At 53.8% G+C, this 71,016-nt stretch overlaps 2 protein-coding genes across 7 annotated transcripts in view; one reads left to right on the top strand and one right to left on the bottom strand.

Annotated features, from left to right (window-relative positions):
* LOC116941918 (uncharacterized) overlaps positions 1 to 7,882 on the top strand; it is a 122,745-nt gene extending 114,863 nt beyond the window's left edge. For all 6 annotated transcript variants that reach the window (XM_076067679.1, XM_076067686.1, XM_076067693.1 and 3 more), the window contains 6 exons: positions 774 to 895; positions 1,166 to 1,289; positions 1,485 to 1,532; positions 2,797 to 3,117; positions 5,204 to 5,535; positions 5,968 to 7,882. In XM_076067679.1, the coding sequence (XP_075923794.1) occupies positions 774 to 895; positions 1,166 to 1,289; positions 1,485 to 1,532; positions 2,797 to 3,117; positions 5,204 to 5,535; positions 5,968 to 5,979 (959 nt within the window). In that variant the 3' untranslated portion in view covers positions 5,980 to 7,882. The remainder of the gene's footprint in view (positions 1 to 773; positions 896 to 1,165; positions 1,290 to 1,484; positions 1,533 to 2,796; positions 3,118 to 5,203; positions 5,536 to 5,967) is intronic.
* Positions 7,883 to 24,956: 17,074 nt separating this feature from the next.
* Positions 24,957 to 69,276, bottom strand: LOC116940892 (BDNF/NT-3 growth factors receptor-like). The gene is made up of 18 exons (XM_032951229.2): positions 68,208 to 69,276; positions 66,583 to 66,657; positions 58,772 to 58,843; positions 58,030 to 58,098; positions 55,867 to 56,072; positions 55,153 to 55,295; positions 54,162 to 54,381; positions 52,487 to 52,792; positions 51,572 to 51,610; positions 50,090 to 50,154; positions 49,385 to 49,487; positions 35,007 to 35,092; positions 33,696 to 33,828; positions 31,694 to 31,824; positions 29,733 to 29,905; positions 29,067 to 29,298; positions 26,440 to 26,598; positions 24,957 to 25,201 (listed from the first exon to the last, which is right to left on the bottom strand). Exons 1-18 carry the CDS (start codon positions 68,591 to 68,593, stop codon positions 25,016 to 25,018), a joined length of 2,784 nt encoding a protein of 927 aa, XP_032807120.1. The 5' UTR covers positions 68,594 to 69,276; the 3' UTR covers positions 24,957 to 25,015.
* Between the last annotated feature and the right edge of the window lie 1,740 nt (positions 69,277 to 71,016).

The raw sequence follows: 71,016 nt of genomic DNA, 5'->3' as shown, positions 1-71,016 counted from the left end.
CGGACTACGTGTATGCTGTTGTTGTTGTTGCGTTGGCAGCGGTGCAACAGGCACAGATAACAAAATAACAAACAAGCAAAACTCAACGCATTCGTCAATAACAGAAAATAAGTACATGAAAGGCGACGTTTCTGGATTTGGCCCTTCACTTGGGTGCCACTCAATATGCACACGGTTAAGGGAAGTCTCAGTGTCTCGATGTGTTACTTTTTATGTAAAAGTTCAACCTCTGAGAATCTCATTGTCCTCTCTGGGGGGCTCAAGATCCACCCTCCTCTTCTCTCTCTCTCTCTCCGTTTATGCGTCTTCTACGACTTTGTGTGTGTATGTTGAACTTTTTTTGCACCGTACGTAACCAATTGTTCTAATCGTAGGCGAGTGGCACTCTGCTCCTGACCTACTCACCTACCCACTCATTAATCCACTCACTCACCTACTCACCTAGTCTACTAACTCATGAACCAACCCCTCCTTCTTCTTGTTCTAAACGTCTCTGTCTCTACTACCACGACTCTACGTGCATTCACCGTGACATATGTCTCAACTCCTTTGAGCACACGGTAAATACCAAGGGATTATTTTTAAACCGGCAGGACCTTCAGTTTAACGGGCAAATGAATATAGCCGGGAGACGTGTGACTCTGATCATTAATAAAACACTTTCATGTTGAGTGGCGCACTCATATCGGTTGGCCGATATGAGTGCGCCTACATGCGTGAATAACCTGTGTTGTTGCTGTTGGTTGTTGTTGTTGTTGTTTGTGCTGAGACAGAACACCCGGTGCAGTGCGGCTGCCACAGCCTGTATGTGAACCCAGGCTACCAAACCCTGAGCCAGGGCCACAGTGCGCAGGGCATCGCCAACAACAACTTGGAGCTGCGCTGCACGGGCAGGGTGCGGCGAGCACTGCCATCCCCGACACCCGAGTTCGATTCCCGCTCACGGCCAATACAAGTGGGAGATGTTTTTTTTTTTTACCGGGTCCTGGGTCTCCTCTAGGTCGACTCGGCCTCAAATGAGTGCCTGGTGCAATATGTATTAAACGCCACGGCTGGGCGTGGTGTTGGCCACCCACGCCCTCGCGCGCCGTTTTGACCTTCATATGTACTACTCGCCAACAGCACTTGCCCTGACAGTTTGGGGATCTTTGTTTTTGTGTACCAGCCCAACAATGCCCGCGTCCCCGCGATGAAGAACCTGGAGCGGGAGAAGCTGGCAGCGCGCTGCGCGGAGGGCAGTGCCACTCTGCCCGTGCTCTGGAAGCGATCCACCAACCCCTACCACCTGGGTACGTGAAAGGATCGTGGGAGACGGCGACAGCTTTGGGAGGGGTGGGGGAGGGGGGGGCAGGCCTTCATCCAGCAGTGTATTGATCATGGCTGAATATGATGATGGGAGGGAGTTCCAAAGTGGAGCAGGCGAGAGGAGGAGCGCTGTGTGTCCCTGGCTTCAGTGGCCGACCGCCTGTCCCGTACCTCCGCAGGCGCCTGTGGCGTGGAGAGAGCCTATAACACCTGCAAGTCGCACAAAGGTACGCGGCTACCCCCCTCCCCCCCTCTCACCCCCACTCCCTCCACAACTGCATTGCCGCCCTTCACTCGCAAGCCGCGGGTTTAAACCCGGGCAGAGCGAAAGAGAGCGCGCACCGTAGAGCGAGCGGCACGGCCCGTCCTGCCAGGAGGGCTCCACCTGCCAGGAGGGCTCCACCTGCCAGGAGGGCTCCACCTGCCAGGAGGGCCCTCCCAGGCGGCCGGCGGGTCGGTTCGGGCGGGCACGCTCCGTGCTGCTGCTGCTGCTGGCAGTGGCACACGAGCACAGGTCGCAAATACATTGACAACAAAAACTCAACGCATTCGTCAAAAAGACCGTGTGGCATTACGATAAATATATCGGCGACGTTTCGGGCAATGGCCCTTCTTCGTATCACATGAACATAAGAATCGATACATTATATATTCTTGGTACTTTCGGTAAAGTCACGTAGAAGGGAAACAACAAAATAATAAAAATATAAAAAAATAAAATTTTCACGACGTTTCGACTGCAACACAAGCAATCATCATCAGGTGTGAAAACCACAGCAAGAAATTTTCAAATTTCAGCAAGAAAATTTCACACCTGATGATGATTGCTTGTGTTGCAGTCGAAACGTCGTGAGAATTTTGTTTTATATTTTTTATTATCTCCCTTCTACGTGACTTTACCGAAAGAACCAAGAATATGAATAACTGCAGTCACGAAAGCTTTAAATCAAAATTTAATCGATACATTATTATAAGCATATAGTGTCGATTCCGTTTGTAGCGTGTGGCATGATTGTGTCTTGTTTGACTCATCTCATTCGTTACATTAGTCTGCAAGTTAACGCTTGGTTATGAATATCATTAGCAGCAGTAGCCGTGGTCTATCCACTGCTGGATGAATGCCTCCCCACGTCGCCATCTCTCGTGGCCCTGCGGCACAGGTCTCGTGCGCCTCCTGCCTGTTGTGAAAATCAATCATGGGTGGAGTGGTGGTGCAGTTGTTGGCGCACTGCGCTACAAACGCGCCGACCCGAGTTGGAGATTTCCATTGGCGGCCGCGGCTGATATCAGTGGCGATTGATATGTGACCCGTTCCTGCGTTGACCGGCGTGGTGAAGTATGGTCTAGCCGCGTGACCATCGTGACACGGGGCGACCTTCAACCCAGCGGTGGATTGACGAAAGTGCTGCAGATTTGAAGATGTTACAAAACGGCACGGTGTCTCTCTCTCTCTCTCGCTCCATCCGTGCCTCCTCGAATGCATCTGTGCAGAGTACAGCAAGGGCAGCAGGGGCAGCTCTGGCTCGGTGGGCAGCGAGAGCCCCTACGCCACGATCCGGGAGACCCCCGCGCTCCCCGCTTCCCCCGCGCCCGCGAGGTCGCCCCCCCCGCCGGCTGGGGGGGGCCCCGTGTCGCCCCCCCGGGGCTCCGAGGCGGCCGGCTACGTGGAGATGAAGGCGCCGGGGGGGCCGGGGGGGCCGGGGGGGCCGGGGGGGCCGCGGGAGTCGACCTACGCGGAGATCGTCTGCTCGCCGGCGCACGGCCTCGCCGGCCACGTCGCCACCGGCAGCACCAGGAACGTCTACGAGATGGGTGAGGGGTGTGCGGTGTGTGGATAGTGTGTGTGTGTGGATAGTGTATGTGGATAGTGTATGTGTGGGTAGTGTGTGTGTGGATAGTGTGTGTGTGGATAGTGTGTGTCTGTGGATAGTGTGTGTGTGGATAGTGTGTGTGTGGATAGTGTGTGTCTGTGGATAGTGTGTGTGTGGGTAGTGTGTGTGTGGATAGTGTGTGTATGTAGATAGTGTGTGTGTATAGTGTGTGTTTGGGTAGTGTGTGTGTGGATAGTGTGTGTCTGTGGATAGTGTGTGTGTGGGTAGTGTGTGTGTGGATAGTGTGTGTATGTGGATAGTATGTGTGTGTGTGGATAGTGTGTGTGTGTAGTGTATGTGTGGGTAGTGTATGTGTGTGTGGATAGTATGTGTGTGTGAGTGGATAGTGTGTGTGTGTGGTATAGTGTATGTGTGTGGGTAGTGTGTGTGTGTGGATAGTGTGTGTGTGGATAGTGTGTGTGTGTGGATAGTGTGTGTGTGTGGGTAGTGTGTGTGTGGATAGTATATGTGTGTGTGGATAGTATATGTGTGTGTATGTGGATAATATGTGTGTGTGGATAGTGTATGTGTGTGTGTGGATAGTGTATGTGTGTGTGGATAGTGTATGTGTGTGTGTGGATAGTGTATGTGTGTGTGTGGATAGTATGTGTGTGTGTGTGTGGATAGTATGTGTGTGTGTGGATAGTGTATGTGTGTGTGGATAGTGTATGTGTGTGTGTGGATAGTGTATGTGTGTGTGTGGATAGTATGTGTGTGTGGATAGTATGTGTGTGTGTGGATAGTGTATGTGTGTGTGTGGATAGTGTATGTGTGTGGGTAGTGTGTGTATGTGGATAGTATGTGTGTGTGTGGATAGTATATGTGTGTGTATGTGGATAGTGTGTGTGTGTGGATAGTGTTTGTGTGTGGGTAGTGTGTGTGTGGATAGTGTGTGTGTGTGGATAGTGTGTGTGTGTGGATAGTATGTGTGTGTGTGGATAGTATGTGTGTATGTGGATAGTATGTGTGTGTGTGGATAGTATGTGTGTGTGTGGGTAGTGTGTGTGTTGATAGTATGCGTGTGTGTGGATAGTATGTGTGTGTGTGTGGGTAGTGTGTGTGTGGATAGTATGTGTGTGTGTGTGGGTAGTGTGTGTGGATAGTGTGTGTGTGTGGATAGTGTGTGTGTGTGGGTAGTGTGTGTGTGGATAGTGTGTGTGTGTGGACATGAGGTGTGTTGAACTTCTTTCGCGCCGTATGTCGCCAATCCGTGCTAAACTGAGGTGTGCGGGGGAAGGACAACAAACTGAACACAAACATCGGTGCTGAACAAATGAGTTTTACATCTAGATGATGATTTGAAAGTGCACAGCTCCAGTGGCATCCGTATGTCGGAAGGAAGAGCGTTCCAGACGGCCGTAGAAGCGGAGTCGGAAATCGCGCGATGCGGTGACTGTCGTCTTTGTTCGGTGGCTGAGCCACAAGCTGCTGCGAGGATGTCCGGAGTCCTCGTGATGAAGTGTCGTGCCCCTTGACGAGATCAGCGAGGCACTGTGGCTCATTTGCGGCAAGCACTGCGCGGGTGTGATGGGTGTGGCGGTGGCGGGGAGACAGCAGGGGCTGAGCTGCGGCGGCGGCGGCTGCGGTGGCTACGCTGCTGCACGTGGCTGCCTGCAATGCGGCCACTGTGCAGGAGGCAGCAGCGGCGAGGGTTGGTGGGTCACCGCACGGACGGGCGATGAAGACCCCTTCCCGTGGGTGTGCGTAGAGGAGCTGCCTTCCCCTGGCTGGCCAGGAGACGGCAGTGCAGCGGTGATTACTCATCGCCAAAAGGGTTGCCCCATTTCACGCGTGGGGATCTCCAAGTGTTCCGGCCTCCTCATTAATCGCCGTTGCTTTGCTGAATAAATAAGTTAATGATTATAATTTTTGTAATAAATAAGAGTGGGGAGTGCTCGCTCGAGAGAGATGAATGTTGGGGAGTGCGTAGATGAGAGTGGAGTTGTGGATGAGAAGGGCAGCGTCGCTATCGAGTGTACAGGCGGTGCAACTGCACCGACTCCCATCGCTGCCTCTCACCTCCGCAGAACCCACGGTGAGCGTGGTGCACGGCGGTGGTGCGGGCGACACAAACGCGCCGGCACAGCTTCACCACCGCCGCCACCACCACCACCACCCGCAGCAGCACCACCGCCACGCTCAGTTGCTACGGCGTCAGCAGCAGCAGCAGCAGATGGAGCACGGCTTGTACGACCTCCCCAAGAACAGCCACATACCCGGCCACTACGACCTGCTGCCCGTCCACGCGCACCCACAGACGGCCGCCCTGGACAAGGAGCCTCGCCTCACCTCCTGCTCCACCTCCTCCTCCTCCTCGGCGGCGGCGGCGTCGCAGCGTCATCACACTCAGCAGCTGGAGGTGACGGCCATTTGATTCTCTCGCTCGCTCTGCGATAGAGGTCGTCCATTCTCTTCTGTCTCCCCCCCCCCCTCCACCTCGTGTATTCTGGGATCCCCCCCCCCCCCCCCACGGGAAAGAATAATCACTGTGTGATATCGGCCGATAAATCAGAACCAGAACGAGCCAAGCAAATTGATCGCCAATGTCCACGACGAGGCTCCAGACCTGACTCTTCGCCTCTTCTCTAAGCTATCGGCAGAGTGAGTGGGCGCCTCCGTGAGCCCCCGCCTTCACTGTGGTGAGACGAGGCACCTTGAGACGCGGTGGTGCTGAACGGACGCCCCGGGTAAACAGGCGACGGCACAGCGCGCGACGCAGTCCCACATGCCCGCACTGCACGCGTGTGACTCCCTTGCCACCTGTCGGATTTTTGCTGCCGTGAATTTGCAGGGGCAGTTTTAAGTTGCCGCTGTTTATCGGTGCCGTGGGCTGCCTCCTCATCCCGTCCATCCCTCTCGCCGTGAGGAGGAAGACGAAGAGGGAGGATGATAAGGAAGAGGGGCAGGACAATTAGAAGGAGTAACGGAGAGAAGGGGGGAGGAGAGTGCGACACTCTCCGTCCAGCACCAGCTACCTTCCTCAACTCACAGAACAACAACGACACCAACAACAACAACGACGACACCACCGCGCAACAACCGTAGCGTGCACGCGGGCAGCCGCGTGAACATTCTCTCTGCGTCGTTGGGAAGCGGCGAAGCCAACGGAATCGACCGATCGACGAAACTCTCCCCCTCTCTCTCCCCTCTCTCTCCTCTCTCCCCTCTCTCTCCCCTCTCTCCCCTCTCTCTCTCTCCTCTCTCTCCCCTCCCTCTCTCCTCTCTCTCCCCTCCCTCTCTCCTCTCTCTTCCCTCTCTCTCCCCTCTCTCTCCTCTCTCTCTCCCCTCTCTCTCCTCTCTCTCCCCTCTCTCTCCTCTCTCTCTCTCCCCTCTCTCTCCCCTCCCTCTCTCCTCTCTCTCTCTCCCCTCTCTCTCTCCTCTCTCTCTCCTCTCTCTCCCCTCTCCTCTCTCTCTCCTCTCTCTCCCCTCTCCTCTCTCTCTCCTCTCTCTCTCCCCTCTCTCTCCTCTCTCTCTCCCTCCTCTCTCTCCCCTCTCTCTCTCTCCCGTGAGTCGTCCGCGCCTCGGCGGTTGACCACGGAGGGGATGGGCGAGGGTGGTGGTGGTGATGGCGGTGGTGGTGGCGGTGGTGGTGGTGGCGGTGGTGGTGGTGGCGGTGGTTCGCGCGCTTGGCCGTGGTGGCGGGCGAGCGGTTGGGCGGTTACTGAAGCCACCGCATCCTCATCGCCGTCATCGTCATCGCCGTCGTCACCGAGACAGCCGTGAGACGTGGCGATCACTGCTCGACCACGAGTTGTATGATCACTTGGAGGGACGAACGGTTCCGCCGCCGAAACGGGGTGGTGGCGTAATTCGGCAAAAATGGGGGTGGAGCGGGGGGGTTGGTGGATCTCGCAGAGACGGAGACTCGCCCGCACCCGCACGTATCGGGCCGATGCGGTGGTGCCTGTATGGGGAGACGGTGCAGCAAGTAGGTTGCTCGACGGCTCGCAGTTGCGGAACTCTGAGCGGTCTCTTTCTTTCGTACGGAATAACTTTTTTTCTCTTTCCGAGCCTGCCCACGACTCGCGAAATGAACACTCGCTGATGAATTGGCCACCACACCCTGGGCAGACCCCCCCCCACCGTCCTCCTGCACGAGAAATGTTGAGGACTCTTTGAGTGCAGAGTCGAACATTCTGTTTGCTATCACGTGCCGGTCAGGGATGGGGCAGCATACGTCGTTGCTTCGATGACTCGGTGGCCGGTGGGCGAAACAAGCCACTCCGTGGAAGTCCAGGGGAGGGAAAGCGACCCAAGAGGGGACGTACAGCGCGGAGACGGAGCGGTGGCGATGGACTCGGCTCGCGCGCTGCGTGCACCGAGCGGATCGTTGCCTCGCGGTGACCGTAAAGGATGGCGGGTGACTTGGAGAGGCCTTTCATGCAGCAGTGGATAGACCTTGGCTTGACGGTGGTGACGACGACGACGGTGATGTTGGTGACCGTCCGGCGTGGCGTGTTGCGGGACACTCGCGTGCGGCCGCACGGAACCCAGACGAGCGACAGCTGCAGGGTTGATCGGTTCGAACCCCAGCACGGGATCCATGCCCTCCGAAGTGTGGGCAAGGATTGGACCCCGGGGTTATCGGGGAGACGCGGGGCCACGGTGGCGGTGCTGAGCGCGGCGTCTCTCCCTGAGACAGATGTCGCGGTCGCGTCTCTGTTCTGTCTCCTTGAGCTAAAGAGCGTCAGTGCGGAAAAATGAAACTCCTGTTCGTGTCCGTGTGATTCTGTTCCGAGCGTTGTGCTGTAGCGATGGTCACGATGCAGAAAGTCGAAGCGAGTTCCGGCTCAGATCATCTCCTGCTTACAGCCCTGCAGAGCCGGTGCTGGAAATCCCACATTAATATCGCGGAGAACAATCGTACAACCACTGTTTAACTTCCCCAAGAAGTGGTTTTATATTTTATCGACCCAGAAGGATGATGGGGGGCTGAGTGAACCCCCAACAAGGATTTGAACTCGCGACTTTCCGCTCGCTCTCCCGCCGAGCCACGTGACCGATGCTGACTCGCCAGTAATCTATATATATAAAAGGGAAATTTGTGAATGTGTGTCTGTTCGAAATGTTTAGCATACTTCCCGACATGCATCAAACTTAAAATTTGGCATGTGGGTAGCTTCCAGACTGTACACAATGCAAAAAGTATAAAAATAGACTTTTGTATTTTGGGGGGGGGGGGGGGGTGCAATAATGCATATATAGTGCACGGCAAGTGAGCGGTGACCTCTGTGATGTCACCCGCATGCGGAAGCGTCACGCAGTGTGCCTGCCGACGTCACGCCCCACCCTCCGCGTAGGCCGTGTATCCCGCACAAAAGCGCGGCATAGGTGTCGCGTTCTTCAATATAAAGCAGAAAATCCACCTGTTTGTGTGAAGCAGCAACAACTCTCGAACGCTGACATCTGACGTCATGAAATTTGCACAACTGACGCGGTCTGGAATTTCTAAGGGAACGCGACAATTTTCAGTTCGCCACGTCATTCCTTTCCCGAGTTGCCTGAATCGACCTCGCGTAGAAGTGGGTTAAGGTTTAATTTCCTTCAGTGAAAAACATCCCATTTTGTTAAATTGATTTGTTTCGGATTTTTTTCTTTCTTGCAAGCATCAATTTTTTTCAGGGTTTTCTAGTGAATTATAAGGTCATATGAAATTAATCCAAGACGAATTCCAAGTCCCGGGCGAAGCCGGGTAGTAAAGCTAATTATCTATATTTTTCTAAATGTATGTTGAATCCATAATAGAGGTTTTTTTTGGGGTTAGATCGCGTAAATATATAAATGTATCGTTAAACCCGCCACCACCCGACACAGCCAACTAGTAAGGGTTGTCACGTAAAAAGAACGTGCCAATTCGCCACTAGTACAGCACACCGGTGTGTTAGAGAGCCAAGCCATAACATTTACAATCTGAATTCCGACGTTTCGCCAGTAATTACAGCTGGCTTCATTAGGCGACAGCCAGATTTGTGGAGAAGCCCATCTGTTTCGTTGGTCGCGGAAGCCTACGCGTTGAACTGTATGTTGAACGCAGTAAGATCACGTGACCCGTTCAGCCACAAGAGACCACTAAATTCACCACAATGTGTAAAATAAATACTTAATTATTTAATTTAACTGCGACCCTTAATCGTGACAATCCACACAGTCGCGAGGGGTTGAAATCTCTTCGCCGCTGTTGACAACGCAAGGCGGTTGTGTGTCTGTGGCACGCGCTCCGCTATGATCCCAGCCACCTGGGTTCGAGTCCCATCCACGGTTGACATCAGCAGCACGTGAGATCTCAACCAGTCCTAGGCCTCTCCGCTAGGCCGACCGCGAGCTTTCAGATGCGTTTCTGCGGCCGTCTGGAACGCTCTTCCTTCCGATATTGGGAAGCGACTTGGAGCGATGCACTTTTAAGTCGTCTCGATTGAAAACTCATTTGTTTTTAAACAGATTTTTGTGTTTAGTTTGTTGTCCCTCCCCCGCACCTCCGATTAGCACGAGTCGGCTACGTACGGTGCGAAAGAAGTTCAACGTACATGCGTACGGTCGAGTTTAAAAATCCAGCGTGTTCACATCAGCGCTGGGAAGACCTAGGATACGCGGAGATCCCAAGGTAGAACACGAGAGGGCACCATCACCACGCTCCGGCACCGGCGGATTGTGAGCTAGTTTCCACACGCACCACCTTCGTCACCGTCACACGATTCGGTTCTGCTGCTGTTGTTGCGTTGGCAGTGGTGCACAAGAACATCGAACAACACCGACTCAGCGCATTCGTCAACAACTCTGTGGCCTTAAAAGGAAACAAATATATGATTGGTGGCGTTTCAGGCAATGGCCTTCTTTGCGCTATCAAAAAAGGGCCATTCCCCGAAACGTCACCTATTATATGTATTTGATTTTCCCTTTGAAGGCCACAGTCATATTGACGAACCGTGTTCAGTTTGTTTCATCACCATCACTGCCCTATGAAGGAACAGTGGCGGAGCGGTGGCACAGTGGTTAGCGCACTGCGCGATGAACCCGGTGACCCGAGCCCAATGAGCTTCGCCCAGGTAAGTGGAGCGTGGGCAGGACACCTCGTTGTGCCGGAGGACGGCCCGGGGGGGGGTGGCGGTTTGAGACTCACCACGGGAGGGAACGCGCACAGGAGAGGGCGTCCGCACGCGGAGATGGAGGGATTACAAAAAAAAATCCCAGCGTGCTCCACCTGGAGCCACGACCCGCCAATGATCTCACGGCACAGGTGACCACCTCCACACGAACTGGGGGACCGGCTACCTGCTCGGACCCCCCACACGGAGCACGCGAGCTGGATCAACTATGGACCACGTTGAACCACGCTTGGGACCACGTGTGCGACCAACACAGAACTGTCCACTTGACCCTATCCCTGACCCTATAACAACGGTAACCCTATAGCTCTAAGCCTAAAAGTAGTGGGAACCACAATGACTCACATTCTATCAACTGTGGATCCACACGTCGTGCCACAAGTGAGATCAACAGAGGCGGCAGCTACTTGGCCGTAACCCTGACCCTAACCCCATCCCAACTTATAAGCTGCGGGGATTCGCCGCTCGCGCGGACTAAATCCCTTTCCCCGCGGCGGCGTTTGACCCTCGGGGGCCCCACCGTGACCCCGGTGTCGAACCCAGCTCCCAGGAATAGAGACGGCTGCGGGCGGGATTTAGCCCTGATCAATAGCGAGGGATTGAGGGCGCTCAAAGGCTTAGAGAGGAATATAGTCATTTAATGTGTAAGTGTTTGTTGTATGTATTGGTCTGTGTGGTGGGGAGCGGTGGTGCTGCGGTTAGCGCGCTGCTCTACGAACCTGGCCACCCGAGTTGACATTCCCGCTCACGGGCAACACCAGTTTCGATTATATTATTTTAACCGGTCCAGGGCTTCTCCTAGGTCGACTCAGCCTCAAACAAGTACCTGGCGAGACAAAGGCGGTCGACCGTGGTGTTGGCCTTGCGTACCGTGCCGGCCTTCATAGGTGCTGGTGATAGTGGTTGTTAATGATGATGATGATGGTGAGTTAGACGATGTCGTGAACGATGATGGTGGCTGTTGATGATTTTTAATTCCTAGTTAAAATGGTTTGTTACTATTCCGTTTGTTTATCCAGGAAGGCCACACTCAGCCTCAGGACTCTTCTTCAGGAGGGTGCTGCCACGTGTTTGCGGCAGGGGGCCGATGTTGCTGCTGTGCGTGATCACAGCTGGGTACATTTGTAGGCAATTTTTCAACAATGGGATGTTTGTTTGGCCAATACCAGTTAAAAAAACACAATGTTCTAAACTATCGGATGAAACCGGAGGAAACTCATGGGGAAGAAGGCTAGGGGGGGGGAGCTTACAAAGTCCACGCAGGGAGACGCCCGAGTCGGGCATCAAACCCAGGCCCTTCTTGCTGTGTGGCACGAGTTGGTACCACTGCGCCATACTGATTGCTGCTGCTGATAATGATTATGATGCGTGTGTGTTGTTGTTGTTAATAATGATGATGATGCGTGTGTGTGTGTTGTTGCTGCTACTGATAATGATGATGATGCGTGTGTGTGTGTTGCTGCTGCTGATAATGATGATGATGCGTGTGTGTGTTGTTGCTGCTGCTACTGATGATGATGATGCGTGTGTGTGTTGCTGCTGCTACTGATAATGATGATGATGCGTGTGTGTGTTGTTGCTGCTACTGATAATGATGATGATGCGTGTGTGTTGTTGATGCTACTGATAATGATGATGATGCGTGTGTGTGTTGTTGATGCTACTGATAATGATAATGTATCTGCGTGTTGTTGCTGCTGATAACGATGATGCCTGTGTGTGTTGTTGCTGCTGCTGATAATGATGATGATGATGCGTGTGTGTGTGTTGTTGCTGCTGATAACGATGATGCGTGTGTGTGTTGTTGCTGCTACTGATAATGATGATGATTCGTGTGTGTGTTGCTGCTGCTGATAATGATGATAATGTATCTGCGTGTTGTTGCTGCTGATAATGATGATGATGCGTGTGTGTGTTGTTGCTGCTGATAATGATGATGCGTGTGTGTTGTTGCTGCTGCTGCTGATAATGATGATGATGTGTGTGTGTGTTGTTGATGCTACTGATAATGATGATGATGCGTGTGTGTGTTGTTGTTGCTGCTGATAACGATGATGCGTGTGTGTGTTGTTGCTGCTGCTGATAATGATGATGCGTGTGTGTGTTGTTGCTGCTGATAATGATGATGCGTGTGTGTGTTGTTGCTGCTGATAATGATGATGATGATGCGTGTGTGTTGTTGCTACTGATAATGATGATGATGCGTGTGTGTGTTGCTGCTGCTGATAATGATGATGTGTGTGTGTGTGTTGTTGCTACTGATAATGATGATGCGTGTGTGTGTGTTGTTGCTGCTGCTGATAATGATGATGTGTGTGTTGTTGCTGCTGCTGCTGATAATGATGATGATGTGTGTTGTTGCTGCTGCTGCATCTGTGGCCGCGTCACGCAATGATTCTCATCTTCGATGCTCGCGTCTGCTGAGGGGCGGGGCACTGGGGAGGGGGGGGGGCAGAGGAGTGGGGGAGGGGGTAGGGAACAGAGGGGGCATCGCTAATGGCTTTAGGGGGCACGGGGAGCGACGGGGACGTGGGTGGGGGGGCACGCCGTGTTGCCTTCTTCAGAAGACAGGAGGGGTAGACTGCGCCGGTCTCTAGGGGGAACAGGAGGGAGGGGGAGGCGGGGATGGGAGCAGGAGGTAGGGAGGGCAGGAACATGCCGAGTCTACGGACCTCCTCTTCTGTCCCGCGCTCGTCAATATTTTGACTCGTGCCGTTTGACGCTGGATCCTGGAGTGGGTGGTGGTGGGGGGGGGGGTGTTTTTTTCCTTTTCACGAGCAACTGGAGCCGATCAAGGATGGCAGGAGGGGGCGGGGGAGGGGGGGTCATAGGGGGTGGGGACGGTGGGTGTAGGCTGCCGAGTGGTTAATAATGGACCTTGATTTATTCATCCATTTCGACCTTAGCCCATCATCTCGTCGCGAGACGGGACGATCGCTGTGGTCGAGACTAACGACGGAGTGGTGACCATGGCAGGGAGGGAGGGCACAGGCCCGAGAGAGACGTCCATCGCGGAGACGGAACGATGGAATCAGCTCGCGTGCAAGTGCCGGGTGGATCGTTACATCGCAGGAAGCCGCAGTGGGTTGATCATGGCTCACGATAATGATCACAATGGCAATCACTATTATTATTTAGGCAGGTAAGTGGAGCGATGACGAACTGTTTAGTGGTGTTGTGAAACAGACTCGGGTCATACTCTGATCTCTGTGTGATCCACCAACCCCACCGGGCATAGCCAAGGTTGTTGTGCGAGTGGGAGCGGTGAGGTCGAGCAGATGGGTGCAGTTCTGTTCTGGGATTGGAGGAGTTGGACGAATGGTTAGGCTGGTGCGTCGAGTTTAATCATCCAAACAAGTTCACGCGATCTCTAAACAATAATTAAACAAACGACGTTCATCAGCTGATCAGCTTCGGACCAAGTTTAGATTTTCTCATCGGCAGAGATCAAGGATTGTTTAAAAAAAAAAGACTGCTGGGGTTGCCAGATGCTATTGGCCAGGGCCCCGCCGTTACCCTGACGAGACCACCGCTCAATGCAGCAGCAGCAGCACAGAAGCCGTCCCCACCACGCTCATTACGCGGCGCTGTCGCTTTAATAGCAGCCGGCTCGTAATGGCCGTGGCGCGCGCGGCTAGGAAGCCGCGTAATTGTACAGAGCCACGCTGCAAGATTAAATAAGACTTGCCATCGCTCATTACCGAGGCAAAGTTATCATAATGATGATGGTGATGATGGTGAGGTTGTCCTTTATTCAACCGGGGAAGCCTCCAATGGGTCTCGAGGCTCGACCGGCAGCAAGAGGGTCCCGCTCCATTGGGATGTCTGGCCAATGCCATGCGTGTCAGGCTGTGTGTAGGGTAAGCGGATTATTTGTACGTGTGTGTGTTTTTGTGTGTGGGTAGCGGTAAGTGTAGTGGCTAGCGCGCTGTGCTACGACCCGGGATCGATTCACGCTCACGACCAACACCAGTAACGATTATCTGTACCGATCCTGGGCATCCCTGAGGTCGACTCAGCCTCAAATAAGTAACTGGTGCGATGTGAAAACATCGTCACTGGTGAAACAAAGGCGGCCGGGCGTGGTGCTGACCACACCCCCCCCCCCTCTTCGCGTGCCGTTCCGGCCTTCATAGGTGCTACTTGCTAACAGCGCTTGCCCCAACAGTCTGTCAAGGCTATCGGGGGCACCTTTGTCTCTGTGTGTGCAGCGTGTGAGCGCGCAGAGGGAGAGGTGCTCCGGGCTAGGAGAGCGCGAGAATAAATCCCCGCGTGCATCAGGCAGGGCCTAATTTACGGCCTCCAATTCACTCCGCTCGCCCATTAACTTAATTAGCGACCCGCAGACCCAGAGGCATCGAAAGCAAGTGACGAGTCGCGGGGTTTCCTCCGATGCGATCCCTGGTCGTGGTGTGGCCTCGAAGTGCACCTAGCCTGGCACGAGCGCGGTGGTGACGTCATAGTGGCGAATGACGGTCGTTTACTTGAACACGTCGGCTTGTGCCGACCGCTATGATTCACCTCCTCTTCCACCGCACCTCCGATTAGCACGGTTGCTAAAGAAGTTCAACACGCAGTACATATGTACATACTTTGATCAGAATGCGAATGTAAACTGTGCGTCGTGCGTCCTCCTCCACCCGACACATGTTCACGATTCTGGCAACTTCCTGATTGCTGCTTCTGGTGGTAGCTACCAGCGGAGCGTCGGCACCTCGCCGTGAAATGCGTGTGGATCGCTCTCCGATATGCCGGGGGTGCTGCTGAAGTCGCAATACATCGGCGGCTTTGTTCATCGCGTGTCAACTTTATTTAATTGACTGGGTCGGATGGAGGAGGGTGTACGACACACGATGTCCGATCTGATCCCCAAAAAAAACATCATGAATGAATTGGGATGACAGTTGTAGTTGGTGTGAGTTTGTGAGTGGTGGTGTTGTTGGTGGTGTTGGTGGTGGTGTTGGTGGTGGTTGTGATTTGTGTTGGTGATGCAGTGAGTGGTGGTGTTGATTGCGATGGTGTGATTGGTGATGATGCTGTGAGTGGTGGTGTTGTTTGTGGTGGTGGTGAAAGTGGTGGTTGTGATTAGCGTTGGTGATGCAGTGAGTGGTGGTGTTGATTGCGATGGTTGTGATTGGTGATGGTGGTACTGCTACCGCGAGTGGTGTTGGGGTGGCACAAAGTGATGGCGCTCGTGACATCACGTGGAGAGTGATGGTGCCGTGATGTCACGCTGAGTGTTGGTGATGGTGTCATGCGGAGTGATGGTTTGTGGGAAGCACTCGCCCTGTGTAATCTGCTAATGACCGGGCGCTGATTGGGAGAGAGAGAGCCTCGTGAATTATTGAGCGTGGCGAGGATTGATGGGCAGGAGCCTGGGTGACAGGGGGCGCTGGGGGCCGGGGGGGGGCGCTGGGGGCCGGGGGGCGCGGGGGGTCGATGTTCGACAGATTGTGGGGCATCGTGGTATGGGGGGGGGGGGGGGCACGGGGCATTTGGGCATTCGACCACGGCGCATTTGGGCATTCGAGACGCATCTTCTTTGAAGTCGCAACCAGAGCGTGGGTCTGGAACTCGCGTTGTCAGCGGACCCCATGTGCGTATAGCCTTAAGGCACTGTCGGGGCAAGTGCTGTTAGCCAGCAGCACCGATGAATGCCGGCATGGCACACGAGGGGCTGGTTGGCCGGAATTCCGCCCGACCGCCTTTGTCTCCCCAATGGCGATGTTTATGCACTGCGCCAAATTCTCATTTGTGACTGAGTTGACCAAACGCAAACCCAGGACCGGTTCAGATAATCGTCACCGGTGCTGTCCACGAGCGGGAATCGAACTCACGCAAACCACATGCACACAGGCAACACCTGTGCACAATGTTTGTGAGGATGCGGATGGCAGCTGTCTCCCTCCCTCACATGTCTCAACATTAATATACCTCGTGAACTCTACGTACACATTGTACACACACACACACACGAGACAGAGATCCCGCGTATAAACTTTGCGGGCGACTGCACCCGGGCCCAGGGGTCGGAAGGGGTCATGTGGGGGGCCTCTGTAGGAGGAGGGAACAATGAACAGCGAGGCCCCAAATTCATGCCTCGTACCTGGGCCCGTGCCAACCACGCAACTGCGCCACTGAACAAACATATTTTGCGATAGGGCACGATCGCAAGTGATTTGCTTTTATGCCGATTGCACAATGAAAGGGAACGTGAAGCTACATCTGGCAAAGTAACAAAACATGGAGGAGGAGAATGATAATTCGGCTCGAGAATAAGCACATTACGATAGATCACATACAAAAGACAAATATTCCCCCCACCCGTGTAGCCTTTAACAGACTGCGGGGCAAGTGCTGTTAAGCGAGGGCGTGAGTGACTAAAACCACGCCCGGCCGCCTTTGTCTCCCCAGTGCTTGTTGGTTTACACTCCTCACCAGGCACTCATTTAACGCTGAGTCGACGTAGGGGAGGCTCAGCACCTGTTAAATAATTAGCCAATCTTATAGGTCGTGAGCGGAATTGGATTCCTCGGGTCGCTGGGTTCGTAGTGCTGTGCGCTAATCACACCGCACCCCTATCACGCGCACGCGCACGTGCACACTCGCGAACACTGACAACCAATACCCCGCCATTCGCCACTCAGTGACGGTGACGTCACCATAGCGCCCGTGCCAGGCCAGGTGCACTTTGAGGCCACGTGAAGTGTCGACGGCTCACTCGCTAACCCTCACTCACACTCAAACTCACGCTTTCTCTCTTACGAATGCTCCACCCAGGCGCCAAGGGCGCTTCCTTCTCAGATCCGTCGTTCAGTTCAAATGGGGGCAGCAATGGGGAGACAAAGGCGGCCGGAATTGTTCCAGCCATACCACGCGCTCGTGTGTCGTGACGAACTGCATAGTCCTGAATTAGCACTCATCCACCAGTCTATGTTAGGCTATACAGAGGATAGTTGTCTTGGGACGAGCCTATGTGTACCCGTGTGGACGCAGCGATTCTGTCTGCGATGCCGTGCACGTGTGAATGTTCAGTCCTTTTATCAATCCACTGCTGGATGAAAGTGCTCCCATCCCCGTGGGGGTCGCGGGGGCTATTTGGCCATACCTGGCCAGTGCGAATTGGTGAAGGCGGGGAGCATGGGACGTGGGAGCCTAGACGTGGGAGCATAACAATTGATTCTACTGCACTGCACTTTGCTCTCCGTGCCCGTGTCCTGGGGTTGGTTACCCTTACAACCACTGCCCAGGCTCAAACCCCTGCTTGGCTTTTTGAGATCCGACGAGACGGGGCTACTGCTGATGCCAACACAGAGTCCAAATATATCCATAAAGCCCCGGGTAATTGAAACTCAGAAATTAATTTGCGGAATATTCGATGGTTCCGCGACTCCTCTCCGTAATCCGCGACACACCCGCGCTGGATTTGATGAACCCAGCCTTTGTTGAAAAATAAGAAATAGTTTTTAATAAACTGCGATACCACCCACGGCCCGGCTACCGCGGATAACCCCATGGTCTTCCACCCGTCTCCTTTACTGCAAAAGACAAAACACATCTCGAGCGGGCCGCTGGGCGCTGTCACACGGGAGGACTCATTTTTTTTCCAGCTGAGGCAAATTGATAATCGATTGAAGGCATTAACGTGGGATGGCTGGCTCGGGCTCGGCTGCCAATCACGGTGGGGGGCGGGGGGGGGGGTGTCAGAACTTCACTCCAAGTAAAGCCCCTGTCGGGTTAAGGGCTTTTGGGAATGGGTAATATTTAACTGTTACCTTTTAACAGGACAATGTGTTTTTTTTATGCATCGCCCGAGAGGAAACATTAGGCTAGAGATGATATCTGTCGAGTTCCACGTGGAGGAAATCGGTTCGGAGGTGCGGGGGTTGTGGGTGGGTGGGGGTGGTGGTTGAGGAGGCAGCAATCATCATTAAGATCGTAATCTCACTCGTGAGCTTCAGAAGTCAGATTGACATTATGTCGCTGTTGTTGATGTTGTTGAGAAGTGTTTGCAAACCCGCTGAGTTCGAACCCCGGACGCGGCTAACGTCAGCAGCAAGGGCGTGGCCAGTTAAGCGAATGTTTGTGTGCGTGCGTGTACGTTGAACTTCTTTCGCACCGTACGTAGCCATCCCTGCTAAGGACATCACATGCCAGGGCCTGTGTGGTGAATAAACAAGAGCGTTCTACCAGCACTGTGGGTCCAGTTCAGTGCAGTACAGCAACTTGGTTCTCACTTATTTCACTATCTATTTATCTCTCGCCTCTCTCTGTATCTCGTCTCCTCCCTCCATCGCTCTCACCTAGTCGCCTTTTACTCTCTCACTCTCCCTTGACTCTCCTTCCCCCCGCCTCTCTGTCTGACCTCTCTCTTGCCCCTCTCTTTCTCTCTTCTTTCTTCTTAACATCTCCCCCGCCCCCTCTCTCTTCTCTCTCCCCGCACACAGCTTCCCCTCCATCCCTTCTTCTCAACTCTTGCTCTGTCTCTCTCTCCCCTCCTAACACGCACACACACAGAGGGGGATGGAGCATGTGCTGTGGGGGTTGCATTGCAAGTCGCGGTAATGGGAAACGCTCATTGATCTGCGTTAATAAGCTCAAACGAGCTGTCACAACAACAACAACGACGACGACAACCACATCAACAACAGCCACATCATGCACAACAACAACGACTCCGTTCCCCATTACTGCGGACATGTCCGCCCGCGTCTCCGCCTCCCTCCTCCACCTCCACCGCTCCATCAGCGAGCTCCGACTCTGTGCGGGCATTAGCCAGTGGTGCTGTGGTCAGCACAATGCAGGGGTCGCCGGTTCGATCTCCCTGCGCGCCTGTTGATATAATGGTGCATGTTAATTCACCCTCCCCACCGCCGCCCCACAGCTTCTGTGCAGCCAGCGATATGAGTAACACCAGGGGGAAGGTCGCGTGTGGTGGGGTCCAATCTCTTCCAACCCGTCTGGCCAGCGTGCAGGAGGAGGAGGAGGCCACAAATACCGTTCACGCTCTCGATGTGAAGGCGCCCTTGAAGGCCATTCCGTCAGCAGCGGCGTCAGCAGGACATTGCAGGGCTGCACACTGGCGGAGCCAGTGGGGGGGGGGGGGGGTGACACGTGCCCCCCCCCCAATGATCCGATCGAAATCCCTAGTATCGATCGGATCATTGGGGTTTATTAGTAATAAATTGGCATTTTGCGACCCCCCCACTGCCACTGTGCAGCATATTACTACGTGCCAGGGACTCTATGAGATGATAGGACAATAGTCTGAGTCCATAATTGGCAATAAGTAACGGCAAAGCAGTTATAAATGACTCACATCATTGTGCGCAGTTGCGTCTACAGTACACGACTTCCCCGAAGGCAAACACCTTCAGCGAGCGCGATGCCGATCACACAACGCGGTTCCAATTCGACCCTCGATCGATGGCTGCCCCATCGCCACACACGCGTCGAATAAAACGCAAGGAACAACTCCTTACTTACTAACAACTCCTTACTAACTAACAACTCCTTACATACTAACAACTCCTTACATACTAACTCCTTACTAACAACTCCTTACTTACTATCAACTCCTCTATCATTTCTCATTGCTGGAGGGGTTGCTCCCCACTACCTGCAAATTCTGGCTCCGCCATTGGGACTCCACCTTTACCATTGCAGCGAAAAAATTTACGATAATTGACGACCCTTTGCTAATCCGCGTCTGGACGAGGGCCTCCACGCGCCGTGTTGGTCGTGTAAGTTGTTTGAAGATATTTCATCATCATTAGCAGCAGCAGCGCCAAACAGACAAAATAAATTACAGCGCCTTCGCCACTTCTTGTTGGAGAGGTTCGCGGTTCGATTCTAGCGACTCATACCGCGAGTGTAAAAAAAAGAGCAATAATTTAATAACTTTCACTTATAAAGCGCGTAGTTCAATTCAGTTTATTTTGGTATAGCCCTGTGAGCCATTCGGCTCTTGAATCGGGTGCAACCACAACAAACAAACAAAAAAACACGAACAAGAAAACCATCCTAAAGCGCCGTATCGCCCAGAGGTCGCAAGGGCGCTGGGCAGAGCCAAAAGCGATTAAGTAAATAACCAAACGCGATTCTAACACCTGATATAAGCACGTGGGCTCACGATTGGACACATCGTGACACTCATGCGCCGTCTGCTTCGTGACGTTCTTCGCAAGAGGAGCGGCCGCCCCCCCCATCCACCACTGCGCGCCCGCGTTACGGTCCAAATTTGCCCCACATCCGAAGAAGTAATCTCACCATGGTCCTGCACGCAGCGAACATCGCCCGCGACTGCGCGGACACAACGGGCACGACCCTCCTGAGAACAAGCCGTGAGACTCAGCGAGGCTCCCATGGGTAAACAAGTGCGCGGTGCTTCAAGAAAATGTGAACACTGCCGAGAATTTGCAACAACGCCACGAGAAGTGTGCGGCCTGCGAGCTCTGTAAACCGCCTGTGGAAGATTTTGACGTGACGTTTGTTATCATGTTACCGTGCATTGTCCGTTCTTGTCCCATTAAAAACGATAGCTCCATGTAAGTGTTGAAGCACCCTGGATAATCCAGATTTTTTTGTTTCTCTCAAAAAAAATAAACCACAGCACCCAGCGAAGCAGCGTTCACGATGCTTTTATTTGGCGTTTCGCAGGCACACGACGATGACACGCGTGTCATACGTGCGTCATATGAGTACATACACCATACACATAAGTACATACATGATACATACATGTAAGTACACGAGTGCTGTACAGACACGCGCCGAGGAGCCGCGGTCACTTGTGCTTGGGGTAGCGACACGGGGAGGGGGTGGGGGAGGAGGGGGAAGAAGAGGAGGGGGAGGAGGGGGAGGAGGGTGGGGAAGGAGGAGGGGAGAGGGAGGAGGGGTGAGCGAGGGGAGGGGTGAGCGAGGGGAGGGGTGAGGGAGGGGCGAGGGAGGGGAGGGGCGAGGGAGGGGAGGGGTGAGGGAGGGGAGGGGCGAGGGAGGGGAGGGGTGAGGGAGGGGTGAGGGAGGGTAGGGGTGAGCGAGGGGTGAGGGAGGGGAGGGGTGAGTGAGGGGAGGGGTGAGCGAGGGGAGGGGTGAGGGAGGGGTGAGGGAAGGGTGAGCGAGGGGAGGAGTGAGGGAGGGGTGAGGGAGGGGAGGGGTGAGGGAGGGGAGGGGTTAGGGAGGGGAGGGGTGAGGGAGGGGTGAGGGAGGGGAGGGGTGAGCGAGGGGAGGGGTGAGCGAGGGGAGGGGTGAGGGAGGGGCGGGGTGAGGGAGGGGAGGGGCGAGGGAGGGGAGGGGTGAGGGAGGGGTGAGGGAGGGGAGGGGTGAGCGAGGGGAGGGGTGAGCGAGGGGAGGGGTGAGCGAGGGGAGGGGTCGTGAGCGACTGTCCGCTCACAGAGGGACTCGGGATGATCAGGGTGCACACAGGGTGGCGTACGTGGCGGTGATTACGATGATGATGATGATGGTGGTGATGGCTATCATCGTCGAACTTTGAGAGATAGATGTGATGGTGATTTAGTACGATTTCTATTCATGAATGATGACTATGATGATGAAGCTGGATTGATATCGATGATGATGACGATGACTATGATGATTGCATTGATCATAACACGATTGGTGGATGGTAACTATAATAATCATGACGATGATCTTGGTGATGGATGATTGAGACGATGATCATGATGGTCATAATTGGTTAATAATGTTGACTACGATTATTGATGATGAGTGAGAGGATGATTGTGGATGAAGTCAATCAATACAATAGGTTCATGGTGATGACGAAGACAATGGTGTGATGTAAGATTATGATGGTATCTACAGCGCTGATCGATGGATGATGACGATTGGATGATGATGAGTTATGATCATGATCACCGATAGATGATTATTTTGATGGTGACGACAATGACGGCGATGATGACGATTATCATTGATTAGAATAATGACGACGATGCCATTTCTGATTGACGAGTGGCGATCTGATGGATCCAGCGATGACGGGGATGCTCCACATGACGCAGAGCGTGCTTCGTTGAGGCTGAGCCGAACTATTCAAACAGGTAAGCCCCCCTCCCCTCCCTCCCCCCACCCGATTGTCAGTGTTCGTCTCGAGACTATGATCATTACAATTTACTCACTCACACGAAGCGTTAAACATTCATCTGTGAAAGAAGCGATTGATACGTCTGGTTATAATTTACACTTATTTATACTCGTGTGTAATATTTATATATTCGCGCGCGTGTGTGTGTGTATGTACGCGTTCCTTCAGGCCGCTCAATGAAGATGATTACACCCATCGCCCCGTAGACAAGACGGCGTGATGCTCCACAGCTTGGCCTTCTCAAAAAAATGTAAAGTTCTCGCGACCCACACCGCGTCGACCAAATATATTGATATTTTTGTTTAATAAAAATTCTATACACGCTGCACGCGCCTGATGATTGGTACGCACGTGTCACGTACGCGCGCGCGCGCGATTGCGTTACGTTATAGTGTGACGCACACGTACAGACACGTTTATTTGTTGAACCAGGTGAGACCTCAAGGGAGCAGGATAGGAGTCTCATTTGCAAGCGTGAGCGGGGCTATTCGCCTGCTGCCAGGAGCGGCCGATGCTCGCTACACACAGTCCCGATTCAGTCACGTGCGGTGTCATTTTCGAATTGGGCGAATTCGGACCCTGACACCTAACTCCCGCGAATGACGTCAAGAGATCCGTAATAGATGGGGCGTAGTATCGGTGTGGGTTGTTACACAACGCAGTATTAACCAGGGCGGCCAACCCGATTCAAACCGTGACACCTCTGCAGCAAGCGGCGAACGACGCCACCGCAACGAGACCACGTCACCCCCCCCTGCCCCCCCCCCCCCCGTCTCGCACGATCTCCGACTTGTTGGAGTTGTATATCAATCATCAGGTGCGTGCAGCGTGTAATGACGCACATTGTGGATTTCCCCCTCCACGTTGAGAAACGTGCCTTTAAGAGTGTTCAGCTGCTGTAAATGTCCACGTGACGACGAGCCATCTTCGTTGAGCTATCATTGGTGATCGCCAGGCCGCTTCTGAAAAATGGAGCAATATTTTGCTCAGTGGGGCCTTACCTGGTAAAATAGTTGAATAGTTGTCATCGTTTGTCTTTGGAACGGTAAGACAGTACACTGTGTGTATATATATATATTTTAAGATAACGCGTTAACGTGTGGCCCGTGGCAGGTCGTGAGGAGTGGAGTTGCGGGACACAAAGAGCGGTGCTGAGGTGCAGAGCAGCACGAAACGAAGCCGACCTCGGCACACTGCGCCCGACAAATCAGCGACAGAGATTTGCCTCGCGTTTCTCACCGCGCGCGAGATTCGTGAGATGTAGAGGAGTTGGTGGTGATGGTGATGGTGGAGCCGTCGTGAGAGTGTGAGACGTTGTCAATCCGCTGCTGGATGAGGTGTGCGCTCGCGATGCGTCGCCACGACGAGGTTTGTGTCCGCACAGGTGAAGCGATGAAGCGATTGTCAGCGTGCAGATCGGAGTCATTTCTCAGCAGTAGCAGCGTCTTTCTCGTGTTGGTATGTAAGTTAATAAATAATAAATATCCTCCGGCCCGCCGAGACTTCGTAAGTTGATACACCGGTGGCGACCATACGAGAATTACTACCACCACTACGACTGGCATTAGCCACGATAATACTTTAGGGTATACAGCAACTGCAGTGTGTGTTCCGGGGTAGTGGTTCCAAACATCATCATCATCACAATCATCACCTTCATCACCACCATCACACGGTCCCACTCTAATCCTCTTGGGACCTCCACACATCATCCGTCACTCTCTAGACCCTTCCACGAGGTCCCTACTGGCGAATGACCCTGGTGATGTCACAAGCAATTGACGCGAAGGCCAATTCATCTCTCGTAGTGAGAACTCACCACCTCTACCTGGTGGTGATGCAGCAGGTGATGACCCAGGTGATGGCTTAAGTGAAACCTCAGACGACAATGTCTCAAGAGAGACATCACCCGTCCTTGGTGATGTCCCCAGTGATGTCTCACGTGATTACTAGGTGATGTCCCCAGTCACGTGATTACCAGGTGATGTCCCCAGTGATGTCTCACGTGATTACCAGGTGATGTCCCCAGTGATGTCTCACGTGATTACCAGGTGATGTCCCCAGTCACGTGATTACCAGGTGATGTCCCCAGTGATGTCTCATGTGATTACCAGGTGATGTCCCCAGTGATGTCTCACGTGATTACCAGGTGATGTCCCCAGTGATGTCTCACGTGATTACCAGGTGATGTCCCCAGTCACGTGATTACCAGGTGATGTCCCCAGTGATGTCTCACGTGATTACCAGGTGATGTCCCCAGTCACGTGATTACCAGGTGATGTCCCCAGTGATGTCTCACGTGATTACCAGGTGATATCCCCAGTGATGTCACAGGTAAGTAGCCAGGTGACATCGCAAGCGATGACGAGGCGATCTCTCGCGTGAGCCATCGTCAGCCATCGCCCGTCCCATCGCACGGTGTCTCACGCGATGACCCAGGCGGCGGCTTCGGCGATGCCCCGAGCGATCTTTCATGCAAGGCGTCACCCGACCCCCAGGTGACCCAGGTGACGTCACGCAAGAGCGACGCACCACGTGGTCCCCAAAAGCGAGACCACGTCGCCCGCCCCCCCCCCCCCCACAGGTAACACTCCCAAAGCGAGCCACGGCGCGGCCGGCGCCGTCCCTCACGCGATCACGTGCACGTAGGGCGGCGACGACTTGGCGAGCGCCAGCAGCTGCTCCTCGATGGCCCCGATCTTGAGTCGCTGCTGCGGCTCGCGGCGCCAGCAGCCCATCATGAGCTCGTAGACGAGCGTGGGGCAGGTGCGAGGGCGCTCCAGCACGCGGCCCTGCGTGATGCACTCCACCACCTGCGTGGAGAGGGGAGCGTGGGGCGTGGGGGGTAGCGGAGCGGAAGGAGGAGCTGTAGCCGAGGGGATTGACTGGGTGCCGAGCGGTTATCTTGAACGTGCGGAAGGCGCTGGGTTCGAATCCCCCCCCCCGGCTAACATTGCATCGTCGTCGTCATCACCACGTGGCCACGCGCTATCCGTGGATGGGTGACGGATGCGCCAAAAGCCTGCACGCGAGTTGCTCTCATCTCATATTCTTGGTTCTTTCGGTAAAGTCACCACGTAGAAGGGAAACAATAAAATAATACAAATATAAAACAATATTGTTTTAAAAATATAAAAAAATATAAAACAATATTGTTTTATAAAAATATAAAAATATAAAACAATATTGTTTTATATTTTTATTATTTTATTGTTTCCCTTCTACGTGACTTTACCGAAAGAACCAAGAATATGAATCCCTGCAGTCACGAAAGCTTTAAATCAAAATTTGCTCTCATCTCGTTACTATAAACCACCCCCCCTCGGCTGCAGCGTCGCCGGGAAGTGGCGGTGACGTCACCACAGCGCCTGTGCCAGGCTAAGTGCAACTTGAGGCCGTCACGTGAAGTGTGGAAGGCTTGCTGTTGACAGGTCACGGGACAGACCCAGGTGCGATGGGTTGCCTGACTGAGATGACTGCTCCCCACAGCGCTAACTCGCCATATTTCATCCGCCGGGCGCTCCGCTCGTTTTTGTGAGCATCGATCCTCCGCCTTCCGTTGCTGTTGAAGGGCGACCGCCTCCAACTGCCAAAGTGGTGTCCTCTACTACCAGACTCACTCACACTCTCTCACACACTCTCTCTCTCTCACACTCTCTCACTCAAACTCTCACACTCTCTCACTCTCTCTCACTCACTCACACCCTCTTTCACACTCTCTCACTCTCTCACTCTCTCACACTCTCTCACTCTCTCACTCACACGCTCTCACACTCTCTCAATCTCTCACACTCACTCACACCCTCTCTCACACTCTCTCACTCTCTCACACTCTCTCTCTCTCACACTCTCTCACTCACACTCTCACTCTCTCTCAATCTCTCTCACACTCTCTCACACTCTCTCTCACTCTCTCTCTCACACTCACTCACACTCTCTCTCACTCTCTCACACTCTCTCACACTCTCACACACTCTCTCACACTCTCTCTCACACACTCTCTTACACCCTCTCGCAACACATCTCTCACACTCTCCGCCCACACGCTCACCTCGTTGTTGGAGAGCTGGTACCAGGGCTGCTTGCCGAAAGTGAAGATCTCCCAGAGCACGACCCCGAGGCTCCACACGTCACTCTCCGTCGTGAACTTGCGGTACATGATGCTCTCGGGGGGCATCCAACGAATGGGCAGCATCGTGTGGCCCCCGACCTGTGCCCCACGTGCACACGCGCGTGTCACGTGACCCCGGGTGGACAGCACGACGCCTCGCGCACACGCGCTACGTGCGCACGATGGGGACGGGCGGCGGCGGTGGCTACGGCGCAATCGGCCTGTGAACCGGCGCTGCGGGGGCAGTGGCGAGGGTTGGTGGATTGCCGCACAGATCACTGCCGTGACACTCCCTTGCCGTGGGCGTCGAGGAGGAGCAGTCTACCATGACTCGCCAGGTCAAGGCGGTACGGCAAAAACGTAGACTCCGCCTGTTCTGTCTGTACGGGATAGAGTGTTTCCCCCTCGCACGCGTTTTTCTCCGGGTGCTCCAGTTTCCTCCCACGTGTTAATACTCATTAATTGGCTGAATAAACCATCATACAGATATAGAGAGAGGACCGCAGAGCTTGGGCAATTGTTGGGGCGGGCTCACCACGTGGCTTCCTTCCCACTCGTCTGCAGTTCCTCCTCTCTTCCCAAGCAAGAGCGGATACCGTGTGGCGACACGTTACAAGTTGAGATCACCGTGCAGACACGGGGACGTCAACAAAACGTCGTCATCGCCAGCATCCACCTCTACGGGCACCGCACTAACCCAAATGCCCTGCCGCAGAGAGTCAAGTCCGTCGCGTCGCAGTCGAATTTGTAATATTGAGAACTGTGAAAACCCATTTTCATGTCTAGTCCATCAACTCGCCCGTGGTTAAACCGCGGCACTTGAGAGCCCCGGTTTAACCACGGGCAGCGGCTGAAGGCCGGATTGGAACCCAGGATAGTGGCGGTCGCCGGCACGGCGCTCCCACCTCTGTGCCACCCGCCTGTTAAGTGAACACGTCTGGTCATCAGCGAGTCTGCACCGTGGGGACTGAGGAGCCACTTTGGCACCTGCCCCCCCCCCCCCACACCCCCACATCTCCATCCCACACACAAAGACAAAGATCCCCCGTGTAACCTGTAGAGGCAAGTGTTGCGAGCGAACATCTATAAGGAGATGGTGTGGCTAGCACCACCACCACTGTCTCCCCAGTGCTGATGATGACCTAGACACGGCACCCAACCTGGTTCAAATATTCGTCACTGGTATTGACTGTGCTAACCACTACTCTACCACTCCCACTACACACTCAAACGAAGATCCCTCGTATAGCCTTAACAGACTGTAGGGGCAAGTGCTGTTAGCGAGCACCTACGAAGGCCGGAACGGCACACGAGGGGGTGGGTGGCCAGCACCACGCCCGGCTTCCTTTGCCTCCCCAGTGGCGATGTTTACACACCGCACCAGGTACTCATTTGAGGCTGAGCCGACCTAGGGGAGGCCCAGGACCGGTTCAGATAATCGTCACTGGTGTTGGCCATGAGCGGGAATCGAACTTAGAATGCCGGCACAGTGTGCTATCCACCACACTCTCACTACACACAGACGTACACACAGACAGGCATACACAGCGACGCCATCTCTCTCTGCACCCCCCAGACGCCTCCCTCCATTATCCATCTCGTCAATGAGGCAGGTGTGGGTGGATGCTGTGTGAGCTTGTGCGTGGCAGCCCAGTGAGCGGGTTCGTGAACCCATCTGTGCGGATCTGTGAGTGTCACCCCCTCCGTATAAGGTGGGGTTGGGTTTTCTCCGGGCTCTCTCTCCGGTTTCCTCCTACGTGCATTTGAATTCTCACCACTCTTGGAATTCATGGCAAAATATCCCAGAGTGGGCAGCATCCTCTTTGAAATAGAGTCTTGGGATTCGGTGAGGCTTATTATTATTATTACCAGGCCACTGTGCCTATGGCGAGTCTTTCGTGTTACTGTTGGTGGTGTTGCTGGCGTAGTTCGTGTTGTTGTTGTTGTTGATGTCGTTGTTGCTGTTGTTGTTTTTTGTTGTTGGTGGTGGTGGTGATGTTCTCCCTCTTATTGATTTATTTTTGTAATTTTTCTCTCGCTCGTCGAAGAAGCATTAGCGTCAAGTGAGGGGTCGTGACCCCGTGACCCCGTGACCCCGACTGCCAAAGGATGACCTCCTCTTGACAAATCAAATCGCAATGAAAGTGACGACCCGCTCGCGCAAGACTACACGGGCGCCCGGTGAGATAAGCACTCAAAAGCCAGTGGTGGAAATTCTACATTCCAATGGCAGGGGACAAGCCTCACCATTGCACCACGAGAGTTAAATGCTTCCAATGTGGTTGCACTTCTTGTAGGGATTATAATGGCAATGATGGTGTTGAAGATTTAGAATAGCTATGACATTGATCATCATGACAATGATGACGATGATGACTAATAAGGTGACAATAATGACCATGACAACAACAACAACCATGATGATGATCCTGATGACAATGATGATAATGACAAGGATGACGATGACGACGACGATAACGATGATGACGATCCTGATGACGATGACGATCCTGACGATGATCCTGACGACGATGACAATGATGACAACGACGAGGCTGGGGTCGTACTCGGTAGTAGTCGGTGCTGTAGACGTCGCGGGACATGCCGAAGTCTCCGATCTTGACGAGCAGGTGCTCGCCGACGAGGCAGTTGCGAGTTGCGAGGTCGCGGTGCACGAAGTGCTGCGATGCCAGGTAGGCCACTCCGGCCGCCACCTGGCGGCCCAGGTGCAACATCTGGCCCGAGGAGAGGCGCTCGCCCGCCCGCTCCGACAGGAACGCGGCGTCCGGCCCGTGAGCCCTGCGTCATCACGGTCACCGTCGCGGTCATCATCATCATCAGCTTCAGTACGATTAGCAGCAGCAGCAGCAGCGTTGTTGGCTTCATCATCAGCATCAACATCATCATCATCACAGTCACAACCAAACAGCATCACGACAGTCAGTTTAAATGCTCAAGAGCAAGCAGCGGTAGCTCGGAGTGCAGGGCGCTGAGTGCAGGGTGCTGAGTGCAGGGTGCTGGGTGCACGGTGCTGAGTGCAGGGTGCTGAGTGCAGGGTGCTAGGTGCAGGGTGCTGAGTGCTGAGTGCAGGGTGCTGAGTGTAGGGTTCAGCCGTGCAGGGCGTCGTTGAATGCAGGGTGTTAAGTGCAGGGTGTTGTTGAGTGCAGGGTGTTGTTGAGTGCAGGGTGTTGTTGAGTGCAGGGTGTCGTCGAGCGCCGGGCGGCGCGGCTCGCCTGAGGAACTTGTTGAGGTCTCCGTGCCGCATGTACTCGAACACCATGCCGAGCGGCTCCCCGTCCACGCACACGCCGTGGAAGCGCACGATGTGCTCGTGCCGCAGGTTGGTCAGCAGCTCCGCCTCGCGCTGGAAGTCCTTCCTCGCCGCGTCGCTGCCGTCCTTCAGGGTCTGCTCGCACGCACGCACGCACCCTCGTCACCGTCGGCGTCGGCATCGTCGCCATCCTTTCCGTTGTCGCCATCGTTATAATCATCTCTGTCGTCATCGTTATCATCAGCGTTGTCGTCGTCAGTCAGGATCAATCCACTGCTGGATAAAGGATTTTTAAATCAATGACCATCTTTAGCAATTACGACAAAGGCAAAGATCCCTCCGCGTTGGCCTTCAACAGACTCGCGGCGCAAGTGCTGTTCGCGAGCACTTATCGCGTTTTAAGAGTTGCTCCGGTCAGGCGAGTCGCACGTGCGACTGGTAGACTGAGAGACACGGACGAGCAGGAGCCGGGTGATCGCGGTGGCCGTGCGAGGCAGGGTGAGGCGAGTCGCTAATGGCCATCGGGGCACGGGGCCAGCGCCGTCGCGCGCGCGCTCCCGCAGTCGAGAGCCGCGCGTGACGTCTATATTTTTTGGAGTCACTTCTGCTTAGGGTCGTCACGACGCGCGGCACAGATCGAAGGAGAAATCAACGGAAGTACAAAGTAACGAGGGGGGGGAGTGGAACAAAAAAAAATTCAACTTTTTTTTTGTTTAAGTGAATTTATTTTTATTTTCTGGGAGAAGCATTTTTAGTTTCTTTTTTTTTTAATAAAACGTCGGGTCGGAGCGGCGAGCTCAAGTCGCGGCGAGCCGAGTTCAAGGTCTGCAATTCATTACAGCGGCGGCGGCGGCGGCGTCGCGAGAAATCTCTCGGCTCGTCTCGGCGGACCGCGGCCGGCGGTGGGGGTGGGGGGAGCTCGCGGGCAACGGCAAAACAACAACCCGTCCCCAGCTGCCTTCGGAACAATAATAACGTGGATTTATTTATCCTGCAAAGCCTCACCGAGCCTCAAGTCTCTTAGTATCTCTCTCTCGGGCCTACATTGCCACATTTGTCCGATTCCACTTCGCATCGTTGCCGCCGTTGCTCCGGGAGCGTGTCGCTGTCTCCCGGCCGGCCGCAAAGTGTTATTGCCTCGTTCCGCAATTTTTCTTCGAGTAAAAAGAGCGGTCACAAAATCTAAAAAAAAAAACTTGGGGCACGGCCCGAAACGGTTCGGACGCAGAACGCGGTGGAAAGTTTCCGCCACTTCCTCGCGGCGCCAGGGGCAGGGGGCAGGGCCTTCGGGAAGGATCCGCGGGAAAGCGTAACACCTGCACCGCCGTTCCATCGTCAGACAGAGGCCGAACGGTGGCCGGCTGAGGATCGTTACGGAAACGAAACCGTGAAGCTCGCCCGCCCGCCCGCCCGCCCGCTCGCTCGCTCCTCGCTGTGCCAGAGGGAGCGCAGAGTCTGCAAGCCACTGTCGGATTGTGGATGGGGCACGGCTGACGACGGCGGTGATGGTGATGATGGCGTTGACGGCGCTCGCACCGTTTGTTGGGGTGATTTCGGCCACCGACTCAAAAGGGTTGAGAAGAATGTGGCCATCCCAACGGGCAGCAGTGAAACAAAGATGGAGTGCTGGCAATCGTGCGGCGTGTCGGCCTTCAGAGGCGCTCGCGAACAGCACTTAGCCCGAACAGTTTGTTAAAGGCTATACGGGGGGATCTGTGTTTTGTGTTGCCAAATCTATTTGTTTGCTGGCAGCCCGTGAGCCTTTGTCCTGTTGCGATGGGGCCTCACTCCAACGGTAGGCGTAACGCTTTGGCGCGGTGTTCGTGTTGGCGGGGTGTTCGTGTTGGCGGGGTGTTCGTGTTGGCGGGGTGTTCGTGTTGGCGGGGTGTTCGTGTTGGCGCGGGGTTCGTGTTGGCGCGGCACCTTGACGGCCACCAGGATGCTCTCCTTCTCAGCGCTCAGATTGAAACACTCGGCCAGGAAGACTTTCCCAAAGGCTCCCTCCCCCAGCTCGCTCTTCAGCACGATGTCCCTCCGCGTGATGTGCTGCACGACTGCGGTGGGGGGACGCGGAGTGGGGGGAGCAGGAGAGGAGGGGGAACAGGGGTGGGGGTGGATACGGGGGGGGGGGGGGGGGGACGTGGCACGTGTCGGGATGAGGCAGCGAGGATGTCAACAATACGCTCGGTGACGCCGCTGCGTTGGCAGTGGTGGCGCGCAAGCGAAAAAAAACACAAAACAGCTCAACGCGTTCCGTGTCTAGAACACCGCGTGTGGCCTTAAAAAGGGAACGTCTATAATAGGCGACGTTTCGGGCAATGGGCCTTCTTCATGGCGCACGTGCTCGTGCACGGCTCGATTCACGCGTGCGCAAACGGTTACTGCCGTCCGAATTTTCGTCGCAAAAATCGAAACCAACCTCCCCGGTTCGCAGACACCGAAATCAAAAGTAGAGAAAGCCATCCCGACGAAGCAAGACCCTCCTGAAAACAAACCTCGAGACTCAGGCGAGGCCTTGCCGTGTAGATCCGTGACATTCTAACCGTGCGATGTTTCCGTGTTTGCGAGCTTGGCAACGCGGCCCACCCACCCGCGCGGTCCCACCGAGGATTCGCCACGCTTGCAATTACGAAATTGGCTCAAATACGTGCGTGCGTGCGTGCGCGTTTGTGCACGTGTACGTGTAAGCATGGGGAGAGCGGTCGTGTCGTGGTTTGCGCGCTGCACTACGAACCCGAATATCTGAACCGGTCCGGGATCTCCCCATAGGTCGACTCGGCCTTAAACGAGTACCTTGTGTGGTGGGTAAACAATGCCACCGGGGAGACAAAGGCGGCCGGCCGGGCGTGGCGTTGGACAACACCGTCCGCCTCGTGCGCCGTGCTGGCCTGTGTTGAGGCTCTCGCTTATAGCACTTGCCCCCACAGCCTGCGTAGGCTATATCGTGGGGGAGGGGGGGGGGCGGGGAATCTTTGTCTTTGTACCGCACACGTGGGCGTGCGAAAACATCGGCGCTGGCGCGACGAGGGCCTCGCCACTTCCCTCCCGTGCCGGTGCCAGCCTCAATAGGCGCTCGCAAAAATAATGGCGCTGGCAGGAAATTGAAAACCTGTGGCTTTGTATGTTTTCGTTTTTGTAACGCCGGCTGCTGTTCGTAATCGTTTTGGCCGTTGCTTGTTGCTGTTTTTGTCGAGAAGTCACCTCGCACGATCGCTCGCCACTGACGCCATGAATATTTCATCATTCGTCTCTCGCGTCTTGCCGCAGAGTACATCAGCAACGCAGAGTGCGGAGAGCGCGTCGGGTGGGTGGTTGGTGGGGAGGGTGGCGGGGGGGGGGGCAGGAGGATGTGGGGGGGGGTGGGTGACGGCTGCGTGGAGTATTTTTATCAGCGTTGTTTATGTTGGCGTAGCAAAGTAATGAAATGGTCCTGGCTCTCGTTAATAAAAGTTGATAATTGCATCTCCCAGAGGCTCCGTGCTCTCCCGTGGCTATGCAGCAGAGTCTGGTGGGGGGGGGGGGAGAGTGGGGGGGGGTCTCTGCCCCCATCCCTGCACCTAGCGACGATGATTCCATGGGGAAGTTGGGAAAGGAATGGGGGGGACATGCCCCCCAGTTTCCTTCTATGTGCTTGCCCCTCTGACACCCCCTTCCCGGTTTTAAATTCGCTCAGCCAACCGACCACTGCCCCTCCGATTGGTACGGTTGGCTATGTACGGTGCGAAAGAAGTTCAACGTGCTGTACGTACACTGCGATAGCTCTCTCTTGCCACGACCGTCGGTCAGACTGCTCGGTCATGTGGGGTAGGGCTGAGTGGTGGCAGCGATAGAGAAGAGACGACACGGTCAGCCTGCTAGACCAAGCGGGGCCGGGGACACGGGGACGTTGTGACGGTGGTGGTGGTGGTGGTGAGGGAGCTCTCACAGGTGTCGCTGGCCTTGAGGAGGGGGTCGGTCTGGCGGAAGTACTGGGGGTTCTCGATGACGGGAATCCGCGTCATGCCGATCACCACTGCGTCCGACGCCCCGTCCAGGGAGAGCGAGCGCGACATCACGACCTGCCGCACGCGGACACAGACAAAAGACAAAGATCCCCCGTGTAGCTTTCAAGAGACTGTTGGGGGGGCAAGTGCTGCTCGCGAGCATCTATTGAAGGCCTGCACGGCACACGAAGGGGCGGTTGGCCAGGACCACGTCCGGCCGCTTTGTCTCCGCAGTGGCGATGTTTACACACCGCACCAGGTACTCATTTGAGGCTGAGTCGACCTAGGGGAGGCCCAGGACCGGTTCAGATAATCGTCACAGGTGTTAGCAGTGAGCGGAAATCGAACTCGGGTCGCCGGGTTCGTAGAGCAGCGTAGCGCTAATCGCAACGCCACCGCTCCCCACACACACGCAGACATACACACACGCAGACATACACACACGCAGACATACACACACGCAGACATACACACACACACGTACGAGTAGCGTCAACGTGGAGCGGGCCACACCACCATCTCCTCCCGTCCCGCGGTGTGAACATTCACTCCCTTCCGCCCCCCTGCATCACCACCGCCCCCACCTCCTCGAAACAATTAATTAAGACGGCATCTAAAGAGATGCGGTCACACTTACTCGCTCGCTCCGCGAATCCACATCACATCATGCTGGAATTGGCGACAACTCCGCTCGGCCAATCGGAACGGGGCTCTCGTTTCGTATCGACGGCGGCTCACAGGTGAGGTGGTCAGCGGAGCTCGTGGTCGGCTGGGCGCGGGGTCACGCTGAGGGGTCATCAGAGTGCGGGTTGGTAAGCGAGGGGTCGCTGAGGTGAGCATTGAGGCGAGGATGTGGGCGAGGAGGTCGCTGCTGACCACAGGGTTGTGTGGTTGGGGTTGACAGGCTTGGCGCTCGCCGGCTTTGGTGGGGCCAGGCCTCGTCCTATCAAGTACAATCGCTGTGGCCCAGGATGCAGCGTGTTTTTGTCGTGGCTGGATATCGGTGTGGCCTGCCTTCCGTGTGGCTGTGACGACTGTTTGGCCATTGATCGGTGAGGTCACTACTCAGTGTGGCCAGGACCTACGGTGTGGTCGAACCCGGGTGTGGCGTAGACTCTGTCCGGTTCAACCCTGGGTGCGACACTTGAATTGGGCATCGCTCAGTGGAGCCGGCGATCGGCAAAGTTAGCCGGTGGTGTGGCCGGAGTCCCGTGTGGCCAGAGTCCCGTGTGGCCGGAGGTGCGTGCCCTCACCTGCGAAGGGGGGTGAGTGGCGGCGTGCGGAGCAGGGTGGTGGAGGGGACTCGCCGAGTCTTCGTCAGAGAGCATCTTACAGCCGCCTGCAATCAGCCACAACAACAGCAGCAACAGCAGCAGCAACAACAGCAGCAACAACCACAGTAGCCACGTCAACAACACCGCCGTCGGTCCGTTGAGGCACGGACAACATTCGCGGATTGCAAATATCATGAAGGAGAGGAAACCGACATTTTATTCTAGAGGTTACATTCTAAGGGTTTGACACTCGTTGTAGAGGTTCGGGATTATAATTGCGGCAGGCAGCCCTGGTGAATACCGCGGTGTATTCGCCAAAAAGCACGTGTCGTACCGCTCCACAATGAACGTTAAAGATCCCGTGACGTCATTCAGAGAAGGGGAGGCCATTGTGAAAAACAGTCTTGAGACTCGGTGAGGCTTTCCTGGGTGAACAACTTGAAACAAAAACAGAAAAGCAGAGGTGCCGAGTTTAGCTGGACCATCAGCTGCTCGTCGATCAGCCCAGGGCTCTCGGTCAAACTAATTTCTCCTTGCTAGACGTGCGGTTATACCATTACGGACGGCCGTTTCTAACAATTCAAAGACGCGGACACGCGTTTAGGAGAATAATGCAGCGGCCGCTTTGCCTGGGCACACAATGTGTCAACCAATCAGGGCTGTAGCCTTCGGTCAAGAATTACAACGTGGGTGGAGTCACGTTGCTCTGCCATAATAAAATCAGCACTCAGAAGAGTCCGGGGTGGCTCAGGGGTAAGAGACGCGGGGCCCGCACAGCTGAGACCCTGGGTTTGAAGCTGGATCTCAGCCGCCAAAACTCAGACTTGCAAACGATGAGAAGACCCATCACAATCACGGAATAATCGTGACAGCCAGATATAAAAAAAACCCAGCAGTTTCAGCCGCCCGTGATTAACGTCAAGTGTAGCGAGCGAGTTGATACACAAACATTTTTTACAATCGTAATGCATTTGAATTCTCAATTAATTTGGCAAAGGTCCAGGTCACAGAATAAAAATATCGGTTTGACTGCTGCTACAGCTGCTGCTGCTGATATGATGAACGTTTCTCTGTCACGGGGAGTGCACCACGGTACATCATCTTCATCACGATCCATGGGCAGAGAGCCCATGGGTGTCCACTGCAAATTTCGCCATTCGTTTCCACTTTCCTCTGTCGTGGGCCATCACGCTCAAGTCGTGCCACATCTCTCTGGCACCAATCTCTCGTGTCGGCGTCAAGTGCACTGGATCGCTTTCGTCTTTTTCCTTCACGGGCTGAAGTATCAGCGCCCTTCCGCGCGACGGCGCAGCAACCGCCGATGAAAACGAGGTCCCCTCAAGGGACCTCCAGAAGTAGTTCCATGATAGCCGCTTCTACGAGCAGTGCTCCTAACGCGAGGGTGGGGGGGGGGAGCGTCGTGCCCCCCCCGCCCCCCCTATCCCGGCTCGCTTGCGACAGTTCCCACGGGCGCACCTCACCTCGTGGCGCCGAATCGCGCGATCGGAATAAAGCGGGTTGGAAAGAGGCACGGAAATCAACGAAGCGAGCACTTGCACTCCGTGAATTCCGTGTTTTAAAAATAAATATTCCATCAGGGCCGGCCGGCCGGCCGCCACCCTCCCACCCCCCACCCCCCAACCCCCCTCCGCCCCACCAACCCGAAGCGCTCCGCCGAGCCCCACGCGGCCGTGCGGATGAAGTCGCGCGAGTTGAGTCGAGGAGCCGGCGGCTCCGTAACGAGCCCCGGCGGCAGGAATGTGCTGAAGCGGAGGTTATTTATTTGCGCAGATGACATCTCGTGAAAAAAAAATTTTGGGGGGGGGGACGGGGTGAGGGAGAATAGGGGAGCCGGTCGACAGAAACGCAAGACGCTTCTTGGAACAAATCCGCGCGTCCCCTGCCACACTCCACCACCTCCACTCGCTATCCCTCCGCTCCCCTCCGTTGAGCTGGAACTCAAAGCGAGTCCGGCGCAAGGGAATCGGTTCAGCGGGCAACCCATGAAGGCCACCATCGCGAGAGCGAGTGGGGTTGATAAGGGGGCCTCGCTCGCCATGGCGCCAGCGTTAGTCTTGTACACGCAACTTGTGCCCGGGTTACGTATTTAAGGCCGAGTTGACCTAGGGGACGCCCACAATCGGGTCAGATGTCACTCGCCGCTGCTCGTAGGCTGCGTCCGAGCATTGAATTAAACGTTGCTAAAGTATGCGTACTGTACCCATACAAAGATCCCCCGTGTCGCCTTCACAGACTAATGGGGCAAGTGCTGTTAGCGAGCACCTATGAAAGCCGGCACGGCACATGAGGGGGTGGGTGGCCAGCACCACTCAAGGCCGCCTTTGTCTCCCCCCGTGCTTAGGTTTACACACCACACCCCGTATTTATTTATGAGGCTGAGTCGACCTAGGGGAGGCACAGGACCGGTTCAGATAATCGTCACTGGTGTTGGTGGCCGTGAGCACCAATCGAACTCGGCTCGCTAACCGCTCGGGCACCGCTCCCCACACACACAGGGGCACACAGAGACATGCGCTTGCGTGTCTGTGAACCCAGTCACCTTTCTCCTTGACTCCAGAACAATCGGACGGAGAAAGGCAGGGGTGGGAGGAGGGGTGGGGGCCGGGGGAGGGGTTGGGGGGGACAGGGGGAGAGGTTGGGGGGGGGAACCTCCAGCCCCAAGCGGGAGACAGAGACTCGTCCAAGCAATAAGGACCGATGGTCGGGCTAAGTGCAACAACGGCAGGACAAGCCTCCCCGACATAATGCAAAAAAAACTCACAAAATGTAAAAAAAGAAGGCGAACAAGAGGGGCGACGGTCGCGGTGGTAATCCGGAAGGGGGCCGTCGAGGCGTGGCGGCGTCCCCACGTGCCATCGATCGCCCCACGGAGGGCGCGGTGACCTCCCTCGCTCCTCCTCGCGGCGCACGCTCGCCCCCTTCGATCGCCGCTCGACTCGCTCTCGTCCAGGAGAGCTCCCCCAACAAAAAGCGCCGTCGATGCGTTGGGTTAGCCCGCCCGCCCGCCTGCCCGTCTGTCTGTCTGTCTGCCTGCCTGTCTCTACCCGGACAAGTTGAATCCATGTCTGGGGCGTGGAGCGACACCAGCAATGGTAAAGATCTTCGTTTGAAGCTTTCGTATCAGCAGGAATCCATTCTCTCTGGTTCTTTCGGTAAAGTCACGTAGGTACAACAACAAAAAGAAACACGACGTTTCGGTCGCAACACAAGCGTCAACCTGATGACGGACGCTTGTGTTGCGACCGAAGCGTCGTGTTTCTATTATTATTATCATTTTCTATCTACTTGACTTTACCGAAAGAACCAGAGAGAATGGTAAAGATGATCAAATGCGAATGAAACTTAAGCAGAGTCGCCTGTGTCGCCACGGAGTGACCCGAGGGAGAAATCCAGCCACGCTGATCAGAGCGTTGGCCCAAACTTGGGAGAAAAATAAAATAAAACCAGCGCTCAAATTATTGACCCCGTGTCATGCAATCTCGTTGCGCGGCTCCGAACGAAATGCAATTATCCCTCATTCATTGTTGCCCGGAAACAAAACGCGCGGTGGGAGGCATGACAGAATCCATCATGCGTATGCATGATTGTTGATCCTTGTGTGTGGTTTTTTTAATAGAGCCTCATTTATAAGTTAGACCTCGGTCACCTAAAGTAGCATATCTGACCTCTGAGTCACCCGGAACACATATTTATCCCAAATTAAATTTTCGTAATGACGACATTAACCCGCTGTGTGATGCAGCGGTTAGTGCACCGAACACGCAGTTGGATATGTTGCGAGTTCAAATCCTGGTCGGAGGTCACCTCAGGGCATTATGATCATCACGATCATCATCACCATCTCTCAGTGGTCGACAAAATAACTACTCATTTGTGGCGAGTCAGCAGTCGATATAGCCACAATTCAAGACGAGTCCAACTTACAATTGGTCTCGACGTGACCGCGCCTCTCATCGTGACTCGAGACGCGCTGTAAACATATTTTTTACTCAACAGCGTTGTCAATAACACTGCGGCCTTAAAGGAGAAGAAGAAAAAACATTTAATTGGGGCGACGTTTCTGGCAATGGCCCTTCTTCAGAGCACGTCGAGAACAAGAGGCACTGGCCAAAATGTCGCCTGTTGTATATTTTTCCCTTTAATGCCACACACACGCACACGACGGATGTGCTGAGTTGTTGTTGGTGGTGTTCCTGCACTAACGCCAACGCAACGGAAGCAGCAGCAGCGGCAGCGTTGCCAAATGAATTCGTTTGTGTAAGAGTAAAGATGTTGCGCACCGTGAGATCGGAGGGAAGAGGAGGGATCATTTTTGCCGAAGGTAAAAAGGAAAGTGCCAGGGAGGGAGATTGGTCAGGGCTTCATCCCGATTAAGACTCATCAGCGAATGCAGGGCGGTGAGTATTGGTTCATTTTGAACCCGAGTTGCGTGGTCCTGGCCACGGAAGTGGGTGTACACGTGGCAGTACGTGTACAGCCCCTTTGTCAATCCACTGCTGGATGAGGGCCTCTCCGCGCCGTGCGGGCCGTGGGGGTTATTTGACCATACTTCACCACGCTGGTTGGTGCGGGTAGGTGATGTGCACAGCGTATCCACGCGGGCATATGAATACAGTACAGCAACAGATTTTACTGCACTATCCTCTGCTGCCCCCCACGTAGCATACAACACCTGTTGTGCATGGCGGTCACCCATCCGAGCACTGTCCAGGCTCAACCTTTGTTTAACCACAGAGATCCGGTGACACACGTGCAGCCCGTCAGGAACCTTCTTGCTGTACTGCCTCCCTTAGAGGCACCTCGGTATCCACCCTGAGAGCGAGTTTCAGGCTCGCGTTGTCTCGCGTGGCAGCTGAGCGAGCGGTGGAGTTGCGCGGTCGATAGCGCGCTCGTGTCGGGTAATTATTGTCGATAATTAGGAGGGCCAGAGCCACTCTCGTTTCCTTGTTACGTTTCCCCCCCCCCCCCAAGCTCTCTCCCTCGATGGCAATTACTCTCCCTCCACTCTCACTCGCGCTCTCTCTCCTCTCTCCTTCCCCGACCCAGTAGAGATTTTCCCATTAAAACGCACGCCGCTAAATGGTTTGAGCCCTTAAATTACTCGTCTCGCCGTTTGAAGCTGCCGGCTGTGGATTTAGCCAACACCTATCAGAGCCATTTATTAACTCGCGCGCTCGGGGCTGCAAATTGCACGGAGCCTCTCGGTTCATAAATAATGCACGCGTCTCCTCTCTGCCGAGCGAACGACGGCAAGCGAGCGAACGCCCGAGCCTTTGAGAACGTCTCCCGCGTCGCCGTTCATTTCAGAGAATCGTTCCAACCAGGAAGTGAGGAACCTTCCAAGAGGTGGGACCGAGGTTTTCCTTTGTCACTCGACGTTGATCCCAGGTCGCCGGTAAGACTGGAGTAGGTGTGCTTTACTCATCGTAGGGTACAGTGCAAAGCGAGAGGTTTGTAACGTATGCGATGTGCCGCAGTTTGGAAAGGTTTATTTCTGGACGTCCGCGTTTGTTCCACTCTGTGGTGCTTCGTCGTCTTGCGTGTGGCAATGTTCAGCAGCTAAATGCCAATGTCGAGGTCTGGAGCCATGGCAGGTTGAAACCCGTGGCAGTTGTGAGCCGTGGCAGTTGGGGGCCGTGGTAGTTGAGGGCAGTGGCAGTTAAGAGCCGTGGCAGTTGGGGGCCGTGGCAGTTGGGGGCCGTGGCAGTTTGGGACTTTGGCAGTTTGGGACCTTGGCAGTTGGAAGCCGTGGCAATTGGGGGCCATGGTAGTTTGGGATCTTGGAATTTTGGGACCTTGGCAGTTAGGGGCCGTAGCAGTTGAGGGCCTTGGCAGTTGGGGGTCGTGGCAGTTGGGGGCAGTGGCAGTTGAGGGCCTTGGCAGTTGGGGGCCGTGGCAGTTGGGGGCCGTGGCAGTTTGGGACCTTGGCAGTTGGAAGCCGTGGCAATTGGGGGCCATGGTAGTTTGGGATCTTGGCATTTTGGGACCTTGGCAGTTAGGGGCCGTAGCAGTTGAGGGCCTTGGCAGTTGGGGGCCGTGGCAGTTGGGGGCCGTGGCAGTTGAGGCCCTTGGCAGTTGGGGGCCGTGGCAGTTGGGGGTCTTGGCAGTTGGGGGCCGTTGCAGTTGGGGGCCTAGGCAGTTGGAGGCCATTGCAGTTGGGGGACTTGGCAGTTGGGGGCTGTAGCAGTTGGGGGCCGTTGCAGTTGGGTGACTTGGCAGTTGGGGGGCTGTAGCAGTTGGGGGCAGTAGCAGTTTGGGGCCGTGGCAGTTGGGGGCAGTGGCAGTTGGGAGCCGTGGCAGTTGAGGGCCGTGGCAGTTGGGGGCCGTTGCAGTTGGGGGCCGTGGCAGTTTGGAGCCGTGGCAGTTGGGGGCTGTAGCAGTTGGGGGCCGTTGGAGTTTGGGGCCGTGGCAGTTGGGGGCCATGGCAGTTGGGAGCCGTGGCAGTTGAGGGCCGTGGCAGTTGGGGGCCGTGACAGTTGGGGGCCGTGACAGTTGGGGGCCGTGGCAGTTGGGGGCTGTGGAAGTTGGGAGCCGTGGCAGTTGGGAGCCGTGGCGCTTCCAACCACAGAGACAGGAGCCACTGCTGCCAACGGTGGGGGTCCAAAAGAGGGACAGTTATGCCGAAATGTCGTATTTTATTGATAGTTGTCATCGAAAATACATTTAATATTAATTTTTATTGAAATTATGAATGTAGGGTCATATCTACATATCTTTAAATGATGGGACCCCCTTAAATGATGTGATGGACCCCCTCCTTAAGAGATGATGGTGATGATGGTCTAGGACAGGTGGGTGGAGAGAGGGGAACACAGACCCCACGTGAGTGGGAACGCCAGGGAGAGGTAGAAGGCAGTTAATGGCCATGGCAACCAGTAGCCTTGGCAGCGAGTTGCCATGACAATTACTGGTCCTTGCAAATTAATAGTCATGGCAGGCAGAAGCTGTAACGGTTGTAACCTCCGGGATCCTGCAGGGAGCTGTAAGACTCGGAGAGACCCATGGACCCCTGTACTGAGTGTGTGGTTCCGCCTGATGTCTCACACGTGGCAGCCGGGTCATGTACGGAAAGGGGGGGGGGGTTGGTAGGGTTTGGGAGGCGGTAGAAGGGGTGGGGGGGGGTTGATCCTTAATAGAAGGAGAGGAGTTGGCCCAGACTCCAGCTGCTTAGGTCACGCACGCACATGTTCATGTCGAAAATAAAATAAAACCTCAGAATCTTCAGCCGAGCTAAAGAGCTTTTACCTTCGCTGCCAGTGTACATATATTTTGTTACCCTCTTTTCTTCTTCACGGCCTTTTCATTCGACTCTTTGTTAAATAAAAGCCGCTCTATCGATGAAACTCTCCAATTGATGAGACGGATAGAATTCCTGAAATTAAATTTCCACTTCAGAGCCAAGCCCCCTCCCCGTTAGATGTCAGGGCCACGCGCACCAACAATCGTGCCGCCCGTCAGTACGTCCGTTTGTCCGTGCGTGCGTCTGTCCATGGGTCCGTCCGTGAAGACGAGCGTGCGTCTGTCCTTGCGTCCGTCCGTGCGTCCGGCTTCACTCGAAATACAAAAAAAAAACCCTACCCTATTAATTCGCAGCCACTTTGCCGAAAGCCAATCACTTTGGGCGCGACTTGGCAAATGCAATTAGCCGTTTCATTAGGGATTAAAGTCAGAGCAAATTTAGCGTCACCGGAGCAGAGCGCCACGTTACACGATGCGGGGGGGGGGGGGGCGTTCGAGACGGGGGGCCGTGGGGTCGCGTTAATGATCGACCGCTCGCAAATACCTATCGGCTAACGGGCGGCACGGCACGGCACGCGCGCGCCCGGCGTCCCGTCGCCATCCTTCTCGGGAAATTGGTGGTGATTGATTTAACTCGCTCCGCTCTCCATTTAGCCGTCAACCCACCCTCCCTCCCGCGGCCCACAGCTGCCTCCACACCCTCGGCCCGTCGGCCGTAACCGCCGTCGTCTTCCCCCCATGCCACCCGCTCGGCAAAGAACCCGGCCTGTCCATACCCAGGCGCCTCCTCGCACGGCTCCACGATGGCTGCAGGTTCTTGAGCGACGTGTCGTGTTCATTTTCCTCTCGAGTTTTTTCAATGACCGTGATTATTTACCTCCGGAATAACATCCCCATTGTGCCGCTGTCGGGAGTCACGTCGCGATGCAAAAGAGGAGACGTCCGCCCACTCGTTGCGAGTCCGGAAGTTGCCACCACCACCATCACCACCACTGCCGCCATCACGGAGCGATTTGTGTAAATATGCACGAGTAAAGGAAATGTTCGCCGCATGCCAATCATGGTGCACAAAGGCTTTAGAAACTCTCTAGCCCTCCCAGCCGCAATGTGCCGGAAAAAGGTGAAAAGCTTCAACATAATTTGATGATGGTGACCAGGCTGAGACCATCAACTAATGACGCACGCAGCTGCTTTATATCACAGGTGGCGGAAGCCTGGAATCGAACCTAGACTCTCAGCCACGCTGGCTCGCCGTCTATGACACTTGCGGGGAAGACGACGCTGCTCTTCGACCTGCCGCTTGCCGTTGAGAACCGACTTGGCCCGGGTCTCGCTCGCGAGAGACGCTGCTTCCGTCGCCGATTCTCCCCCCCACCCCCAGCGCTGAACTGAGGTCCCCCGGCCCTAAATGGAGGCCACAGCGCGATCCGTCGGTCCATCGGCCGATCGGCAAAATCTGGGAGCGCCGTGCTGCCAACCGCCCCGTTCATCGGCGGCACGGCGCTTCTCCCCGCACTGCCTCCCGGCCAGCGGCAGGGTTGCGGGTTGGAGGTCAGGGGTGAGGGTTACTGTTAGGGTTTGCATTTATATTAGGGTTATGGTTGTATGTACGTATATTGAACTTATTTCGCACAATACGTAGCCAACTGCTAATTGGAGGTGCAGGGGAAGGACAACAAACTGAACACAAAAAACTGTTCTAAAGAACGTTCTAAAAACTGCTTTTTGAGTTCGGGTTAATGGTTAGGGTTAGCATTAGAAGTTAAGGCTAGCGGCTGGGCTACAGCTAGGGCACGCATTTTGCTTAGGGTTAAAACAAGCATTCGGGTTAGAGTAAGAGGTTAGGGATGGGTTAGAGAGCTAGGGATGGGGCTAGAGCTCAGGGTTCGGGTTGGGGTTAGCACTATGGGCAGCATTAGCGCCAAGGTTAGGGCCCACGGGAGATTTTCTGCCCCCCGTCTGCTGCTGGAGGATGCTCTGGACCCCACCCCGCACGGCTGGCCCCCATCACAGCCATGAAATCTCCATTAGAGACACTCTGCGCTGATGTCCGTCGGTTTAAAGGGCCAGCCAACCACTGCCCAAACGCACGCTGACGGCTCGTATCTTGTAGCTACACACCGAACCCCGAGAGTCACGATTGCTCGCAACTAAGCCGTCAAATGTCAAAAAGTTAAAATTTGTGCGAATATCATTGCTGTTGCACTCCCTTAAAAAAAAATTAAATCCTAAAGAAAGAGTGTCTCCCCTCTAATGGTCAACCCTGAGCCAACAGTGGAAACTCCACCTTCCCATGGCAGGAGACACTTTTCAACACAGAGCAGCCACCGGTTGATGTCTCACGAATCAGTAACTTATCTTAGCGATGCCATAGAATTGATGATGATCATGAAATCAGCTCATGTTCCCCGAACGTGTCATACTAACGTGTCATATAAACCCAGTCCAACGAAGGACGCCACTCGAACCAGAGCCGAGACTAAAAGACGAACGGACGCAAGGAACCGCCCCGTGCGGAGGCATTGGCGACCTTCGCCCGCAATTCGCGACGGTCCGAAACGGGCGGAGCACAGGCGGGCGGGCGGGCGGGTCCCACCGCTCGTATGCGCTCCGTACAAATCTGTACAAACCGCTTGGCACGCCAGAACCCGCTCGTTCATTTAAGCGCCTCTAATGGCTCGAGTAAATCGCTGAGTCGTTTCGGTGACGGCGCTTAATTGCCCCGTCACCGCGAGAACGATCCCCCCCCCCCCTCCCCAGGCGCGAGCGACTGCCAGCGGCGGGGTCGAAATTGGCGCAGCGATAGATTTTGCCCCCCCGCCCCCCACTCCTCGATCCAGGAGAGAGAGAAAATTGTTTGGCCCCGGATCAAAACAATTCAAAAAGTGTTTAGCTCGTTTCGTCCGATACGCTGGTTGGCGGTGCGCTACGTCCATCATCTCTCGCTCGCTCGCTCCCTTCCACCGGCAGAAGAAAAGAACAAACACGTAGATTTATTTTAAGTAAATGCTTTGTGATAGGCGCGCGTCAGTGTTTTGGTAACTGAAGCGGAATTGATTTATTTATTTGTAAGAGAACTATTATTTATTTTGACCGCCAGAGCCGGCGTCCGAGGAGTCGCGGCAGCACGCGACACGGAGCACAACTGCTGGCGTGGGGTGCAGCCGCGCCGGGCTTCGATTTCCGCCCCCCACTCAGCCATCCCCCCACTCAGCCCCCCCCCCACTCAGCCATCCCCCCACTCAGCCATCCCCCCACTCAGCCATCCCCCCACTCAGCCCCCCCCCACTCAGCCATCCCCCCACTCAGCCATCCCCCCACTCAGCCATCCCCCCACTCAGCCCCCCCCCACTCAGCCATCCCCCCACTCAGCCCCCCCCCCCACTCAGCCATCCCCCCACTCAGCCATCCCCCCACTCAGCCATCCCCCCCCACTCAGCCATCTCCCCTCTCAGCCGCCCCCCCACTCAGCCCCGCCCCTCCACTCAGCCATCCCCCCACTCAGCCCCCCCCACTCAGCCCCCCCCCACTCAGCCGCCCCCCCACTCAGCCGCCCCCTACTCAGCCCCCCCCCCCCCCCCACTCAGCCGCCCCCCACCCCCCCTGACGGATTCCCCCAGTGTGCTAACTGGCGGGCAGTTTTTATGAAGCGATTGACACTTTACACAAAGTCAACAGTGGGAATTATTATGCTTGGACTGCTCCCTGTCATAGGAATGTGGACTTTCCACTAATGGCTCGGGTCCACTGGCGAACGTCCCCTTTGGCTTGAGCAGGGAGGTGTGCATTTTGACTGGTTTCGTGAAATAACAATGCGACCCTTAGTTCCCTTACAGACAACAAGGTAATCTCCCCTACAGACAGACACATCAAACAAAATACCACGGCACACAAAAGACAGTGAACAAAACAATATCACAAATTATTTTAAAAAATATATACATTCTACGATCCCGCGCTGTACAACAACGTGGAGTCTGAAATCACAAAGGAAGTTACTGCAGCCACCAAAAATAACTGCCTCGGATACAGCGATCACCATCACCACCACCACAACCACAACGAAAGCAACAGGCGCATCGCGCATTCTGACAACGAGCAAGCGGTAATGACGGACGACAAACAACATCGTCATCATCATCATCGATGTCCACAGCAGAAATTACGACTCAACTTGGCTCCCGCCGAGCTCGCGTTTCATCGCCATCAGCGGAAACTCAAGAGGCATTATGGGAATATTATCCATAATTAATTTAATCCGGTCCCGTGCGTCTTTACTTTAGACGCGAGCCGCTGCCGACGCTGATGCGGCCTCCCGGGCCGGGTAATTTGGGCTTCAGGACGGCGCCTTAAAGAGCTTTGCTTGCGGTTTGCGAAACGAGAGACTCCCTCGCTGGCTCCCTCGCTGCTCCCCCCCCCCCCAACGCACTGGCTCCCTCACTGGCTCGCTCGCTGCTCCCCCAACGCACTCGCTCCCTCGCTGGCTCGCTGCTCCCTTTGCAAGCCAAGCGACGGCAATCCCACGGGGGAGGGGGGGGGGGAGCCGCCACTCATTCCCGAGCCGCCGCTGCGCCAGCATTCGACAAAACCCGGCGGGGGGGAAGGGGGGGAACGAGCGCAGAGTTTGTTGGTCCGCATTGGGGGAGGCCACCACCGAGGTGGTCTAACGGCGGGCAGCTGCCGGTTCGACTTCATCTCCCGGTCGTGGCAGACGAAACACGGGCGCGAGTTTTGGTCACTCCCTACACCCCCTCCCCCCACTCCTCACCAACGCCTCCGTCTACCCAGTAGCGTTACATGAGTTAGGCCAGTTTGCCGGTCGGCGGGTGTGCGGGGTAAAGTGCGCGTGCTTCCATCTCTTGCAAGACGTACCGGCCAGCGTTGAATAAAAGTAGGCCAAATACGCTGGAGAACGACTCTCCAGAGTTCTGTTAAGTTGGAGGGCCTTCCGCCAAGCAGCGAGGTGAGCGAGACATTGCAGCGTCAAGCCTCCACCTCTGGTTAAGTGGGCGAAGGTTTTCCGATGGACCACTTGGGGCATAATCACGAAAAGCCATTTCCCGAGTCGCTAGCGCTGCGGTTGCTGCGTTAGGGACGTACAGGATGAGAATGGATTTTATTCATTTGATGGATAGCGCCGCTGGGTTTTACGTATTATTTTTTCACGGTGATATTTTGATTAAGGGGAAATGCCGCTCAGACCGAATATTAATTCCTGGGAGACGTTTGGGGAGTTTGGCCCCTCTTGAAGTGTCAGCAGCTGCTCGATCGCTCGAGGGGTTCCGAGTCGCGGGAGATTAATTTTGACATTCGGTCCGGACTAATGACACCGTGCCACGGACGGCAGGGTGAGCGGTCGTCCCGGAGAGACCACGGAAAATCTCGCTTGACATCAGCGGTGCCAACCATTCTGCCACTCGGCTAAACCGGAAATCACGACCGACGAATCACACACCGCACCGCTGAAAGAGAGACAGTTAAACTAAACATTTTATTTTATTTTTCCAGGTAAGGCCCACACTGAGCTACGTAGCTCTTTTTTCAGAAGCGACCTGGCTATCACAAATGACAGCTCAACGAAGTGGCTTATCGCGTGGACATTTATAGCAGCCAAATACTCTAAACGCGCGTTTCTAAATGTGGAGGAAAAAACTGGAGGACCCAGAGAAAAATCCACACGACCACGGAGAGAAAGAGACACGCAAACTCCACATACAGCAGGCGTCATGGTCGGGATCGTACCTACGACCTCCTCCACATCAGGCGAGGTAGTTAACATCTCCCCACTACGGCACCACCAGCTCGCCCTCCTCGGCTCCAGAGAGTCAGAGAATCGTCACAACTCGCTGAGCGCGAAGCGGCCAGGCCGACTGATGATCCAGCGCTCACGAATTCACTCTGGTCACTCGCTCACTTGTCGGCAATCAATCGCCTCCATATCACTCTTCTATCGCTACTGTTACTATCAAACCCAGATGGAAGATCAAACCCAGATCCACTACTATGGTTACTGTTCCCGTATAAACGCTGCTCGTTCATTCCTCCTCCACCACCCGTGCTGAGGACTGTGCCTGCCAGAAGCTGACTGCGTCGTCTCATCCACCACACGGTGTTCAACCACCACATTGCAGGTCACAACAACTCACTCACTCACTCACCCATTCACTAACCCACCTACCCACTCATTTACCCACCCACTCGCCACAATGCACGTCACCTCACTTCTCTCTCTCTCTGCTTCTTCCCTTGCACTGCTGCAGTCTGTGGAGTTCCCTCTCCCATCACCGGCATCTCTTCTCCCCACCCAAGCTCTTGCAACGAGAACCTTGCTCAATCCAAGAAATGCGCTGCGACACTCCTACCCATCACAACTTCGCCACTAGATATATATCTATCTCTAAAATAGAGATAGATATATATCTAGAATAGACATATCGAGAACAGAGATATATTGTTGGCGACCTCTCGACGTTTTGGGCCGAGTGGGGGCCGTGCTCAGCAACCGCGCTGAGAGAACAAAATCACGGCCGCGGTGTTTTGATCCACGAATCGATTTTTTTTTTGCTTTTGTAAATCTCGTTGGCAATGCTTTGTCCCCCCCCTCCCCCGCATATCATTTACATAAATCTCAGAGTAATCAATAACGCACACGCGTGATTGGACGCACGCGGCATCATTGCGCAGACCTATTGTAATCAAAACCATAGTTCATACCTTGGGGCCGTTCCTAGGGAGAGAGGGAGGATTGGTGGGGGTCACATCCAGGGGTCAAGGGAGAGGCACTGGACAGATGGACGGGGAGGCAAGGCTTTCTCCATGCCTCCCACTCCCCGCTCCCTCTGTCTCACTCCACCCCCCACCCACCATAATATTTAGCGATAAAAAGCTGTGAGACACGGAGATGCCGTGGGTGATGATGATTACAATGGTGGGTGATGTTGATGAGTGGTGATGGTGGGTGATGGTGATGGGTGGTGATGGTGATGGGTGGTGATGGTGGGTTACGGTGGCTGATGATGAAGGGCGATGGCAGGAGAGTGAATGCAGGTGGTGACAGAGGCAATTTAGCTCAACCTGCGTGCCGCGTGCCCACTCACCCTGCATGTTGAACTTGGAGCGCCGCGCGTATTTGCTGCTGAAGACGCAGAGCAGAGTGAGCATCGCGCACGCAAACGCAGCCACCCCGACCGCCACGTACGCCTGGGGTCCCGGGCAGGGGTATGAGTCCAGGGGTAGAGGGGTAGACATGCAGGGGTAGAGATCCAGTGATAGAAATCCAGGGGTAGGGTTAGAGACAGGGGTACGGTTAGAGACAGCGGTAGGGTTAGAGACAGGGGTAAGGGACAGGGGTAAGAGGCAGAGATCCGGGGATAGGAATCCACAAGGGGTCCAGTGGGGATCAGTGGCATCAGGGGAGGAGGAGCAGCAGCAGGAGGAGGTAGCGAGACAGAAGGTGGTGGAGATCAGAATAAAATAAATGACTCGGATCAATGAACACAATTTACGCTTTAATGACTGTGGGCGGTGTCCATGTGTTTTGCTGGCCCGGACACAGTGGTGGAAATTCCACATTCCCATTACAGGGGTCAGTCTAACTGCGAGTAACTTCCCACAAATGATGATGATCAAGATTGAAACATAATTACGATGATGATCAAGATGATGTTTGATGGGCCAGCAGAATTCTAACTTTCAAACGTTTCATTAACCCAGTCAAACGAGTATCTCTACAGTGCGTCATAGCTTAGGCCATTGTGTGCCAACACCACGGTGAAAATTTGCCAAATGTGAGACGGACTCACCGCCACGCTGTCGACCACACGCCCCGTCACCGCCGGGGGTCCCGTGCTGTTGCTGTCGGGGCCCTCTGCGGAGGCAGGGTCAGAGTTAGAGTCCGCACCCAGATATGTCGTGCATCATGCAGTATGTGCGTCTGGTGCATATCGTCGCTCGCAAGTCACGGTGGTGAGATGTTAAATACCTCGCCCGATATACAGGAGGTCGATGGTTCTATTACAACCATGATGCCTGCTGTATATTTAGATTTTGCATGTTCTCCCTGTGGTCGCGTGGATTTTTCTACGGGGTCCTCCGCGTTTTCCCTCCGCATTCAGAATCACCGTGCTTTTCGAGTATTTTGGCTGCGATACATTTCCACACGATAAGGCACCTCGTTGAACTATCATTTGTGATAGCCAGGTCGCTTCTGAAAATCAGCTGTATAGCTCAGTCGGCCTTCCCTTGTGAAGTAAAAATAGGTAAGAGTTTGTAGTTTAGTCACCCGGCGAGTGAGCGATATAAATCCATGACGCTGGTTCACTTCTAGAAGGACTGCAGAGCGCCGATGCAGTTCCAACAAGGTCGAGTCGAGCTGTGTACCAGGCGTGTACCAGGCGTGTACCAGGCATGTACCAGGTCGTGTCCTGCAGTGTACCAGAAGTGTACCAGGCGTGGACCAGGTCGTGTTCAGAAGTGTACCAGCAATGTACCAGGTGGAGTCTAGGAGTGTACCAGGTGGAGTCTAGGAGTGTACCAGGTTGAGTCTAGGAGTGTACCAGGTGGAGTCTGGGAGTGTACTAGCAGTGTACCAGGTGGAGTCTAGGAGTGTACCAGGTGGAGTCTAGGAGTGTACCAGGTGGAGTCTAGGAGTGTACCAGGTTGAGTCTAGGAGTGTCCCAGGACAATATGAGAAGCCACTCTTTGGATTTCGGCCTCTAAACAAAATTAAAAAAAGAGGCGGAAAAACTTTCGTCGCAAAAGAAAAGCTCAACTTGTTTGTTGATAGCAACGCGTGTGTATGGTCTGAACGGGGAAATGTGAATAATGGGCGACGTTTTGGACAGAGAGCTAGGGTGAGGGCCTCTCTATTCATGTGCCATGAAAAAGAGCCATTGCCCGAAACGTCGCCTATCGTAAATATGTTTAATTTATTTTAAGGCCATACAGTCTTATTGATTAACGTTGTTGTTTGGCCTTCGTGCTTGTTCAGCGCAACCAACGACCCAGCCCAGCTCGTTGCCCACGTTAGATTCTTGCACTTTGTTGGGAAGAGCGTGACCCTACAGGGCATGACCCCATAGAGTGTGACCCCATAGAGTGTGATCCCATAGAGTGTGACCCCATAGAGTGTGACCCTACAGGGCATGACCCCATAGAGTGTGACCCTAAAGAGTGTGGGAGGGGTGATGGTAATACAGGGGGGGGGGGGGTGATGGTAACACGGGGGGGACGGGGGGGGGGAATGGTAACATACAGGGGGGACGGGGCTGTGAGCAGGCGCCCACCTGGGTAAGGGTCGTAGAAGTGTTCGTCTTCCTCGGGACCTGCGGGAGGCAGAGCAGTGAAGGTTTTCTCAGCGATGATGATGATGACAATAACCACGATGGTGGTGGCGATGATGTTGATGATGGTGGTGGTGATGATGAAGTTGGCACAGTAGGGGGTATAGGTGGTGCATCGTCCAGTCATCTCACTCAGTCGACCCATGGCACCTGCAGGCTCTGCCCCGTGACCTCCTGCCGGCGGGCGTTCGACACTTCACATGGCCTCTACGTGCACCTAGCCTGGCACAAGCGCCGTGGCCACGTCACCGCCACTTAGTGGCGACTGGCACTCGTTGTTGTTGGTGGTGATGATAGTGGTGATTACGGTGATTGACGCTCGCAATCTCAACGAGTGCTCGGCAACCTCCAGCCCTGGAGCCGCACGCTCTTCTACTTCTACTACTACTTCTTCTTTCAGGAACCACCGTATCGTAGTCACCACGCTGCATTGCGCGGCTCTTCAAATATCGAAGTTTTTTATGTTTCACCAAATTAAAAAAAAAACGGCTCCTCCTTGTTAATAACAACCACAACAACAACCACAACAACAACAAGCACAACAACCACAACAAGAACCACATCAACAACAACAACCACAACAACAACCACAACAACAACAACCACATCAACAACAACTACAACAACTACAACCACAACAACCACAACAACCACATCAACAACCACAACAACAACAACAACCACATCAACAACAACTACAACAACTACAACCACAACAACCACAACAACCACATCAACAACAACAACCACAACAACCACATCAACAACCACAACAACAACCACAACAACAACCAAATCAACAACCACGTGGTCACGCGGCCACTCGCCCGCCCGCCCGCCCGCTCGCCCGGCGATCACCTATCCCGTGGGGGCGATCCTGGAAGTGGCAGGCGACGGTGCGCTCGTCCCAGCCCAGCTCGCTGCTGACCCTCAGCGTGTAGTTGCCGTTGTCGATGTGCGTCGCCGCGTCCAGGTGGAGGCAGCCGGGCCGCCGCGAGGCCCCCGCGTGGCCCAGGAGGCGCGTGAAGACGAGCGGCGACTCGGCCAGCGGCTCGCCGTTCTTGCTCCACGCGAGGCTGGGCCAGGGGTTGCCGCGCGCCACGAACGGCACGCACCAGTGGTGGTGCCGCTCGGGGTCCTCCATCGACACGATCGACGGGGGGACTGCGGGGGGGGGGGGGGCAAGGAGACAGCGGTGGCGGCGGTGGGGAGTGGTGGCGTAGTGGTTAGCGCGCTCCGTTACGGAACCCGGCGACCCGGGGTTCGATTCACGCTCGCTGGCCACCGGCACCGGTGACGATAATTATTTGCACCCTAGTTCGGCTCAGCCTCAAATGAGTAGCTGGTGCGGTGTGTAAACATCGCCAATGGGGAGACAAAGGCGGCCGGGCGTGGTTTTGGCCACCCACCCCCTTCGTTTACCGTGCTCGCTCGCAGCACTTGCCCCAACCGTCTGTTACATCCATACGGGGGATCTTTGTCTTTGATTGTGGTAGATTGTTAATGGTGGTTGTTGGTGGTATTGGTTGGACTATATTGGTTTGATATTTAGAGCTGCTTTTAGCGTGTGTTCGTTTGTTGTCCTTCCACCGCACCTCCGATTAGCACCGTTGGCTACTTACGGTGCAAAATGAGTTCAACATTCACGCATTTAATTCGTGGTTAAACATCAAACCGGGGAGTCAACCCACGGCTCCCGGGTCTGTTCCGTGACCTCCTGCGAGCGAGCCTTCGACACTTCACGTGGCCTCAAAGTGCACCTAGCCTGGCACGAGCGCCGTGGTGACGTTACCGTCACGTGGTGGAATTCATATTGGTTGTGGTGCTGGTTGTTGTTGCGGTGGTGGTGTGGTGAGCGATAGACCGCATCTCCACCACGCCCCGCACACTCGATGTCTCGTGATCAATGGGAACAGATCCTTAAGCTGCCTCCTTCATCGAATTATCGCTCGCAATCAAGTTAATGAAGGCGTGGGGAGGGAGGGGGCTGAGTGGGCTGGGAGAGCCCCCACCCCCAATGTACCATCGATGTTTTTTGGAGAAAGAAAAAATCCGCGTTCAATGGTTCGTCTGCCCAACGTCACCATGCATCGTGTTTGTGTTTCGCAACGTGTTTTGTGTGTGTGTGTCTTCTATTGCGTGGTGCTGGCCACCCACCCCCTCGTGTGCCGTGCCTGCCTTTATAGGAGCTACTCGCTAACAGCACTTGGCCCAACAGTCTGTTACAGGCTATACGGGGGGCCTTTGTTTTTGTTTCGTGTGTCCTGTATCACGAGTGTGTGCATTTAACAGTGTTTGTGTTGAATGTAATGTGTTTTATAGTGGTTGTTAACATCGTGTGTTCGTAAAGTGTGTGTGTGTAGAATAGGGGGAGAACACGCAGAAAGGCACCCGGGTCGGTAATCAAACCCAGGCCCGTCTTGCTGTGAGGCGCGAGTATTACTACTGTGCCCTAAATCTAAAGGGGAACCAAGGGAATCGTCTCCTCGAGCCGTCCTGTGCATCTGATGCCCACGTGCCGTAGGCCACTCACACAGGACGCGGAGTCGAATCGAGGCGTTCCTTTCTCCGAAGGGGTTATAGGCCACGCACGTGACCACCGCTCCGTCCTGCTCGGCGGAGACGTTAAGGAGGAGGAGCGTAGAGGTGGAGGAGTTCTCCGAGGAGGTTCTGGAGATGGTGAACGAGGAGGAGGACGAGGTGGTGGAGGAGGAGGTGGAGAGGATTTTGCCCAGTCCAGAGATCCCGAATGTCTGGGGTATAAATTATGAGAAGGTGAGATCGGTCTCTTGATTTCATACGAGACTAACTCAGCCAAACCCCAAGCCTAGCCCTAACCACAGCTGTAAACCTAGTCCTAACTCTAACCCTAGTCCTAACTCTAACCCTAGTCCTAACTCTGACCCTAGTCCTAACTCTAACCCTAGTCCTAACTCTAACCCTAGTCCTAACTCTGACCCTAGTCCTAACTATAACCCTAGTCTTAACCCTAGTCCTAACCATAGCTATAATGGCCGCTCCTGCGGCCGTCTGGAACGCTCTTCCTTCCGATATTAGGAGGCCACTGGCGCTATTTACTTTCAAATAATCCAGATTGAAAACTAATTTATTTCAAACTGTTTTTTGTGTTTAGTTTTCTGTCCTTCCTCCGCACCTCCGATTATCACGGTTGGCTACGTACGGTGCGAAGGAAGTTCAACATACATACATAACAATGGCAATAATCACTCAAATATGAACCTAGTCCTTACCTCTAGCAATAGCCCAAGCCATGAATAGGCCTGGCACTCACTCGCCCTCATCACGAACCGCGCCCTGTCACGAGCCTTAACCCCGACCCTTACAATAAATGACTTGATTGTAAACCCAGCCCTACCCTTACTCATGCACCGAGCACTAACCCTGGCCCGAACTATAGACAACCCGGCTCTAACCCTGGCCATAAGCCTCGCCCTTTTGCTCGCTGTGCCAAGCTAGGTGCACCCTGGGCTCCCGGTCTCACACACACACACAGACACGCGTACGTGAGTGCTCAGCGCCGACTGGTCCCAGGTGAGGATGGGGGAGGGGCGCGCACGGGAGACGCACGTGAGCTCAGCCTCCTCGCCCTCCCTCACCGCGCCGCCTCCAGCCCAGCGCAGCTCCACCGAGGAGGGCTCCTCCTGGCCTGCACGAGACAGCGGAGGAAGCGACGCTCACACGGTGCGCCAGGTCGCAGTGGCGTGCAGAGGAGTCGTAGCGGACCTGGTTGCCTGCCGCTCGAATGAACGTCGGCGTGGAGCCAGTGGCAGGAATTCCTCATTCCTATGGCGGGTGGTGAGTGGCTCCGCAGGACAACTATTGTTGACTTCCCCCCCACAAAGTGGTACTTGTTTTATCGCCTGCAGAGGGATGATTTATCTGAACTCGCAGCCCACCGATTGCGAACCGCTTGCTCTACCGCTGAGCCACCCGGCCGGAGGAAGGGGATTGACGACTCATTGAAGATTGTTCGGGCCCTCCACCCCAACCCCCCACCCCAACCCCCGCCAAATATTTTCGCCACGGTCTCCAACCAACTCCCTCGTTAAGAGACCAATCGAGCTGCGTTAGACGCTGCACGCGCCCTTAAACAAAGACAAAGATCCCCCGTAAAGCCTTTGCAGAATGTTGGGCCAAGTGCTGTTAGCGAGCAGCACCTATGAAGTGTGGGGGCGGTCACCCTGGAGCGTACTGAGCGGATGAGGCAGGGCACGTACCGCACAGCTCCCTGGAGGGGCTCACGGACTCCCGGCTGGAATTCCCTGCACCACCACCTCCTCCCGCGGCTGCTGCCGCCGTCGCTTCTTCCTCCCCGCAGTGGGAGTGGAACTCCCCGCTGTGGGGGAGGAGCAGGGCCACCCCCGCCATGGCGCGCAGCCACGACAACTGACAGGTGCAGGCCAGCGGGTTCCCTCTCACCGTTCTGATCCCGGTAGGGAGATGGGCGGGGGTAGGATTACCGGGGGCAGATAGGTGAGAGGTACACGGGAGGGACACGGCAGGTACGTGTTTTAGATGGCGTGCGGCTAAGCTAGGCGGGAGCCGTAGGAGTGCGACGGGCAGGGGGAGGAGAATTCCTGAGGCCGGTATGGCGAGGGGAGGCTGTCAGGGCAGACCGTGGCGGTCTCGAGTCTCTCTGCCGTGCACGAGCGACGGAATCTGGCGGAGGGGAGAACGCGTGGGCGAGGTGGTGGTGGTGGCGGCTACGGCGTTACCCATCGTGCCATCTTGTGATCTTCAAGAGATATAAGACGGGGAAAAATATATCAGAGGTACAAGGAAGGAGAGTTTATCATTAGTTCGAGATATAATGTAAATATTGGAGATGAGCGATATCAAGAATATTTAGCAGGGCCACGAGCTAAATCTACGGTAGGAGATTTGGCGCAACTGCGCTCGAGACTGTGACACGAATTCGACTCCCGGCGACGGCTAACATCAGTGGCTAGCGTTCCGTGAGCGGTTCCTGTCTTTTTGTGTTAAATCACGGCTACCGGAGCACAGAGCAAAGCCGCCAGTAACCCGCACTGCCCACCGTGGTGAAGTTTGGTCGAAAGACCGCCTACAGCCAACACGGAAGTCGGTCTTCATCCAACAGCGGTTTGACAATGGGCTGTACAATATGAAAAAAAAGAATAGGTTTTACCGCTTCTGGTAATACAACAGGTGTTAAGATGTTCAAACACCAGATAGACACCAATTGTCAAGACATCAAGTCTACATTAACCACACACATACTCGTGGTGAACATGCAAACAAGCATGTTCTGACAATATTTGATTCCTTGCTAAAAGGTTTCAATTTGGTGTTTTAACACCTGCTTTATTGCCAGAAAGGGTGAAGCCTCGACTCTTATTTTTCATACTTTGATACTGGCACAAAAAGATTCCACGATGGGCTGTACAATATTTGTTATTTTTACAATTCTATCGCATGTGTGCATGATTTTTTTTGGGGGGGGGGTGATTTAGGGGGGTGGGGGAGGTCAAGATTGTGGGGGGTCTGACACGAGTGGTAAGAGAGAGAGGGGGGGGTGAGTGGGGGGTCATTGTTGGGGTTATGGGATGGAGCGGCCGGCGCAGGTTTCAGACGCATTCCGAGCTGGACTGGAGTTGATGAATCTGCCTGTCGGGTAGGAAATGTTCGCGCCCTGGTGCGTGGAGGGCAGCCCTCCATAAAGATTAACTGCCGTGTGAAGTCATTGCTCACACGCGACGTGTACACACACACGTGCACACACACACACATGTACACACACACACGTACATACACACACACGTACACACACGCGCGTACACACACGCGCGTACACACACGCGCGCGCACATACGTGTCCATACACCGGCTCAGATTTCACTCGCCACTGATGTTAGCCGTGACCGGGAATCGAACTCGGTGTAAAGCCACTGCTGTCACCGCTCCCCACACACGCGCGCACGCACACACACGCGCACACACACGCGCACACACACGCGCACGCACACATACACGCGCACACACGCACGCACACATACACACGCGCGCACCCACACACACGCGCGCACCCACACACACGCGCGCACCCACACACACACGCGCGCACCCACACACACACGCGCGCGCGGAGGCACGCACTGAGACACACGCACGCACAAGACTACATACGTACTCATGATGCACAACACATACACAGAGTTGAATGAGTAGCCGGCACGGTGTTTAAACATCAGCGTTGGGCAGACAAAAGGCGTGGTGCTGGCCACCCACGGCCTCGTGTGCCGTGCCGGCCCTTCGGAGGGGCTCGTTGACAGCGCTTGTCCCCAATACTCTGGTAGAAAGGCTACCCGGGTGTTGTGGGTTTTTTGTGTCTTTGTGGTGCCAAGTCCCGGGATTGAACTCACAGACGGGAAAGGTGGAGGCCGTGCAGGGCGGCCCAGGGCAAGGAGCTCAGGTTGTTGGCGGAGACGTCTCTGCGGGTTGGAGACGCGAGAGACGATTAATACCCTCGGGGAAATCAGGGGCGAGTGCGCGCACAGACCCGGACACGTATTGGGTGTGTGTGTCAGTCGCTTTGTGCGTCAATGTCCGTGAGTGTGTCAGGCGTGGTGCTCTCCACCTATCCCTCGTGTGCCGTGCCGGCCTTCATAGGTGCTCGCTAACAGCACTTGCCCCGACAGTTTGTTAAGGCTATACGGGGGATATTTGTGTATATTGTGGGGAGCACAGGTGGTGCATCGGCCAGCTAATCCCGTCAAGCCATGTCACCTGGGTGTGTCCCGTGATATCCTGCCGGCCAGCCTTCGACACTTGACGTGGCCTCAGGGTAATACCAGGGTAGTACCTAGCCTGGCACGGGCGCCGTGGTGACGTCACGGCGGTTGTGTTTTTTTTTGTGGGGAACGGTAGTGCAGTGGTTAGAAGACGAATCCCGCTAATGGCCAACATCTTACAGGACGCTACTGGGCAGTTTGCGTTCATTTTATGGCTGGGATTAGGGTCAGTGTTCTAACACTGACCCTAATCCCAGCCATAAAAGGGTCGGTGTTAGGGTTAGAGTCGGTGTTCGTGTTAGCGTCAGTGTTACGATCAGTGATAGTGTTAGGACCAGTGTTGTGGTGAGTGTAAGTGTCGGATAAGTCTCACATGCTCTGTAGCTCCGTGTTGAGTTGGAAGGCTCTCGGGGAGACGGAGCGCAGTCCTGATGCCACGATGGATCTGACGGAGAGCGGAGATAGCCAGAGAGAGAGAGAGAGTCGTGGACGTATTCAAAGAGAGAGAGACTCAGTAATAGAATCACAGAGGCAGCCATCGAGTGAGCGTCAAGCGATTCAACAATTTAAACGGAGTCAGAGTCAGAGGCTGACATGTTCCGAGAGAGTCGGAGAATCAGAGAGAGTCACGTCACAAGTCAGGGAGAGAAATAGCGAATCCCAGAGAGTCAGAGACACTCGCGTAAGAAGTCACAGGGCGTCACAGAGAGAGTCATATAGAGCGTCACAGAGAGTCATATAGAGCGTCATAGAGAGTCATATAGAGCATCACAGAGAGTCATATAGAGCGTCATAGAGAGTCATATAGAGCGTCACAGAGAGCGTCATATAGAGCGTCACAGAGAGTCATAAAGAGCGTCACAGAGAGTCATATAGAGCGTCACAGAGAGTCATATAGAGCGTCACAGAGAGTCATATAGAGCGTCACAGAGAGTCATATAGAGTCATAGAGAGTCATATAGAGCGTCACAGAGAGTCATATAGAGCGTCATAGAGAGTAATATAGAGCATCACAGAGAGTCATATAGAGCGTCACAGAGAGTCATATAGAGCGTCACAGAGAGTCATATAGAGCGTCACAGAGAGGCATATAGAGCATCACAGAGAGTCATATAGAGCGTCAAAGAGAGTCATAGAGAGCGTCACAGAGAGTCATATAGAGCGTCACAGAGAGAGTCATATAGAGCGTCATAGAGAGTCATATAGAGCATCACAGAGAGTCATATAGAGCGTCACAAAGAGAGTCATATAGAGCGTCATAGAGAGTCATATAGAGCATCACAGAGAGTCATATAGAGCGTCACAGAGAGAGTCATATAGAGCGTCATAGAGAGTCATATAGAGCATCACAGAGAGTCATATAGAGCGTCACAGAGAGAGTCATATAGAGCGTCACAAAGAGTAACATAGAGCATCACAGAGAGTCATATAGAGCGTCACAGAGAGAGTCATATAGAGCGTCACAAAGAGTCATATAGAGCGTCACAGAGAGTCATATAGAGCGTCACAGAGAGAGTCATATAGAGCGTAACAAAGAGTCATATAGAGCGTCACAGAGAGTCATAGAGAGCGTCACAGAGAGGCATACAGAGTCACAGAGAGTCATATAGAGCGTCACAGAGAGTCATATAGAGCGTCACAGAGAGTCATATAGAGTGTCATAGAGAGTCATATAGAGTGTCATAGAGAGTCATATTGAGTGTCATAGAGAGTCATATAGAGTGTCATAGAGAGTCGTATAGAGTGTCATAGAGAGTCATATAAAGCGTCACAAAGAGTCATATAGAGTGTCATAGAGAGGCATATATTGCGTCACAAAGAGTCATATAGAGCGTCAAAGAGAGTCATATAGAGTGTCATAGAGGGTCATATAGAGCGTCAAAGAGAGTCATATAGAGCGTCACAGAGAGTCATATAGAGCGTCACAGAGAGTCATATAGAGCGTCACATAGAGTCATATAGAGTGTCATAGAGAGTCATATAGAGTCATAGAGAGTCATATAAAGCATCACAAAGAGTCATATAGAGCGTCATAGAGAGTCATATAGAGCGTCACAGAGAGTCATATATAGTGTCACAGAGAGTCATATAGAGCGTCATAGAGAGTCATATAGAGCGTCACAGAGAGAGTCATAAAGAGCGTCATAGAGAGTCATAGAGAGTGTCATAAAGAGTCATATAGAGCGTCATAGAGAGTCATATAGAGTCACAGAGAGTCATATAGAGTGTCACAGAGAGTCATATAGAGCGTCACAGAGAGTCATAGAGAGCGTCACAGAGAGTCATATAGAGCGTCACAGAGAGTCATATAGAGCATCACAGCGAGTCATATAGAGCGTCACAGAGAGTCATATAGAGCGTCACAGAGAGTCATATAGAGTGTCATAGAGAGTCATATAGAGTATCATAGAGAGTCATATAGAGCGTCACAGAGAGTCATATAGAGCGTCATAGAGAGTCATATAGAGCGTCACAGAGAGTCATATAGAGTGTCATAGAGTCATATAGAGTGTCACAGAGAGTCATCTAGAGTGTCATAGAGAGTCATATAGAGCGTCACAGAGAGTCATATAGTGCGTCACAGAGAGTCATATAGAGTGTCACAGAGAGTCATATAGAGTGTCATAGAGAGTCATATAGAGCGTCGCAGAGAGTCATATAGAGCGTCATAGAGAGTCATACAGAGTGTCACAGAGAGTCATATAGAGCATCACAGAGAGTCATATAGAGCGTCATAGAGAGTCATACAGAGAGTCACAGAGAGTCATATAGAGCGTCAAAGAGAGTCATATAGAGTGTCATAGAGAGTCATATAGAGAGTCACAGAGATTCATATAGAGCGTCATAGAGAGTCATATAGAGCGTCACAGAGAGTCATATAGAGTATCAAAGAGAGTCATATAGAGCGTCACAGAGAGTCATATAGAGCGTCGCAGAGAGTCATATATAGTGTCACAGAGAGTCATATAGTGTCATAGAGAGTAATATAGAGCGTCATAGAGAGTCATATAGAGTGTCATAGAGAGTCATATAGAGCGTCACAGAGAGTCATATATAGTGTCATAGAGAGTCATATAGAGTGTCGCAGAGAGTCATATATAGTGTCACAGAGAGTCATATAGTGTCATAGAGAGTAATATAGAGCGTCATAGAGAGTCATATAGAGTGTCATAGAGAGTCATTTAGAGCGTCATAGAGAGTCATATAGAGCGTCATAAAGAGTCATATAGAGCGTCACAGAGAGTCATATATAGTGTCACAGAGAGTCATATAGAGCGTCACAGAGAGTCATATAGAGCGTCACAGAGAGTCATATAGAGTGTCATAGAGAGTCATATAGAGTGTCATAGAGAGTCATATAGAGCGTCACACAGAGTCATATAGAGTGTCATAGAGAGTCATATAGAGTGTCACAGATAGTCATATAGAGCGTCATAGAGAGTCATATAGAGTTTCATAGAGAGTCATATAGAGTGTCACAGAGAGTTATATAGAGCGTCACAGAGAGTCATATAGAGCGTCACAGAGAGTCATATAGATTGTCATAGAGAGTAATATAGAGTGTCACAGAGAGTCATATAGAGCGTCATAGAGAGTCATATAGAGCGTCATAGAGAGTCATATAGAGCGTCACAGAGAGTCATATAGAGCGTCATAGAGAGTCATATAGAGCGTCATAGACAGTCATATAGAGCGTGACAGAGAGTCATATAGAGCGTCACAGAGAGTCATATAGAGCGTCACAGAGAGTCATATAGAGCGTCACAGAGAGTCATATAGAGCGTCATAGAGAGTCATATAGAGCGTCATAGAGAGTCATATAGAGCGTCACAGAGAGTCATATAGAGAGTCATATAGAGCGTCACATAGAGTCATATAGAGTGTCACAGAGAGTCATATAGAGTGTCACAGAGAGTCATATAGAGTGTCACAGAGAGTCATATAGAGTGTCATAGAGGGTCATATAGAGCGTCAAAGAGAGTCATATAGAGCGTCACAGAGAGTCATATAGAGCGTCACAGAGAGTCATATAGAGCGTCACATAGAGTCATATAGAGCGTCATAGAGAGTCATATAGAGTCATAGAGAGTCATATAAAGCATCACAAAGAGTCATATAGAGCGTCATAGAGAGTCATATAGAGCGTCACAGAGAGTCATATATAGTGTCACAGAGAGTCATATAGAGCGTCATAGAGAGTCATATAGAGCGTCACAGAGAGAGTCATAAAGAGCGTCATAGAGAGTCATAGAGAGTGTCATAGAGAGTCATATAGAGCGTCATAGAGAGTCATATAGAGTCACAGAGAGTCATATAGAGTGTCACAGAGAGTCATATAGAGCGTCACAGAGAGTCATAGAGAGCGTCACAGAGAGTCATATAGAGCGTCACAGAGAGTCATATAGAGCATCACAGAGAGTCATATAGAGCGTCACAGAGAGTCATATAGAGCGTCACAGAGAGTCATATAGAGTGTCATAAAGAGTCATATAGAGTATCATAGAGAGTCATATAGAGCGTCACAGAGAGTCATATAGAGCGTCATAGAGAGTCATATAGAGCGTCACAGAGAGTCATATAGAGTGTCATAGAGTCATATAGAGTGTCACAGAGAGTCATCTAGAGTGTCATAGAGAGTCATATAGAGCGTCACAGAGAGTCATATAGTGCGTCACAGAGAGTCATATAGAGTGTCACAGAGAGTCATATAGAGTGTCATAGAGAGTCATATAGAGCGTCACAGAGAGTCCTATAGAGTGTCATAGAGAGTCATATAGAGCGTCGCAGAGAGTCATATAGAGCGTCATAGAGAGTCATACAGAGTGTCACAGAGAGTCATATAGAGCGTCATAGAGAGTCATATAGAGCGTCACAGAGAGTCATATAGAGTGTCATAGAGAGTCATATAGAGCGCCACAGAGAGTCATATAGAGTGTCACAGAGAGTCATATAGTGTCATAGAGAGTCATATAGAGCGTCATAGAGAGTCATATAGAGTGTCATAGAGAGTCATATAGAGCGTCACAGAGAGTCATATAGAGCGTCATAGAGAGTCATATAGAGTGTCAAAGAGAGTCATATATAGTGTCATAGAGAGTCATATAGAGTGTCAAGAGAGTCATATAGAGCGTCATAGAGAGTCATATAGAGTGTCATAGAGAGTCATATACAGTGTCATAGAGAGTCATATAGAGCGTCACAGAGAGTCATATAGAGCGTCACAGAGAGTCATATAGAGTGTCATAGAGAGTCATATAGAGTGTCATAGAGAGTCATATAGTGCGTTATAGAGAGTCATATAGAGCGTCACAGAGAGTCATATAGAGCGTCACAGAGAGTCATATAGTGTCACAGAGAGTCATATAGAGCGTCACAGAGAGTCATATAGAGCGTCACAGAGAGTCATATAGAGCGTCACAGAGAGTCATATAGAGCGTCACAGAGAGTCATATAGAGCGTCACAGAGAGTCATATAGAGCGTCATAGAGAGTCATATAGAGCGTCACACAGAGAGTAACGCGGAATTTCCAGGCTGCCCCACGTTCCCCTCCACCCAGGCAGCAGCAGTCGAGTCGCTCAACTCGTGAGCTCGTGGGGACCCCCACGGTGGTTGTGAGATGTTAACTCCCTCGCCTAGTATACAGGAGGTCGTGGGTTCGATTCCGACCCTGACGCCTGCTGCTGTATATTTGGAGTTTGCGTGTCTCCCTCTCTCTCATCATCATCACGGTGGCTAGGAGATGTTGACTACCTCGCTTGGTATACAGGAGGTCGGGGGTTCGATTCCGACCCTGACCCCTGCTGCTGTTTGCGTATCTGTCTCCCCGTGGTCGCGTGGATGTTTCTCAGGGCCCTCCACATTTAGAACCACGCGCTTAGACTATATGTCTCCAATAAATGTGCACGTGACAAGCCACTTCGTTGACTTATCACTGGTGATAACCAGGTCGCTTCTGAAAACGAGCTATGAAGCTCAGCGGGGCCCTACCTGAGAAAATGTAATGATGAACGTCGTTGATAGGTAAGTAACGGAATCAATTTCTGCCGAATGACGGCGTAGGAAGAAGCGGCGGTGCCGAACGAGCGGAGATCCACGGCGGTCTCCTGCAACTCGACAACTCCATCGCTGTTGTCTTGCCAATTTGACCAAAGTTGCCGAACGGTTCGAGTCATGTTTGATTGTTTTGTATTATTATTATTGAGATGCGTGCCTCGTGTGACCTCTGTGTGCCTGCGACTGCGCGAGAGTCTTGGATTAGTTCCCCAGGGTTGGCTGTGCCCTTGTGCGCGTTCGAGTCCGTGTTGGTTGTATTGTTAGCGGCGTGGCGTGCCCCTCTCGCCTTGCGTCTCATCCGAGCCCCCCCTCCCGGCCCATCTCTACCACTCGGCGTGAATATCTCGACGCCTGGGTGTCTCTCTGTGCGGGTGGCGTCGCGGTTAGCGAGAGTTCGATTCCCGCTCACAGGCCACCGACTCCAGTGACGTTCATCTGAGCCGGTGCTGGGCCTCCCCTAGGTAGACTCAGCCTGAACTGAGTACCATGTAAAGATCGCCGCTAGGGAGACAAAGGCGGCCGGGCCATAGTGCTTGGCTACCCACCCCCTCGTGTACCGTGCCGCGGTCTTCATAGGTGCTCGCCACACTTGCCCCAGCAGTCCGTTAAGTCTGCACGGGGGATCTCTGTCTACATGTGTAGACTATGAATGTTCTCTGCGCGCAATGAATGTGTAGCCTACGTATTGTCCGTGATCTGTGTAGACAAGGCAAAGGCGCAGCCCTGCAATTTCTTATTGGCGGAACGGCCTCCACTTCGACAGACCTCTACAGAGCCCTTACAAATATAGGCCGTGTACACGATACCCACGTGTACAAGATACCCACGTGTACAAGATACCCACGTGTACAAGATAGATACCCACGTGTACAAGATACCCACGTGTACAAGATACCCACGTGTCCCTCTATAGCCACCCGTGTACAAGATACCCACGTGTCCCTCTATAGCCACCCGTGTACAAGATACCCACGTGTACAAGATACCCACGTGTACCTCTATATCCACCCGTGTACAAGATACCCACGTGTGCAAGATACCCACGTGTACACGATACCCACGTGTACACGATACCCACGTGCCCCTCTATATCCACCCGTGACTAATGTGTGGTAGGCTGGAGTACTTTGCACGCCACTTTACTCGCGAGAAACGTGGTGAGGTGAGTAAACGATGTGGTGTGCCGAGTGTCACAGTATTTTCCCTGGTCGGCTTTCCGGACACACCTCCTTGAAGTAATGCCATGTGCGTGTGTGTATGTATGAAATGTGTGTATCTATGTGTGTGTGTATGTATGAAATGTGTGTATCTATGTGTGTGTGTATGTATGAAATGTGTGTATCTATGTGTGTGTGTATGTATGAAATGTGTGTATCTATGTGTGTGTGTATGTATGAAATGTGTGTATCTATGTGTGTGTGTATGTATGAAATGTGTGTATCTATGTGTGTGTGTGTATGTATGAAATGTGTGTATCTATGTGTGTGTGTGTGTATGAAATGTGTGTATCTATGTGTGTGTGTATGTATAAAATGTGTGTATCTATGTGTGTGTGTGTATGTATGAAATGTGTGTATCTATGTGTGTGTGTATGTATGAAATGTGTGTATCTATGTGTGTGTGTATGTATAAAATGTGTGTATCTATGTGTGTGTATGTATGAAATGTGTGTATCTATGTGTGTGTGTGTATGTATGAAATGTGTGTATCTATGTGTGTGTATGTATAAAATGTGTATATCTATGCGTATGTGTGCCGGTGTGTATATGGGGAACGGTAGTGCAGTGGTTAGCGCGCTGTGCCACGAACCCGGCGTCCCCAGTTCGAGTCCTGAGCCTCCTCTTAGTTGACTCAGCCTTAAATGAGTATCTGGTGCGGTGTATACACATCAGTACTGGAGAGACAAAGGCGGCCGGGCGTACTGTTGATCACCCACTCGCTCGCGTGCTTTGCCATCCTTCATAGGTACTCGCCGAGAGCACTTAGCAGTCTGTTGTAAGGCTATTTGGGGGGGGTAGTTGTCCTCGTGTTTATGTGTGTGTGTGTGTCCCCGTATAAAGCTCAGCTCTGTATGTCTGTGTCCACCCGTGTGTTCGCGAGTTAATCGCCGGGTCTGCGCGGTCACTCACAGCTCCCGCAGGTGAGGAAAGCTCCCCAGGTCTCCCTCCGCCAGCTCTCCCAGCTCCGTCTGGTTGTGGATTATTCTGAACGAGAAGAGCAGCAGCAGCAGCAGAAGCAACAGCGCAGAGGAGACCATTTAGGCTGAGTCGACCTCGGGGAAGTGTCATGATAACTTTAGATAGAGCGCTCGCCACTGCTGTCAGTCGTGGCAGGGGAATATACAATTGCTGATGAGACCCAGAAGGTCGAAACCGGTCCAGAGTGTGCCCCGCGTAAACGCAGGCCGCGGGGCCGATGGACTGGATCCCCACGGCCTTGTGTGAACGTGTGAGAAGCATGGCAGGACGGAGTCCGGTGGAGAGCGGTGGTGCAGCGGTTTGGCGCGGTGCGTGACGAACCTGGCGACCCGAGTTCGATTCTCGCTCATGGCCAAAAACACCAGTGACGATTGTTTGTTGTTCCGGCCTTCATGGGTGCTCGCTAACAGCGCTTGCCCCAACAGTCTGCTCAGGCTATACGGGGGATCTTTGTCTTTGGAATCCATCGACATCCGCCAGTGTACATCAACATTTGCGTGATGATGGAAAACAAGCGGACGCCTCTACCCATCAGCCCCGACCCGCAGATTTCTCGCATCCTATAGGTACCACTTCGTGGGTGAAATTCAGTGGTAGTTGTCCTGTGGATATACTCACCCCCGCCTCCACCCACCGCTATAACAATGTGGACCTTACACCACTCGCTTAGGGCCGTGATGAGCCCCGCATCACTGCGAATTTTGAACAGGAAATTAAATTTGAGTTGGCCGTCGAGAGGCAACAGTCGCCATATGGATCGACTGGTCACGGCATAGGAATGTTGAGTTTTAACTCTTGCATAACACTCACAAAAGCCATTGCCTACCAATACAATATCATTACACCAGCGGTGCGCTAATCACTGCGCCACTGCTCACCCATACAAAGACTCAACGCCGTTATAGACTGTAGGTGCAAGTGTAGTTCGTGAGCTCCTATTCAAGGCGGGTACGTCACGCGACACATTGCGATATCGGCACCTGAGTTCGATTCCCTGCCAGTGGGATACGGCGGCCTGTCCGAGTTACACGTGCCTCCCCTAGATCCACTCAACCTTAAATTAGTAATAGATGCGATGTGTGAAGGTTAGCGCTAGGGGAGACAAAGGCGGCCCTCACTTTTTTTTGGTAACATCCACTTCTGGACACGAATTTTCCGACCCGTTGCAGGTCATGGGGGTTAGTTGGATTTACAGAGAAATCATTGACACCAATGCATGCAGTCCACATGGTGATCACGATGCACGTGTTCCCTCGCTGGGAGATAATTTACACCGAGCGTGAACGTGATGACTCACGTGCAAGCAAGCTCAGGATAACGAGGACTGACGGGACCAAGAGGCACACCCAGGCCGCCTTTGTCTCTCCCGGACAATGCTGACGTTCGCATACCGCACCGCGCAGCCAAACTAATGTACCACTGAGTCGACCTAGAGGAGGCCCACGACGGGGGTAAATCAACGTGAGCGGCCGCATTAGTGAACATCTATCGCCGTGCGCCCACGTGCGCCGTAACCTTTTGCGGGTACGAGTCCGCCTCCCGGCACCGGTTCTTACATGCGCGTGATGTTGTCTGCGTGACGCCAGCGCTCTTGCTCCCGTTCCATCTCCTCCTCCTCCTCCTCCTTCTCGCCATAGTGGTCCTCTTTCCCCCCATCCCCATCGTACTCGTCGTCGTCGTCGTCGTCATCAGCGTCTCCATCCACTGCTCGCCACGCGTTCGTGAGCTGTCGCACCGCGCTGATGGCGCCGGGCGCCGTGCAGGAGATGGAGCCGAGGTCGCAGCGGCAGAGTCGCGGGCAGCTCCCGGCGAGGGGAGCCGGCGCGGAACCCCGCGGGGATGCGGCCCCGGCGAGGAGGAGCGAGCAGCAGCAGCAGCAGCAGCAGGCGAGCAGCCAGTGGCGGAGGAGCGGCGAGTGGCTCCGCGTCTGGGGTCGTTCCATGGCGCGCTCGAAGTTGGCGGGGGGATGAGAGGGCTGGAGCGGAGTCGGACTTCTCTGCCTCGAACGCAGCACCCCCCCCCCCCCCGTCTCGTAGCCAAGATCTCTGGGCTGTGACTCGGACCCAGACTAATGACCCTGCCTCCCACGTCTTATACCGAGGTGATACCTGGCCCAGAACCAAGACTACTAATGTCAGAGCCTATAGCCCTGGCTCGAATAGACTCGAAACCAGCCTCGATCCTTAATTCGTAGCCCGAACCCAAGATATAGATTAGACCTAGACTTGAACTAGACTTAGATCATCTGAGCCTAGACCCCGAAACCCAAACCCTGGCTCTAACCCAGGCCCAGATTCACACTTTAATCTCAAACCCAGATCCAGAATCAAACCCAGTTTCCCGGCTTCGTCGACTACAAATGAACTATCTCTCTCTCTGCGCGACCGTCAGCGATGCGAGGGGGTCCAAGGCGCTGCCTCCTACATCCCTGTGCAGCACAGCAGGTGCGTTGGGGGGGGGGGAGTCGGGGTGCGAGTGAGGGGGTCCCTAGGCTGAGACCCCGACGTGAGCGTCTCAGGGGCTCTCTGCGCCCTGGGGGCTCCTCGTGGTTCTTGGGTGCCCCAAGGGCGCGGGGCTTTGCGATCTCCCGGTCCCTGACTCCTGCTCCTTGCTCTGATCAGAGACGCCAGAGGCTCTGCGGGCAAAGGGGAGTCTAGGGGGCGGGTGTAGGGGGAGGGGTGGCTGGGGTGGTAATGGGTGAGGTTAGGGGCAGTGGTGGGTGTGGTGGTGGTGATGATGATGGCGATGGGTGGGATATGCTGGGTCGGTGGAAGATCTGGGGTATGCGCTTCGAGTGCGCGATGTTGGCTACGAGATTATGGTAAGAGATGCGAGTGTGGGATATGATGTGTGTGTGTAGAGTGGGATGATGTGTGTGTATAGAGTGGGATGATGTGTGTGTGTAGAGTGGGATGTTGTGTGTGTGTGTAGAGTGAGATGCTGTGTGTGTAGAGAGGGAGATGCTGTGTGTGTGTAGAGTGAGATGCTGTGTGTAGAGTGGGATGATGTGTGTGTGTAGAGTAGGAGATGATGTGTGTAGAGTGGGAAATGCTGTGTGGGTGTGTGTAGAGTGACATGCTGTGTGTGTGTAGAGTGAGATGCTGTGTGTGTGTGTAGAGTGAGATGCTGCGTGTGTGTGTAGAGTGAGATGATGTGTGTGTGTAGAGTGAGATGCTGTGTGTGTGTGTAGAGTGAGATGCTGTGTGTGTGTGTAGTGGGATGATGTGTGTGTGTGTAGAGTGAGATGATGTGTGTGTAGAGTGAGATGCTGTGTGTGTGTGTAGAGTGAGATGATGTGTGTGTGTGTGTAGAGTGAGATGATGTGTGTGTGTAGAGATGATGATGTGTGTATGTGTGTAGAGTGAGATGATGTGTGTGTGTGTGTGTAGAGATGATGATGTGTCTGTGTAGAGTGTGATGATGTGTGTGTGTGTGTGTAGAGGGAGATGATGTGTGTGTGTGCAGAGTGAGATGCTGTGTTTGTGTGTGTAGAGTGAGATGCTGTGTTTGTGTGTGTGTAGAGTGAGATGCTGTGTTTGTGTGTGTAGAGTGAGATGCTGTTTGTGTGTGTAGAGTGAGATGCTGTGTTTGTGTGTGTGTAGAGTGAGATGCTGTGTTTGTGTGTGTAGAGTGAGATGCTGTGTGTGTGTGTAGAGTGAGATGCTGTGTTTGTGTGTGTGTAGAGTGAGATGATGTGTGTGTGTAGAGTGAGATGCTGTGTCTGTGTGTGTGTAGAGTGAGATGTTGTGTGTGTGTGTGTGTCGAGTAGGAGATGCTGTGTATGTGTGTAGAGTGGGAGACGCTGGGTTCAGAGAGATAGATGCTGGGAGATGTAAATAATTAAATATGTATGGAGCGGTGGCGCAGGGGTTCATTGCGCGTTGTGAACCTCACAACCTGAGTTCAATTCCTGTCCACGGCCGACATCAGTGGTGCGTGATAACCATTGACGTGCGTCTTGGGCAAGGACCGGACCTCGCCATAGTAATGTGGAATTTTCACCATTGGCGCCGCCAGGAGGATGCTTTAAATAGTCATTGATGTTGTTTTGATCGCGGAGAGAAGAGTCGCGCAGCGGTTCGTGTATTGCTCTGTAAACCATGGTCACCCGAGTTAGATTCTCAGTCACGGCTCGCATCAGCGACGAGTGATATCTGAACCCGTCTTGGGCCCCCTCCTTCGCCAGCCAGCAGTGACCAGCGTGGTGAAGTATGGTCAATCAACCCCCAAGAGCGAGGCAGCGGAGACATTCATGCAGGATTGACTAGATCATGGTCTGTTCAAATATGTGTACTCGAATTGGAAATGTGGGTTTACTCTCCAACACACGGGTGCGCTGAACTTGTAACGAATTGGCATGTTTGG

The sequence above is a fragment of the Petromyzon marinus genome, chromosome 1 (assembly GCF_048934315.1).
Source record: "Petromyzon marinus isolate PM22_M1 ecotype Great Lakes invasive population chromosome 1, UKy_Petmar_22M1.pri1.0, whole genome shotgun sequence".
Lineage (NCBI taxonomy): Eukaryota > Metazoa > Chordata > Hyperoartia > Petromyzontiformes > Petromyzontidae > Petromyzon > Petromyzon marinus.
The sequence above is the reverse complement of the archived record's forward strand: the minus strand, read 5'-3'. Positions and strand labels throughout refer to the sequence as shown.

Excerpts from the sequence above, each read along its gene's own strand:
- LOC116940892 (XM_032951229.2), bottom strand. The coding sequence starts at position 68,593 with ATGGAACGACCCCAGACGCGGAGCCACTCGCCGCTCCTCCGCCACTGG. Across the intron at positions 51,611-52,486 it reads GGATCGCCCCCACGGGATAG|GTCCCGAGGAAGACGAACAC; the intron begins GTGATCGCCGGG and ends TGCCTCCCGCAG. Across the intron at positions 31,825-33,695 it reads CCTCAAGGCCAGCGACACCT|TCGTGCAGCACATCACGCGG; the intron begins GTGAGAGCTCCC and ends CCCCCACCGCAG.